The sequence below is a fragment of the Lampetra planeri genome, chromosome 11 (genome assembly GCF_965212315.1).
Source record: "Lampetra planeri chromosome 11, kcLamPlan1.2.h2, whole genome shotgun sequence".
Lineage (NCBI taxonomy): Eukaryota > Metazoa > Chordata > Hyperoartia > Petromyzontiformes > Petromyzontidae > Lampetra > Lampetra planeri.
In genome coordinates this window covers 198,516-270,604 of record NC_136117.1, presented here as the reverse complement: position 1 = coordinate 270,604, position 72,089 = coordinate 198,516, and the positions used below count along the sequence as shown (strand labels likewise).

The 72,089-nt window shown below is 46.5% G+C and overlaps 1 protein-coding gene across 6 annotated transcripts; it reads right to left on the bottom strand.

Moving 5' to 3' along the window:
- Nucleotides 1-11,920: 11,920 nt before the first annotated feature.
- AMPD2 (adenosine monophosphate deaminase 2) lies at nt 11,921-66,575 on the bottom strand. Of its 6 annotated transcripts, none has more exons than XM_078598567.1 (18): nt 66,557-66,575; nt 57,996-58,072; nt 57,267-57,397; nt 56,834-56,902; nt 55,492-55,603; nt 48,941-49,602; nt 46,794-46,883; nt 46,077-46,206; nt 44,360-44,491; nt 38,922-38,984; nt 38,606-38,737; nt 37,984-38,147; nt 35,244-35,370; nt 29,646-29,809; nt 23,205-23,325; nt 16,644-16,817; nt 16,028-16,138; nt 11,921-15,346 (listed from the first exon to the last, which is right to left on the bottom strand). In XM_078598567.1, exons 2-18 carry the CDS (start codon nt 58,023-58,025, stop codon nt 14,960-14,962), a joined length of 2,799 nt encoding a protein of 932 aa, XP_078454693.1. In that variant the 5' UTR covers nt 58,026-58,072; nt 66,557-66,575; the 3' UTR covers nt 11,921-14,959. The 6 variants fall into 6 exon arrangements, with proteins under 6 accessions (XP_078454693.1, XP_078454691.1, XP_078454688.1 ...); XM_078598565.1 differs by lacking the exon at nt 66,557-66,575 and adding an exon at nt 60,311-60,463; XM_078598562.1 differs by lacking the exon at nt 66,557-66,575 and adding an exon at nt 59,749-60,282.
- Nucleotides 66,576-72,089: the final 5,514 nt, after the last annotated feature.

Sequence of the window (72,089 nt, the reverse complement as noted above, 5' to 3'; positions counted from 1 at the left end):
TGGGATTGAATGCGGCCCCTGCTACATTTCAAAGATTGATGGAGCTCGTTTTGACGGGGTTGCAGTGGGAGACATGTCTTATATATTTGGACGATATCATTGTCTTCAGCCGCACTTTCGATGAACATTTGACGCGGCTGGAGACAGTGTTCACGAGGATGCGTTCTGCCAAATTGAAATTCAAACCAAAGAAATGTCACCTACTGCAACGGTCCGTCCGCTATTTGGGGCACATTGTGAGCGCTGAGGGAGTGTCCACGGATCCGGAAAAGACGGCGTGCGTCCGGGATTGGCCGACTCCGGCCACCGTGGGGGATGTTCGGCGGTTTTTGGGATTTGCCTCGTATTACCGAAGATTCGTGCCGGGTTTTGCGACGATTGCGAGGCCTTTGCATCTCCTTACGGGGAAAGGACGGAAGTTTGGTTGGGGACAGCCGGAGGAGGCGGCCTTTCGGAGTCTGCGTGATCTATTGGCCACGGCCCCAACATTGGATTATCCCGATTTCGATCACCCATTCATTCTTGATACGGACGCGAGTGACACAGGTATTGGGGCGGTGTTATCACAGTCTAAAGGGGGTGTAGAGCGTGTCGTGGCGTATGGTAGCCGAGTCTTGTCTCCTGCGGAAACCCGCTACTGTGTCACTCGCAGAGAACTATTGGCGGTTGTTTTTTTCCTACGGCAATTTCGACCATACCTCTACGGTCGTTCCTTTATTGTGCGTACGGATCATGCGGCCTTGCAATATGCCCTTAAAATTGACCAGCCATCCGGACAGTTGGCACGTTGGTTGGACACGCTACAGGAATTTTCCTTCCAAATTCAACATCGGAAGGGTGTGCGCCATGCGAACGCTGACGCACTTTCCAGATTACCGCGGCGCGCCCCTTGTAAATGTGAGTCGGGGACGCATAGGTGTTCGCCGATTCCAAACCCCCCTCAGCCGCTCACGTTGGCCGTCGAGAAGTCGGACACTCCGATGGAACCGGGACCGGCTGACGGGGTTTTGAATCTGCCGCGGTCTGTCTGGATCCGGGAACAGATGATGGATGAGTCATTGGTGTCCTTGCGGAAGCGGTCTGCTAAGGACAATGGGAGTCCGAGTACGGCTGTGGGGCCACAAACCGCTCTCCGAGATGGTCTGCTTATGTGGCGGGAGGGGTTCCAGGAACGTTGGCGCCTGGTGGTACCAACGTCCTTGCGGTTCGAGTTGATTAGAACCCTCCATTGTGACACTCTCTTACATTTAGGGGTGCAGAAGACCTTGTTGACGTTGCAACGTCATTATTTTTGGCACGGCATGGCGACAGATGTCGTAGGGCACGTGCGCGCGTGCCCTGCGTGTGCACAACGTAAGCCGCCGAAACATCCTTACGTGCCGCCTCTCCAGTCGATTCAGGTGTCTCGAGTCAATGAATTGGTGGCACTGGACATATTGGGACCTTTTCCACCATCGGCGAGGGGTAATAAATATTTGCTGGTAGGGGCTGAGTACCTCTCCCGTTGGCCGATGGCCTGGCCGTTGCCTGATCAGTCGGCCGCGGCCATTACCGACGCCTTTTTGTTTGGGTATATTATGGATAAGGGGGCGCCTGAGAGACTCCTCACGGACCAGGGCAGGAATTTCTCTTCTAAATTATTGGCGGAAGTGTGCGCGGGCCTTGGGACTAAGAAAGTACGGACATCCCCATACCATCCGCAGACGGATGGTATGGTTGAACGGCTGAACAGGACATTGTCTGCCATGCTTTGCCATACCGTGAGTGAACAACAATCAGATTGGGATCTGCACATCCCCGGGGTGCTTTCGGCGTACAGGATGACGCCTCATGCGGCTACGGGATATTCGCCGTTTTACCTTATGTATGGTCGGGAAAACGTGCCGCCGGTGGATGTGCAATTGGGAACTGGGGTGAAGGGACCTCGGAAACCACTTCCTGAATACATTCAGGACACGGTTCGCCGAGTCACGGAGGCGCGGGAGAATGCCCGCGTGGCTACGGCCAAAGCCCAGGCCCGGAACGAGCGATATGCGCGACGGTCTGAGGGGGAGTGCCCTTGGAAGGTTGGGGACCTAGCCTGGCTTCATTGTCCACAGGTACGTCCGGGGACCTCGCCGAAATTGCACAAACCCTGGCATGGTCCCGTACGCCTCATTGCGGTTCCCAACCCACAGACAGCACGCGTCCAGATTGGGTCTCGTCGCTGGGTTGTGCATACGTCGCGCTTGAAACCATATGTTGTGCCCTTACATGATGCGTCATCCCCCAATGTTGCCTTGCCGGGGTCTGTTGCTGCTGACTCTCCCCTGCCTGCGTCCATTGATTTTGCTAGAGCGCCTGTCGTACCTGTTCCAGACAGGCCGGCCGTGACATTGCGGGGGACGAGGGGCCCTGCTCGGAGGACGCCTGCCAGGTCTGCGGGACCTTCGAGCCCTGCAGCCCTTCCGACCCAGCTGCGGGCACGGTCACAGGACAAGCCCAAGACTAACTCTTTAGAGACACGGGACGGCGGTGGACTTCCAGCTGCGACAGGGGGATTACCCCCTGTCGTTCCTCGACTTTCATCGCGTTCCCGTTCTGCGAGTGGGCCGCCGACCGTCCGGGACGGGCCGGCGACCCGCACACGTTCCAAATCGCTTACGTTTCGTTGAGTGTTGTTGTCTTGTTATTTTCTTCTTACAGTTGTATTTATTGCATGCTTTTGTACGATCGTTGATGTTGATTGCGTTGTTGTTGTTCTTGCTGTTACATTATATGCTTAGTGTCCTTTAGGGGGGGAAGCTCGGTTCGCCGCATTACGATTTGCTATTGGTCAGCCGAGGTCGGCTGGGATTTTTCTACGGGGGAGGGTGGTGTAATGCGGGCGTAAGCGACCTTCCGGAGGTGACGTCACGGGGGGTGGAGTCATGTGACGTGGGGGTAAGGTTCGGGGCTTTAAGCGGGTAAACCGGAAGGGGAAGGCAGTCGGGGTGTGAGCGGAAAAGAGTGAGGCCACGCGGGCAAGTGTGGAGAAGGGGGGGCGCCGACGGCGATCGGGAGCCAACCCCGAAGATAAGAGCAAGCTGCGGAGTGGTGTGCAGCTGGGGAGGAGACAGCCAGGAGGAGCTGCGGAGAGAGAGAGAGAGGGGGTGCTTGATAGAGGCAGCGGTGTGGCTGCCAGGAGGAGCTGCGGAGGGAGAGAGAGAGAGCAAGAAGCTGTGAGAGCTGCGGAGGGAGAAGAGCAGCAGAGAGTACAGCCAAGGGGGGCTGTGTGAGAGAAACAGCAGCGGAGCTGCTGTTGGGGATCGGGCCGACATTGGAGTCAGCACCGTGGAGAAGCTACAGAGTAAAGACAGCCGTGTGGGTGTACAGCACGAACCGAATAATAAAGGACACTGAGCCAGACATCGTGGTCCAGTCGTTTATTACAAAAGTACCACCCAGACATTCTCATTCGAGCCGAGCTCGGTAGTTCAGTTTCTTCCCCTGTTGACACGGTCTGAACTTCGTCCTGCTAATAACACGACACGGTCACCGGCTGGCGCTATACGGCTCAGCCTCTTAACCCACCCGAGTACCCTAGAGCACACAAGCGCTCACCCACACTCAAACACGTACAGGCACCGCAACCGACAGAACTTTAGGCTATTAATTACAACAGCCGCCGTTCGCCACGAAGTGATGGTCGACGTCACCACGGCGCTTGTGCCAGGCTAGGTGCACTTTCAGGTCATGTGAAGTGTCGAAGGCTCGCTGGCAGAAGGGAACGGGACAGACCCAGGTTGTCATGGATTGACAGATGACTGTTAGAGGTCCCAGCTGTGCTTCCCACTGGCCCAACTCGGCACAGTGGGCGACTGCCTACAACTGCCTTCACGAGCCTCCTCCATATAGGTCGATCTTGACCCTACTGATACCGGTCATCGTAAAGTCCACTCAGCTCCCACTCCTGTACCACATCAGCTCCATCTCAGTTTTTGACAGGGCCGTGCCTGTTTAGCCCCCTCTATCCGGCCAAACAGAAGCTGTTTGGGCATGCAGGTGGCTGGGCATGCGGGCGATGTGACTGTGAGTATAGTACTTGGCTACGCCCGAATAAACGCACGCCCTATTCTTTGCCTGCCGAAGGAGCTCACCGATGAGACTACAGGTTTGCCTTACTTTATGCGGGAGATGGGTTCCAAAAAAAGCGAAGTTTGCGTAGCATGAACCGCATTCACCCAAAGGACTATGCATCTAACGAGGAGCCGGCTGCCTATCAAGTAGCGCACACAAGCACCACACACGTGCATTGCTGCATGTAGAGTGAATTAAAACCGCACAAAGGAAGCTTTTGGGTCAGAATAGGTTTGCCGCATATGCGCGAAATCCCACTGAATCCGCACAGACCGAGTGAAACTACTCTACAAACATTTGAAAGGATCTGTGAGCTCACATTGTGATCTCGTTTGGTTAAACCTAGGGTGGATCGTAGGCAGGCCAACCTGCATTTTTGAAACCGGCACGGTACCGATTAACAAAGATAGCCTTAACAGACGGTTGGGGCAAGTGCTGTTAGCGAGTAGCACTTATGAAGGCCAGCATGGCACGCGAGGGGGTGGGTGGCAAGTAACACCGCCAGTCATCTTTGTCTCCCGAGTAGCGATGTTTACATATCGCACCAGATACTAATTTGAGGCCGAGTCGTAGGTGAGACCCAGGACCCGTTTAGATAATCGCCATTGGTGTTGGCTGTGAGCAAGAATCGCAGCACAAGTGTGTGAACCGCTGTACTACCGCTCTCCACTTACCGATTAAGACGCACATCAGATATGTACCGAACCAGACCAACTCAAAATCGACCAATACCCGCCATTCGCCACGAAGTAACGGTGACGTCACCAAGCTGCCTGCGCCAGGCCAGGTGCAATTTGAGGCCACGTGAAGTATCGAAGGCTCTCTGACAGATATTAGGACAGAACCAGGTGCCATGGGTTGACTGACTGCGATGAATTGTAGATGCACCAGCTGTACCCCCTACTATGCCAACTTGCTGCATTTTAGCCGCCCAGCGCTCCGTTCGTTGTGAGCATCGCTCCACTCCCCTTCGTTGTTGCTCGAGAGCGACTGCCTCCAACTGCCCAGTAGCGTCCTTCACGAGCCTCCTCCATTAGAGGCCGATCTTGACACCGCGAGTCGGCAAGTCCACTCGGCTCCACATCCTCCCGTACCGCATCAGTCCATCTCTTCTCCAGTCCATGTTGTGCCCGTTTAGCCTCTATGTTGAAGCTGCGTCTGCACTGAGAGAGCTTCTTGGGGGCCTCCCTAAAGGTGAAATAGTTTTAGTGCGTGATCTAAATTGGAATTGGCTAAACCCGCCAGCCGTGGCCACACATTTTGTAGATGAATTTAACTTATTTCAATTAATAAATGTCCCCACAAGACCCAATCTAAAAAATCCGGGACAGTCATCTCTGCTTGATGTCCTATTGACAAATGTCCCTCACAATTCCGCACTGACTGGTGTTCTGGGTAATAACTTTAGTGATCACTCCTTCATATTTGGGGTGAGATCATCAGCCAGACCCAAAGCCCCCCTAAATTGGTTGAGAAGCACTCCATGAGACACTTCAGCATTCAGGAATTTACTAATGATGTGCTTCACTCGGATATTGACAAGGTCTGTGATATCCCCAACCTGACTATGGCTTGGGAGACCTTCAGGTAAACGTTTCTTCAAATTCTTAACAAACATGCTCCGTTGGTTAGATTTAAAACTAAAGGCAACAGCCCACCATGGTTTGTTCCTTTGATTACTAAGCTCATGAAAACTCGGGACAAGGCTTGGGCATGTGCTCAGAAAAGTAATTTGGTCAAAGACTGGCTAGAATACAGGATTTTAAGGAAAAGATGCGTAAAAAATACGACATGCAAAAAATTATTATTTTTCCTCCACTCTCCTGGAATCACATGGAAATGCCAGGATATTCTGGAAAACAATCAAATGTATCGAAAAGGCATCCAAAAGTGATAATCTGCCCATTGAACTTAACCGAATTGGGGAATATTTTTCAGAGCCCCAAAAAATAGTTGACAAATTTAACCTTAATTTTTCTGAAGCTGGTGACCTTTTTGATAATGTATTGCGAGTCACCCCTGCGCATGCAAATTCCTACACCCCTGTCCAAACATTAAACGAATTTAGTTTCCAGCCAATCCACGAAAGTAATATTAAGTAATAGTAATATTCTGAAACAACTGTCCTACCTCAAAGGGTCCTCCTCTACCGGAGCAGTAGTATTCCCGTATTTGCTCTGCTAACTGTTGGTCACCTAATATACAAACCTATAGCCCATATTTTCAACCTGTCCATCAAAGAAGCATCAGTACCTCTATAATGGAAACATTCCTATAGTCATCCACTTCACAAAGGAGGCCCTAAAGATGATCCAAATAACTACCGACCTATCTCAATTTTGTCCCCGTTGATGAAAATTTGTGAAAAATTATTGAACTACCAAATTAGCAGTTTCCTGTCCGACAACAATCTATTACATCGAAAACAATCTGGGTTCCGAAGAAAAAATACAGCACCACATCTGCTGCATTAGACTCTCTGAATCACATTTACAGTAGCCTTGATAATAAGCAGTACTGCGCCAGTCTTTTTCTTGACATATCCAAAGCCTTTGATACAGTCGACCACAACACCCTGCTTAGTAAACTAAGTTGCCTCCGTTTCTCCAAAAACGCAGTATAATGGTTACAAAATTACCTCTCTTCTCACACCCAAACTGTATTCACAGATGGTTGGAGGTCAAACAGTGTTAAGATAACAAAAGTGGTTCCACAGGGTTCAATCCTCGGCCCCCTCTTGTTCTCTCTTTATATCAATGACTTGGGCACTGACCTGGATCATTCCAGGGTACATCTTTTTGCAGATGACACGATACTGATTACTACTGGCCACTCTCTGGATGACGTGATTGCTAAGCTCCAGGGTGATTTCAACAAACTACAACATCAGCTAGTTGCTCTTAAAACACATTCCTGCGGAGGGTGCTGGTAGGAACGTTGGGTTGCTCGGTCAATGGCTTGGGTCAACGGCAGCGTGGTGTATTCCACAAATATGCCCGACTATGAGGGCGGGCACAAGCCGCCATTAATAGGATAAACGTTGAGTTTTATAAGGGCACCACGGGGTGACCAGCCCCTCCCCACCCAGCCCCACCCCTCTCACCCTCCACCCAGCCCCAATCAGCCCCTCCCCACCCAGCCCCTCCCCACCCAGCCCCTCCCTCCCCACCCCCTCCCCACCTTCCCCTCTCCACCCAGCCCCACCCCTCCCATTCTTGGATGCACGACGGACGGACACAATAATCCCCTGTGGGATGGTGGAACCAGGAGGCTCCTACTAGTACTAGTCCTGAATACCTCCAAAACCAAGGTGCTATGCTTCTCACCAGGACTAAAGCAGGAAGTTATTTTTCCCCAATTACATTCCTTAAATAATGATCAAATAGAGCAAGTCAAGATATATAAGTATATTGGGGTCATCCTTGATTCAAAACTAAATTTTGAAGATCACATTGATTATATTGGTAAAAAGACAAATAAAAATTGGTTTTCTGTATCGACACAAGCACTGCTTCTCCCCTATGTTCCGTTTGGAATTGATAAAAGCTACCATACTGCCTCAACTTGATTACTGCGACGTCGTATATAAATCAGCCCCCAGTACTGTACTGAAGAAGCTTGACTCAATTTATCACTCGGCCTTAAGATTTGCATTGAACTGCCCATATAGGACCCACCACTGTGATCTCTACATTGGGTCAAACTTAACATCTCTTAATGTTCGACGGCTCGTGCATCAGATCTTATTTATTCACGATGTACTTACAAAAAAAATCCGCAGACTACCTGCTGGATCTCCTCTCTGTTTCGAAGAACAAATGTGACCTAAGGTCTTCGCTCATTTACCAGCTTCACACTCCTTATTGCCGTGCAAATACTGGAGGAAGGGCCTTTGCTATTGATGCCCCCAGGGTCTGGAATGCTATCGCCAATAAACTGCAACTTGGATCACTACCTGAGATCTTCACTCAAAACTGCTCTAGAGGAGTTGTACACCCCTAGCTGTCACTGCAATTCAGTGGCTTGAAATTAAATGTTCGCTCCGGATGACCGCTGCAAAGTACGATCTTGTGTTTTGATTATAGTGTGCTGATCTTAAAGGTGCATTTAAAAATGTTGATACTCCTACTGATGCTCCTGCTGTTATGGAGTGACTCATGCAGCCAGCTATGGCTGCAAAGTATGGTAGTACATGTTATGTATATGGTTTATTGTAAAATTTCAATTACAGCTCCTATGATCACTGTTACATTGATTTTATAGCTTTATTTTGGTGATTTCGAAAACGTTTTGGTTTAGCCTTATTTGTTTGTAGTACAGAGTTAGACTGATAACTTTAATCTAAATTGTTTTTTGGTTGTTATTGTTTGACTTGCATCCCACTGGGATTTTTGCACACAGCATTGATATACGGTGCTTTTTCTGGAAGACTTTGCTGTTTTTTCCTGGATTTTTCTGTTTGCACGTAGTCACTTTAAGATATTTTCTTGTTCATGTTTTTGTTTGTTACGGTTGCACCCGATTCAAGAGTCGAATGGCTCACAGGGCTATACCAAATAAATGAAACTGAAAATCAGAAGCTGCTTGGGCATGCGGTGGCTGGGCATGCGAGCTACATGACCCAGCCAATGCATCCTTGTCTGCCGGAGGAGCTCTCCGATGGGAATGTGTCCAGATCTTTCAAAGATTTGTGAGCTCCTCACACAATCCAGCCTGGTGAAACCCAGGATGGATCGTAGGCATGCCATCCTAAATGGTTTGAACCGGCACAGATGTTTCATTAGACAGGTCCAAGTTTCACAAGCATAGAGAAGGGAGGGCATAACTGTGGCTAAGACCCGAAGCTTCGAGCGGAGTGACAGACCAGGTAGCTTCCACACAGCATTGCGCAGCTGATGAAAAGATAATGCCGCACGACTGATTCGGAGTGAGACCTCTGCTGTGAAACCGGAGGTGATCATAAGCACACTGCCCAGGTATAGGAAACTCCACTCTCTCCACAACCACTTCATAATATCGACACACCTGCACACACAGAACCCACACAAGGAAGAATGCTTAGGAGTGTATTCGGGCGTAACAAAGTACTGTATGGACAGTCCTCGACTTACAACCACAATTCGTTCCCGGTACCTGTTCGTAAGTCAAACTTTGTAAGTTGGAACACAATAATGTAGTGCTATTTAAATGGCCATACGGTCAGTGTTATGCAATGTGTTACGGTTCAACAAAAAATGAAAACTCATAAATAAGAAATATTGTACATTCGATCGTAATACTGTACAAATATTGTACAGTAAATAAAACAAAAATAGTAACATTAATAGAAAATCTATTTTATTTTAACTTACCTGATGCTGGCTTGCTTGTCGGAAGGGGGGCAATGAGTCACCACAATTGCACACAGACACAACCAACGACAACGATCCCCCGTGAAGCCTCAACAGGCTGTTGGTGCAAGTGTTGTTGGCGAGCAGCGCCTATGAAGGCCAGCACTGAACACGAGAGCGTGAGTGGCCAGCACCACGTCCAGCCGCCTTTGTCTCCCCAGTGGCGATGTTCACATACTGCACCAGGTACTCATTTGAGGCTGAGTCGACCTAGGGGAGGCCCAGGGCCCATTAAAATAATCGTCAGTGATGTGGATCCTGAGTGGGAATGGAATTCGGGTTGCCAGATTTATAGCACAACATTCTAACTATTGCACTGCCGCTCGCCACACAAAGATCCCCCATATAGCTTTAACAAACTGTTGGGGAAAGTGCTGTTAGCGAGCATCTTATGAAGTGGAAATGTTTTTACACATCGCACGAAGTAGTCAATTGGGGAGGAGTCAACGGAGGGGAGGAGGCCCAGAACCGGTTCAGATAATCGTCACTGGTGTTGGCCGTGAGAGAGAATCGAATTCGCCGGGTTCGTAGTGCAGCACGCTAACCGCTGCACTACCGCTCCCCACACACACGCGCGCACATACACACACTCTGTTCTGCCTCACGACAGGTGTGGGGGTGTGCGTACACAGGAATTTCCGGATGTTGAGTTTGATCACGTGACCAGGATGTTACGATTTGACATTCTCGAAGCCATGATGGCAGGGTATCAGCAATTACACAGAGTACAAAATGGAGGCACAAATAGCGTATCAGTGAAGTGCATCTGTTCATTGTGGGACTTTGAGAAGCATTGTCTGTAAGTTCGTTTATGTTCTTATAATACTGGGAATGTTAGGATTGTCGTTATAATGCTATGCATGCCTTTATAACGCCGTTAAATTATGATAAATGAGGCCGAGTTAACGAAACCTGCCACTTATACCCATGTAACTTTAATGCAATCTTGAGAGCAAGGATGAAGTATCTCATCCACAGTTCAATGTTATGTGCAGCGCCGTACATTTAGGCTGCAGTATGGTGATTACACGAAGTGACCTTATTCAACACAGTAGCTTATTCTCTTGTATAGCGATTCAGTGCTAATTTAGGTGCCTGGTCCATCCAGGACCTATTGTGGGGTTTCATGTTATCTAAGACAATGTTACGATGCTGCAGTGTTCATTGTATTGCTATTCCAAGTATTGACAGATGCTGTATTTTGTGCTGTTTTTCCATCAGTTTTACCTCGTTCAATTCATTAAATGTTTGGTGTCGGATGTTCACCCTGGCTCTGAAGGTTTATTGAATGCGAGGTTGACTACTCGAAGTGATGCAACGCAGCGCACAGCGAGGACGAGACACACTCCCAGCACGAGGCTGGCTCATTACATCTCGCAGAGGATCGCTCCGCTGAACAAAAGTTCCTCATTTCAGTTTGCAAGTGCAAGTTTGCGTTTCAAGTCGATGTAAAATATAATTTTATGGCAGCTGGTTCGAAAGTGCGGGCGTTCGTAAGTAGATTACTGCATGTACTGTACTCCGTTATAAGCGCACATGCCCAGTCATCGCATGGCCAACCATCTTGTTAGGCCGGATAGAGAGGGGCTAAACGCTCGGCATGGGCGAGAGAAAAGATGAGCTGTGGAATTGAGTGGATTTGCCGAATACTGATGCCAACGGTGTCAAGATTGGCCTCTATGGAGAAGGCTCGTAGAGGACGCGACTGGGCAGTTGGGAGGCAGTCGCCCTCGACTAACAGAGGAGCGCGGAAGAGCAATGCTCACAACGAGCAGAGTCCCGGTCAGATAAAAGCAGCGAGGTGGCACAATGGGGATACAGGTGGGGAATCCGCCAGTCACATAAGTAAACCCATGCCACCAGGGTCTGTCCTGACCACCTGTCAGCGAGCCTTTGATACTTCACGTAATCCCTGACCCCAACCTGAAACGGTAACACTATTAACCCCTAAACCTAACCTCTTAACCCTTACCCCTAACCCATATGCTAACCTCTGACCCTATCCTTAATAGCACCTAACCATCATCCCAAATCGTAAACCTAATCCCTGACCCTATCCCTCCCCTAAGCCCAAAACTAACCTCAACCCCTAAGCATAATCCTAAACCTCTAACCCATCCATTAACCCCAATCCCCTGATCCTATCCTTAACCACAAATCTGACTGGTAGTGGCCAAAACATCCCAATGGTGAAAATTACATGCAAATAACTCGGCAACATTTCTCCCTCCTGCAAAAACTTGACAGGACCATCATAAAAGTTGTGAGTCTGGGTAAACCGTAATAGGAATAACAATAATCTAACCTTAACCCCAAACACGAACCCTAACCTAACCTCAAAAACACTAACCTTAGCCCTCAACCCTAACCTCCAACCCTTAACCCCTATCCTTAAATGTATATATCTGTGCAGTCACTTAATAAGAGACAAGTGCGAGGCAGTAATTATTTTATTATACGGTAGTCTTAACATTATCTTTGACGTTTATTGAATCACATAATAATTATGGTAATGTAGCATTAATTTACTTGTGACATTAATCATTGGTGCAGTGGTGATCGTGGAAGCATTCCCATACTTGGGCAGTCTGCTCATGACTCGAGGTCTCATCTTCATCAGTGGTGTAATGCTACGTAGACAATACTTGACCTATAGCTCCATATGACGCTCAATGTCTTCTCGTGCTGTTATGCCTTCTATTCTCAATGCTAAAGACATGGCCCACTTTAAATGAACACCTGCACCAGGTGGCCTGCCTAAAATTCATCCTGAGTTTAACCAGATGTTTGAGAGATTTGGATATGGTCCGATCAGACTGTGTTAGCTGCGTCATGCAGCCCACATTGCCAGCCACCACATGCCCAAAAAACTTCTCTTTGGTCCGACAGAGTGGGGGGGGGGGCTAAACAGGTGTGGCACAGGCTGTTAAAGAGAAAATATGGGCTGTCATCATCGGATTTGGAGCCGATTGGACTTGACATTGACTGGTAACAGCAATGGAAAGATCAGCCTCTGGGAAGCAGGCTTGCAAAGGACGCTACTGAGGCGCGACAGGCTAGGCGACTACTGGGGAGTGATAGGCTAGGTGCACTGTGAGGCTTCTGGGAAAATGGAGGCAGTCACCCTTCGATCGGCAGCTAAAGCAAAGCGAGGCGGCACAGCAGAGACCACAGATGATGCATCTGTTAGTTATCTCAGTCAACTCATAACACTTGGGCCTGTAGCATGACCGCCTGCTAGTAAGCCCTCCACACTTCACTTGATGTCCTCAGTGAACCTAGCCTGGCACAAAGCGCTGTGGTGACTTCAATTACTGGTGAATGGTGGCAGTTGTATGTCTATCTGAGTGTGTACTCAATTGAGTACCTGGAGCGGTGTAAAACTCGCCATTTAAGGAGACAAAGGTGGCTAGGCATGGTGCTGGCCACCCACCCCCTTGTGTGCAGTGTCAGCCTTTATTGGTGTCTTGCAACAGCACTTTCCCCAAAAGTCTGTTAAAGGCTACATGGGGCATATTTTTCTTTGTGTATACATATATTCAATTATACTTTATATATAACTAGCCTTTTGCCCGTTGAAGGACGGGTGTATTGCAGTAAATCTGAAACTTGCAAGCGAAAAGCAGACCGCGACGTGATATTCATTGCATTAGTGCGTGTGCAATTTGTAAGGGTGCGGTGTGACACAGACCTATTTCATTTTAAGCTTATAATCCCTCGTTTATCATGACGTCCGTTTTACTTGTCTCAATAGCGTTACGGAGATCGCGTGACGTGAGGGTACTGCCTTTTTAGTGAGGGTTGTAAGTTGACGCCGAGGAGGGGGGAGGAGGCGCCTCGGCCCCCCATGTGGAGTGACGTCAGCTGAGGGGGGGGGTCCATTTGGAGGACGTCACCTTATGATTATTGAGGGGGCTGTTCGATGTGCAGTGATGAGGGGGGATGGTGCTCCATGTGGAGTGACGTCACCTGCTCATGATTATGAGGGGGGGGGGGTTCATGTGGAGGACGTAACCTGTTCATGATTATTAATGAGGGGGGCTGGTCGACGTAGAGTGACGTCACGAGCGTTGCGCAGATATTCTTGGCTCATTATAGTAGGTAATAATGGGGGGGGGGGGGGTCCATTTGGAGGACGTCACCTCTCCATGAATATTAATGAGGGGGGCTGGTCGATGTGGAGTGACGTCACGAGCGTTAAGGACATTTCTGGTGATTATAGTAGGAATACATCAAATACAGGCAGACCTCACATCGCGCTCAAGGTGCATTGGTGAAGTTAGCGCCAATCATTATTTCTTTTGTATGAGCAATATAGGGCTTCATTGGGGTATCAGTAATAGCGCTAAAAAAATACATTTTATGTAAAAAAAATTATTGAGATCATCAGTAATATGTACTGTACCTCACGAGTGCATTTTACTGGACTCCTACAAGGCAGCAGAGACTGCTGCTGCGTTCTCAATCCACAGTCATGCTCAGAGAAGAGCTCCAGGATCTCCGTGACACTCCCAGTGTACACATCTGTTGTGAGGTTTTTTTAGGTGGAGCCTAAGAGATTATCCTGGTCTTGTGAGTTCTCGTCTGACTAAACTAATCGATTTTTTAAAGTATAATCGTGACTACGAATCGTGATAATCGAATCAGTGGGGGGTGGGGTCTGGTTGGCTGAGAGCCGTGCGTCGCTCTCATTAGCTGAGTGAATGATGAGGGCGGGGACGTTTCATCTGCCCAGCACTGCTTCATGTTCTCACTCTCGTAAATGCTTTTTCTTTGCACTATTTGATTAAAATTTTTTATCAAAACATTTTCTCCAGGGGACAAAGAGCGCCATAATGAATCAGAGTTTCTACGGGGTTGCGCTAAGTGAGTGGTCTGCCTGTACAAAGCATTTTCTGCAAATGCTACACAAGCACCAATCACATACTTCGAAAAGCGTCTATTACAAATACTATAACAATCACTACTGTTACTACACTTAAATATACTTCATTTTCCATTTCAAAATGGCAGTGCACATTAGCTATGGGGTTATACGGCAATGAGTTTGCTTAGCTTATGAAGTGTAATTAGCATATTAAAACAGTGACAGTGGGTTCACATTCAGTGCGAGTCTATGGGTCTCTATCGTAAGCTTAGTATATAAGAAGCCAAGTATCTTCAGATACATTTCTAATGTCCTAAGTCTAGTATCATAAGCTGGCATAAGCAATGTCATGGAAGTGACCCATAAGTATTATCGTTAGGCTCATTAACTAATTAATCGTAGGTGGACATGTTCCGTGTTCCATATTGACCCATCCTCAGCTCTCTCACAATTTACTTTTAAGCAATTTAGACCCTTGTGGGGCGGATTAATTTGCCAATACAAAAAAACATGTGCAACATGCTATCATTAAAAAGTACAATTCCAATAGTACTCATAACAGTGACGTAATAGCCTTAAAATCATTGACATTAAAACCATCATCTCATTCATTACAGAATATGACTTTCGATGTCTTGCCACCGGTGGGCACTGCTCCAGAGCCGCTGGGCGTGACCTGACTCTCCACTGGCTGAGTGCCCGTGAGCGAAACCTGCCCACCCATACGAAGGCTTCCCCCCATCCCTTGCGTGCCCTTATAAGGACCTTCCGAAGCCGGGCCACCAGCGAGTGTGCTCTGCATGCCCATAGAAGGAGCAGCGCAGGGCGTGGCCTCGGGCCTGGTGGGTGTAGCCTGGGTGAGCATGGCGAGCTCCTGGGAGAGCGTCTCGTGCCGGTAGGCCACGCGGATGTCGGGGACGTTCGTGCGCCGGATATCGTTACCGGGGGGCCCCTCCCGTTCCAGCTGGGCTCCCAGCCAGTGGCGTTGCACCTTTGTGAGGGGGGGGGGGGGTGGTGGTGGTGGTGGGGGTGGTGGGGGGGGTGGTGGTGGGGGGTGGTGGGGGGGTGGTGGTGGGGGGTGGTGGGGGGGGGTGGTGGGGGTGGTGGGGGGGGGGGTGGGGGTGGTGGTGGGGGGGGGGGTGGTGGTGGGGGTGGTGATGGGGGGGGTGGTGGTGGGGGGGGTGGTGGGGGGGTGTGATTAAGTGAGTGGTAGAGGTGTGACAGTATTTGTGTCCTTTCTTCCTGTGTCTCCGTGTCTTCCTCACCTGTCCCAATGTCTCTCCGTGTCCCTCCACCTGTCTCTCTTTCCACGTCTCACTCTCTTTCCCCCATGTATCTCTTTCCCCCAGTGCCTCCATCTTTCCCCTCTGTCTCTTCTCGATTCTCCCTCCATGTTTCTTTCTCCCCAGGTCTCTCTCGCTGTCTCCTTCTTCACCCCACAATTTCACTCTCTCCCCATGTGTGGATCTCTCCTTGGTGCCTCTCTCCCTCTCTTCTCCCTCTATCTCTCGTGTCTCACTCTTCTCTCCCATGTCTCTCTTTTTCTCTCTACAAGTCCCTCTGCCCCCCCACCATATCACTCTCTCCCCACACGTCTCTCCCCAGTGTGCCGTCTCTCCCTGTGTGTCCCCTGTTTATCCCCGTGCCGCCCCCTCTCCCCCAAGTCGCTTACCTCTAGGGGGAACCCGCTCATCAGCACGCTGTTCCTCGCAAGCTCACACATGTCACATGAGCTCAGCTTCCAGACCTGAGCTGCGATACTGTACTCCTCCATCAGTGGCTCCTACAACAACCACAACATAACATTACCAATATTAATATATGTAACCATAACCACAACCAATCACTCCTACAGTGGTTCCTACAACCACTGCAACAACCAACATAGTACCATTAATGATTATAAAATGAACATATACACCATAACTAGTCACTACTTAAAGGCTCCTACTACTTTCAAAATAACCACAATAAAAGTCACCACCACAACCATACACACAATATAAATTCCTTAAAGAAAACGTGGGAATTATTAAAGGGACCTTATCCCACATTTGGTGGCACTGCCCTCATTCCCCCGTGGCTGGTTACCATGATAACACCGTGATGATCAATTCGTCATCTTAGTGGAATTGCAGGGTGTAGTCTGTTCATGAACGGATCCTGTTTTACATGGACTATTTCTTAAAGGGACACTGTATCTCAAAGGGACACTGGAACTTAAAGGGACCACGTCCCCATAATGAAGACTACTCTTGTTACACCATAGAGATGGACGAGTGAATTACCTTGGTGAAATGGAACTGCAGGGGGTCGTCAGTGGAGAGAGACACCCTGAGCCCGCGAGCGTGGAACTCGGGGAGAGGGTTTCGATGGTACGGCAGAAACAGGGAGTTGTTGCTGAGTGGAGACATCGCAATGCCAACTTGACACAGGTAGTAGAGGTACTGCAACACAGGCGCCTGCAGCACAACCACCACAACCGTTACTACCGCCACAATAGTAACTATTACGAGAGTCATGTATATCATATGCAATAACACAATCATTAGTCACAACAGCATCATCAACACATGAAAATTGATCATTGTCCCTCCCCATGTCTCCCGATGTCTCTGTCCCTTTCTCTCCGTCTCTCTCACTTCCCATATCCTTCTCTAGTTCAATCCGTCTCTCTCTCTGCATGTACAGCTTTTTCCACGTCTCTCTTCGTCTTCCGCCGTGTTTCGCTCTCTCTTATTGCCGATCAGAAAAAAAACGTCGGTTTGTGTTTGTGAACTGCAGCTTCATCAATGCTTTAAGATAATTTAAGATTATATATATACGATTATATATTATATATAAGATTATTTCTTATGCATTTCCCATGCTTGTGATTTGTAGAATGTGTGCTCTTTTTTCCAAATCCCACTCAAGAGGTTTAGATGGAGAACTCCTCCACGCCCGTATACATTGTGTAACACCACTCCAAAGAATCCTCTCGGTACGTATACCAGTATAGTGACATGGAATGAGTCACTGCAGCGCGTGCCGCTGGGAGATTGGTAGACCATAGAATTAGGGGGACAGCCCGTTCTACCAGTGGCACCTGTGGGCAAGGCACAGAGCCCTCTGGGGGATCCAGAGGGGTGCGGGGCCGAGGGCGGAGTCTGGCCACGCTGTTCAGGATATAAGGCGAGCTCCGATTTCAGTAGGGGCGGCTGCGATCAGTAATGGAACTCGTCGTGCCGTTATCGTCGTGATCTTCGCACTCTGCAAGCTGTGGGTCTGGCAGCATGTTAGCTGTCCCGACCGGGTACGTGGTTATCCCCTAAGGCTATGAAGGCCAGAATAAAAGTACCTCCTACTAGTGTCTGTGAATTAGCACACGACACCAGCAATAACCCAGTTTACGTCTGGGGATGCGTTCCTGAAAGTTGCGCCGACGAATATCAAAACGATGACAATCGAAGCAAGCCAAGTCTGCATGTTACAAGAGCTAAACAAAGACAACGGAGGGTACGGTGAAGCTGTACGTTAATATGCACATCTTCATCAGACGTACCCACAACGTTACATAAAATTACAAGACAATACTAAAAATGGCACTCAACACTAGTGTACAGCAGTAACCTTTAACACATTTTATACAGGGTACAATAACGTACAATACACTATAAAGAAATCAAAATACCGTATGTAATTACTATATTGTACTCGGTACAGTGCGTTTGTTTATGCGCGACAAAGTCGTTTGTGTACAGGGTAGGTGGAGGCAAAGGCTGAAAGGCGACAGTTACGAGAAAGGGCGGACAATGCCATCATGGTCCAAATTTGCGACGTGTGGGTTGAGGCAACGTGAGTAGGGTAGCGGTGTTGTTGATAATAAAGTGACGACGTATTTGCTAAACGATGTAAAAGGGGGGGATGTAAATCGGGGTATTGCTGTATTTGGTATTCGCACTACGATTACAGCGCAAGGCTATCGCAAAGGTGCAATACTGCACATACAGTAGTCTGCAGTAGCTACATGGGGGTGATGCTTGCTATGTGTAATGGCAATTGAGTCATTTGCAGGTAATTTGTGAATTTGGCAAATTTGGACCACGATAGAAAGACACAATGGCCTACTCTTATTAAATGTTAACATCCACTGCAAAGCATACCATGCGTCTTTAATGGTTCATATGGTTGCAGTATTAATATTAACAATGTTTACTTTTTTCTTCTTGGTTCTTTCGGTAAAGTCACGTAGAAGGGAAGTAATAAAATAATAAAAATAAAACATAATAAAACAATTCTCACGACGTTTCGGCCACAACGCAAGCAGCCATCCTCAGGCGAAGAATGAAACACCCCAAGCTTGGAGCGTATATTTAAGCTGGGTTAGAGGGGGGGGAGGTGGGAAGAAGAGCGCCTAAACAAAATAATTTGCATATCAAGAGGAATTCAGCATATGGAAAATGCGTAGGAGGTGGGCGGGGGGGGTTCCAAATCAATACTATGCCCGTGCATTATGCAGGATTAGCAGCATCAAAGGGGGGGGGGGAAGGGGGGGAGCATTAACAAAGGAAAGGAATGTTAATAGTATGTAGCTGTAGTTACTAAACAACCACGTAAAAAACTACAGTATAAACTGCATGACAAACTAAAGTATAAACTACATAGCATCATCAGTAAACTTACTATACTCTACAATAAGCTGAGTTACTAACAGTAAGTAATACATGAAAAATTCTACGTTGTAAAAAATTATATAATATGCTTCCATCTAAACTTTATTCTCTTACATCACACGCGTCTATACCGTACTATATACTTCCATAGGCAAAACCAACATTAAATTACATACTGTATTGCTATAAACCACCCTATACCTTATACATTTTTAATATAACACTATGTATTATTCTACCCACCCTAATGTGTATCAAAATGGTTTATTACGTCCTTCCAGTGATTGCTAAGCCAGAATCCATCTTCTCGGTTAAAATTGTCTCTGTGTTTGTAAATGTGGATCGCCTCATGTACGAATCTCTCATGATAGCCAGATGGCTTGCAGAGAACCTCTGTCTTGGAGAAGTCAATGTCATGTGAGCCCACTGAGTTGTAACAGTGATCTGCCACGGCTGAGGTGTTTGTCCTACAGTGTTTCAGGTCAGCTTTATGTTCACGGATGCGGTCCGAGACATGTCGTTTGGTTTCCCCAATGTAACTGCTACCACAGAGGCAACTTAGTTTGTAGACACCAGGGTACTGTATGTCTGGAACCACATCTTTTACAGACGGTACCAGATCACGGATTTTATGTACTGTGTTGAATCGGACCTGGATCTTGTGTTTAATCAGGATTTTGGAGATCTTTTTTGTGACCCCAGCAATGTAGGGTAAGGTGATGGTCTTGAAAGGCTCCTCAACAGGATCCTTCTTGGTGGTTGGAGTGATGGCTTTGCGGATTGTGTAGTCGGAGTAACCATTAGCCTTAAGAGCTTGGCGTACGTGTTTGAGTTCACTGGAAATGTGTTCATGGTCGGAGATGCATTGGGCTCTATGATATAGAGTCTTGATGAGGGAATTCTTCTGGGATGGATGGTGGTGGGAATCCGGTTTTAGATAAGCATCCGTGTGGGTGGCTTTCCTGTAGACAGAGTGGCTCATTGAACCATCAGGTCTCCTTTTGATTAGGACATCCAAAAAGGGTAGCTTGCCATCATTTTCGACTTCCATGGTGAATCTGATGGCTGGGTGTATGGAATTGATATGGTCGAGAAATTGGTCTAGAGCAGGCCGGCCATGTGGCCAGATGACAAAAGTGTCGTCTACGTACCTCTTCCATAAGGTCGGGCGTAGAGTGGCAGTCTGGATGGCGTCCACTCTACGCCCGACCTTATGGAAGAGGTACGTAGACGACACTTTTGTCATCTGGCCACATGGCCGGCCTGCTCTAGACCAATTTCTCGACCATATCAATTCCATACACCCAGCCATCAGATTCACCATGGAAGTCGAAAATGATGGCAAGCTACCCTTTTTGGATGTCCTAATCAAAAGGAGACCTGATGGTTCAATGAGCCACTCTGTCTACAGGAAAGCCACCCACACGGATGCTTATCTAAAACCGGATTCCCACCACCATCCATCCCAGAAGAATTCCCTCATCAAGACTCTATATCATAGAGCCCAATGCATCTCCGACCATGAACACATTTCCAGTGAACTCAAACACGTACGCCAAGCTCTTAAGGCTAATGGTTACTCCGACTACACAATCCGCAAAGCCATCACTCCAACCACCAAGAAGGATCCTGTTGAGGAGCCTTTCAAGACCATCACCTTACCCTACATTGCTGGGGTCACAAAAAAGATCTCCAAAATCCTGATTAAACACAAGATCCAGGTCCGATTCAACACAGTACATAAAATCCGTGATCTGGTACCGTCTGTAAAAGATGTGGTTCCAGACATACAGTACCCTGGTGTCTACAAACTAAGTTGCCTCTGTGGTAGCAGTTACATTGGGGAAACCAAACGACATGTCTCGGACCGCATCCGTGAACATAAAGCTGACCTGAAACACTGTAGGACAAACACCTCAGCCGTGGCAGATCACTGTTACAACTCAGTGGGCTCACATGACATTGACTTCTCCAAGACAGAGGTTCTCTGCAAGCCATCTGGCTATCATGAGAGATTCGTACATGAGGCGATCCACATTTACAAACACAGAGACAATTTTAACCGAGAAGATGGATTCTGGCTTAGCAATCACTGGAAGGACGTAATAAACCATTTTGATACACATTAGGGTGGGTAGAATAATACATAGTGTTATATTAAAAATGTATAAGGTATAGGGTGGTTTATAGCAATACAGTATGTAATTTAATGTTGGTTTTGCCTATGGAAGTATATAGTACGGTATAGACGCGTGTGATGTAAGAGAATAAAGTTTAGATGGAAGCATATTATATAATTTTTTACAACGTAGAATTTTTCATGTATTACTTACTGTTAGTAACTCAGCTTATTGTAGAGTATAGTAAGTTTACTGATGATGCTATGTAGTTTATACTTTAGTTTGTCATGCAGTTTATACTGTAGTTTTTTACGTGGTTGTTTAGTAACTACAGCTACATACTATTAACATTCCTTTCCTTTGTTAATGCTCCCCCCCTTCCCCCCCCCCCTTTGATGCTGCTAATCCTGCATAATGCACGGGCATAGTATTGATTTGGAACCCCCCCCGCCCACCTCCTACGCATTTTCCATATGCTGAATTCCTCTTGATATGCAAATTATTTTGTTTAGGCGCTCTTCTTCCCACCTCCCCCCCCTCTAACCCAGCTTAAATATACGCTCCAAGCTTGGGGTGTTTCATTCTTCGCCTGAGGATGGCTGCTTGCGTTGTGGCCGAAACGTCGTGAGAATTGTTTTATTATGTTTTATTTTTATTATTTTATTACTTCCCTTCTACGTGACTTTACCGAAAGAACCAAGAAGATGAATCCCTGCAGTCACGAAAGCTTTAAATCGAAATTTAATGTTTACTTTTGCATACATCTTCTCGCTTGAAGTTTTGTCTATATTGTTTTTCCGAGACCAATGTACTCTGCAAAACTTCGGGCTACTATCAAAGGTTTGTTCATGAAGCCATCCAGATATATAAAGACAAACTTCAACTGAGAATATGGATACAAATTGAGCAATCATTGGAAGGATGTTATCAACCAGGTAATGCCTTAACTTGTTGTTTCCATCATTACCTGCCGGTTTACTGCTAGCCCCGCCCATGCCCCCCCCCCCAGCCTCACGTCCTCTTCCCCTAGCACTCACGCAGCCCCCCCTACCCCCCTCCTCTCTCTCTCCCCCCTTGCCTCCCCCCCCCTTCTCTTACCTATATAACCTGTTGCCATGGCAGCTCTCCTACCGACTTAAGTATTTTCTTGCTGTGGTTGTCCCACCTGATGAAGATCACTTGTATTGCGATCGAAACGTCGTGATTTATTTTATTTCTACCTACGTGACTTTACCGAAAGAACCAAAGAGTACACAATGTTAATGTTAGTCGAAACCAAGGGGTTCTATAATATGCAAAATGTTCATCGAAAAACCGTAAACCGATGTCACTGTTAACTGAGAGACGAGTGTATGTGCTTGCCTGCTTGTCAGCAAGGCTTAAACAATAGAGAAAATAAGCACAAAAGCAACACAAATCAGGTGATTACCTGCCTACAATGAGCATAGAATAACACTTCTTTAAAATCACTCTTGTAATTAGAGCAATTAGGATGAAACAAGGTATCTTGATAACAGAAATGTTCTTCAGGAGCTCCGAGTTCACGTGTCTCTCCCCACCCATGCCTCTGTCCGTGTCTATCTCTCTCCACATCTTTCCCCACCCTTCTATCTCCGACTCATCATGTCCCTGTGTCTTTCTCCATGTGTATCTGTCTCTGTCTTGCTCCCTCTCTCTCTCGTTTGTCCCCCTTCTCTGTGTCTCATACTCTCCCCAGCTCCTCTCCCTGCGTCTTTCCCCATGCACCTCTTCATTAATCCGTCTCCCCATATCTCTCTCCGTGAATCCCTCTGTATATTTCTCTCACTGTATCTCTCTCTGTTTTTCTCACCATGTCTCTCTCCCGGTTGTATCTAGCTCCCCCCTCTCGCTCGCTTTCCCTCTCCGTGTCTCTCTCTCCATGTCTCCCTCTGTGTTTCACCCTCTGTGTTTCTCCCTCTGTGTTTCTCCCTCTGTGTTTCTCCCTCTGTGTTTCTCCCTCTGTGTTTCTCCCTCTGTGTTTCTCCCTCTGTGTTTCTCCCTCTGTGTTTCTCCCTCTGTGTTTCTCCCTCTGTGTTTCTCCTTGCGTGCGCACCTTGCGTAGGAGCAGTCCATGTGAGATGTTCTCTGCGAGCAGAAACCCGGACACAAGGTGGTGCACTGGTCCCGCTTCTCCACAGTGGGGACGAAACACAAATGTAGAGAGACCCCTCTCCCTGCATGTGGTGAAAGAGCAATGGGGAGAGGGAGACAAGGGCAGAGAGCGATAGAGGAACACTCAAACACAGAGGTCAACCAGGGACACAGAGAGAAATGCTTCGAGACACACACACAAAGGAAGTAACAGGGGAGAGACAAACGTAATTATTATACACACACACAGGGACAACAACAGCTGCCTCTCGCCACTAAGTAGTGGCAACGTCATCACAACGCTTGTGCCAGGCTAAGTGCACTGAGGCCAAGTGAAGTGTTGAGGGGGTTACAGGACAGACTCAGGTGCCATGGGTGGAATGACTGACATGACCGGCAGATGCATCCCATGTGCACCCCACTGTGCCAATTTGCTGCGTTTTAGCCGGCCGGCACTCCGCTCGTTGTGAGCATCACTCCTCTGCCCACCCGTTATTGTTAGTGAATGCCTACAATTGGCCAGTAGCGTACTTTACGAGCCTTCTCCAGAGGTGATCTTGACACCACTGGTACCAGTCTTTGGCAAGTCAACTCAGTTCCACATCCTCCTGTACCACATCATCTGATCTCTTCTCCAGCCCATGCCATGATTGTTTAGTCCCTGTAGCCAGCCAAACAGAAGTTGCTTGGGAATGGGTACATGACCCATCCAACGCAGCCTTGTCTGCCAGTGGAGTTCACCGATGGCACTGTGTCCAGATATTTCAAGGATCTGCAAGCCCGTCGCACGATACAGTTTAATTAAACCCAGCATAAATCGCAGGCAAGCCAGTCTAAATATTCACAAGCATAGAGAAGAGAGAGCATAACTGTGGACAAGAAGACCCGAAGCTTCGTATGGAGCAAAGGGCCAGGTAGCCTCCACACATCAGCGTTACAGTTGATAAAAAATAAAATTCTGCCAGACTGATTTTTAGACCTCTGCAGCCAAACTGGAGCTAGTCATATAAGCACACTGCCCGCGTATGGAAACTTCTCCACTCTCTTGACAACTGACCATCACTCATGGGGAGTTGAAGAGGTGGAGTATTTGATGACACATAATCATGCAGGTGCTTAGTTTTGGTGTGGCTGATGCTAAGGCCCCCATCTCTTAGTAGCATGCTCCAGGTTCAGCAGCAGAGCCTCCAACTCTTTCTCAAGAGTGAGCATAAATCACCAGATCATCAGCATACTTAACATGGTTGACCAATAGGGAGCCATCCCTTGACTCTACCAAGGCATCAATCTGCCACCCATTGTATCTGTACTAGGTGGAAATTCGTCTGGTACAGCCATGGAACGCTTCTTGGACCACCTGGTCAAAATATGTTAAATATAGCAGCCAGAGGATATCCTTGTTTATTCCAAGGAGAAGAAATGGCTCTGACTCCAGGCCAGGCAGCTTTACCTGGGCCTGCCGCCATCATGAAGGTTGTGAGCAGAGGGTCACACGGGGTGGGTAGGTAGCCCACACTATGTCCTTGTCTCCTCAGTGCTAATGATTAAAATATCACACCAGATATGCATTTGAGGTGGAGTTGACCGAGGGGAGGCCAAGGACTGGTTTATATATTTGCCACTGTTATTGATTGCGAGTGGGAATGAACTCAGATTCCCGTGTGCGATAGCCACAATACTATCACCCCCCATAGAGATACAAAAGACGAAGATTCCCCATATAGCCTTATCAGACTGTTGGGGCGAGTATTGTTAGCGGGCACCTATGAAGGCCGGCACGGCACACGAGGGAGTGGGTGGCCAGCACTACGCCCAGCCGGCTTTGTCTCCCTAGTGGCGATGTTTATACATCACACCAGGTACTCATTTGAGGCCGAGTCAACCTAGGGGAAGCTCGGCACCAGTTCAGATAATCGTCGCTGGTGTTAGCTGTGAGCAGGAATCGAACTCGGGTTGCCAGGTTGGTAGTGCAGCGTGCTAACCACTACACTACAGCTCCCCGCCTAATATACACACGCTCAGAAACACACACACACAGAGGGACAGAGGTACACACACATTCTAACAAGGCAGCCAATCTGGGCAGTTTCTCCCGATAGTTAAGAATCGTATTGCTGATTGATAATTGATTTTTGGTTCAGATCGTCTAAAGTTAAATATTGTTTATTAAACCCTCCACAACCCGACACAGCCAATTAACAAATTGTTAACATGAATGAAAGTGCCAATGCACTACTGCTTCAGCACAGTAGTGTGCTGGAGAGAAATGAAAAACATTTAATAATTTGATTCCTCGCTTCACTGGTAATTAAAACCAGCATCATCAAGCAGATGCCAGAAATCTGAAAAAGTCAACCAGTCTTTGGGCCTTCAAGAGGTGGTGCGATGTCATCAATATGCACCCAGAAAATAGCAGGAAGTGACAGGAAGTGATACATGAAGTTGAATATATTTCAATACGTTGTGTTCTGTTGAATTGTATATTTTTAGATATGCAAATATAATGGTGGCGATACAGGTTAGCCATAGTTCATGAGTAATACTAAATTGGTGAGTAAAGTTAACAATGCTGTTCATATCAATAATGTGAACACAATATTCTATTCAGGTTGTGATATAAATACTTAATGCATTTCCAAGCATTACTCCGCCTATAGCTGTCAGGTGGGTTCTCTTGGCCAATAGTATTTAGCTATTCATAGTACATCAACATTATACAAATAAATTGGACGTCCTTGTTGGCAGGCATGTTCCGCAACTGCTGACAATGGTGTTTGAGTATTTGATGTTCCTATGGTGTTCTTTTATCATCGTGTAGTGACACATATCGAAGACAGTAATACTTGGAGGCATTTATTTATTTAACAAGCACCATCGGGATATATACACACCCTACGTGGGTGCACACTATTATAATTAAGACCATCTATTGTCGGCAGTACTACTTAGAACTGGTAGCCTGTCTAACAGCACCGCGGGATGGTGAAAATGGAGACGACGATGGTCTTGAACAGCCACGATGGGGATTCCACTTCCAGCAACAGCCCTAAGCTCCCGCTCAGGGCCCCCTCTTATGCTCCCAGCATGGCCTTGCTCCGCCCCGGCCACGCCCCCCTTCTGGAACCTACTAGCGGGTTCCCGGGACTCCCCGATGGGCCCCTTCTATGACCTTTCCCCTAGATGTCCCCCTCTCGTATATACTGTGGCCTGCTGACGCGAGTACTGCCATACAACCGCAGTTACCCTTTTCCGCCAGCAGCCAGCGCTATACCCCTACACTCGTACTAATCTTATTATCCAGTCTGGTTAACAAAATACTACACCAAGCTTGTGAATTATAGTGATCATCGATTATCCTGTGCGTGATTATCCGGCTTCCAAAATTATCCGGCGGTTCCGGCCCAATCTGACGAAACCGGCAAAACTACTCCAAATGCTGTAACCATTACGGCGATCGGCACCATGTGCGTGACGAAAAAAGTAGCTTTGCTTGATTTCGGCGTTAAATATTATATACAGTACATGATACACAGCACAGTAACTGATTAAAATAAGATGTTTATTTTTGTCTATTTCTGTTTATTTATGCCAATTACATAGTTAATATATTTAGAACACAAACAAAAAGCATATAACACCTAAAAATGTAATGTCATGCAAGAATGTGAATAAAAAACACTTTTAAATAATGATTAGTGATTAGCCGGAGTTTTTGAAAATCCGGCACCCCCTCCCCCCCAGAAGCCACCAAGTTTGTTTACCCCCAATGATAATTATGGAAATGCCATAGTTTTACAATGATAGGCTTCTTGAATCAAAGCCCGTTTTTCTTAAATATCAAATAGAGTTGAAATTAACCAATTCCGTGTCTTTTGTAACAAAATGATGTATGAATTAAACAATTAATAATTAAGGTCCAGGGTATGTGAAAAATTAAACGAAGCCCTGATTTAATTTGCTCAATTGAGGGAATTATTAGAATCAGGTGTTTAAATAATTAGATAAATCTACAGGGGTGAGTTTGGGAGGCTCCACCCTATATAAAGATCAGAAAGTTTGTGAGTTTGGTCTTCACCATACAGGTGTGCGGAAACAAGTCATGCCACAATCAAATCAATCTCTGAGGACCTCAGAAAAAGAGTTATAGATGCTCATTAGTTCGGAAAGGGTTACAAAACCATTTCTAAGGATTTGGGGCTCAACCAATCAACTGTCAAGACAGATAGTATACAAATGGAGGAAGTTCAAGACCACAGTCACTCTACGCAGGAGCAGTCATCCTACCAAAATCGATCCAAGAACTGGAAAATCATCAAGGAAGTCACAAGCATCCCAGAGAAACATCCAAGGATCTGCAGACCACTCTCGTCTCGGCTAGTGTGAGTATTCATGACTCGACTATCAGAGAAAGACTGAACAAGCTTTGTGTTTATGGGAGGATAGCAAAGAACAAACCACTGCTCTCCAAAAAGATCATTGCTGCCTGTCTGACATTCGCCAAAGAGCACATAGATGATCCACACAAGACGTCTTGAACAATGTTCTTTGGACAGATGAGTCAAAGGTAGATCTTTTAGGCTTCAATGAGAAACGTTGTTTGGCGAAAACTAAACACTGCATTGTATCAGAAGATTATAAAGGAGAATGTCAGGCCATCCATCCATGAGCTGAAGCTGAACCGAAAGTGGGTCTTGCAGCAACACAATCATCCTAAACATACAAGCAGATCTACAAAAGAATGGCTGCGGAAAAAGAAATTCCGTATTTTAATGGCCTAAACCCCATCAAAATGTTTTGGTAGGACTTGAAGCGAGCTGTCCATGCAAGGCAACCCGTACATATCACCGAGTTGAAGGAGTTACAGGAATCACTTTAGTTGCAGTCATTACTGCCCAAGGGGGTGTCTCCAGTTACTGAATCTAAAGGTTCACATACTTTATCACACATGGTTATTGAATGTAGAATCATTTGAAGAGGAATAAACGTTGAAAGAGGATCATGTTTTTGTGTCATTTATTTAATCAGGTTATCTTTATCTATTATTAGGACTTAGATTAAGATTTCATAACATTTTAGGTTTGAAATCTGTAAAATGTGAAAATCCTAAGGGGTTTACAAACTTTTTCTTGGCATACAGCGTAATTAGCATAAATTAAATCACAAAATAATAAAGTACTTAAATATTGGTTGCAAAAGATTAGGTGTTCAATCATATTCCTGATATCCACAAACTTCACACAAAGACCTACAGCAGGTACGTAGACAGACTCACACAGAGATACACACTCACAAACAGACCCACGGACTCATGAAGACAACCACAGACACAAACCACAGATGTACTTACTCTGTTGTATATAAAACAAGGGTAGATTGAATTTAGATATCCAGTAAAGAAAATCTACTGATGCAAAATTAACTTTTATTGTCCTGCCGGAAAGTGAATATAACAGGCAACTGTTTACGATGTGGTCCACTGTTTGAAGTGCACCACAATTGCAGTGTGGATTGTCTATTATGCCGCTTATGCATCACAAATGATCCATATCACACATGAGAAGCCCTGATGTGGTTTATAATAAACCATTGATTGTGGGAAGCCAGGAGATTCGGCAATGGTATCTTCAAATTTTTGTTTTATCTACACTGGCCCATCGGTGATGCCACATTTCCTCTGGAGTGATGTTCGACCCCAGAAGAGCCTCTGCTGTTCTCCAGAACGATCAGCATGCTTTTCGTATAGGTGGTGGTGGATAGTTAAGATCTTTGTAAATGAGGTAGTGTTGTGTTCGTTAGGTTATTTTTTTTATTCTCTCAATGTGACATTCGTTCTTGCGTCGGATTGTAGGACTATTTGCAAGTGCAGCCAGCATCGGGAGTGGTGATGACTTCAAAGACACAGACTCACATCAAGGCACAGAGACTCCTTCAGCGATAGACTCAGAGAGACTCACAAGATTCACACAGAGACACAGCTTCATTCAGAGACACTCACACAGACCCAAAAACTCACAGACTCACAGATGCAGAGACTCACTCAAACGATGAGTTAAGATCCACAGGCTCAAATACAGACCCACTCAAGAGACATAATCACACAGATACCGACAGACTCAGAAAGAGATCTACAGACTCACACAGACGACTCACAGGCTCACAGAGACCCACAAAGAGACCCATAGACTCACAGAGACACACAATCACTTAAAGACAGAGAGACCCACAGACATGCACAGAGACACTCACTCAGAGAGATTCACAGATATACGCAGACGAACACAGAAACCAGCGTAGATGCATCGACACACATTTACACAGAGACATAGAGACTCACTTCTGAGACACAGTCTCAGTGGATCTCACAGAGTCTAACAGGGACTCGCAAGAACTCTGAGGAACTCACCGGCGCAGGTGGTTGAGCACGGTGATGTTAGCATAGGTGTAGTACAGGTAGTACGAGTACGAGGGGTTCTTGCTCTGAGTCCACTGCCCGGGCAGCGGACTGTTCACAGTGAACACGCCCTCCTCTGGCTTCGACTCATCATCCACACTGTCAAACCCAGTCACCTGGAGACAAGGAAGCATGTGTTTGAAAATCCTGGACAGTTTAGGTCACCACAGACTGTATAGCGGTCACGCGACAACAATAACCGATCAACAACATTGCTGGAACTGTCACACAAAAAGTGGATGTGTATAAATGCAAATAAGTGCAGAGACACACAAACTCACATACAAACAGTGGTGCATAGAGACACTCACAGAGACCTACAGAGATGTGTAGACACAATTCACATAGAGACATGCATACTCACAGACAGATACGCACAAAGATACACAGACTCAGACACCCACGCTCATACAAAAACTAGACTCACTCCGTTGTACAGAAATACAATGGTAGATCGAATTTAGCTATCCAGTAAATAAATCTACTGATGCAAAATCAAAGATAAAGACTCAAACTAATGTGATCAGCAAAAGTCGATCACCTCACTTGCCAATTTGGAAGGGGCACTGAGAAATGAATCCTATTCAACGAATAAACAACAAATCGACACTCACTGAATCTATTGAACTGAGTTGAAATAAGGAGTGCTCAATTCCCATTGGCGACCCGTCACATAGAGATCTGACGTGTGAGCACACAGTCTGATTTTACGGTGGTGAAACACTTCAAATCAGATTGGAGAGATTAATATGAAAAAATCATGGATGGGAGAAGTGAAATATACATGGGGGAGTCAGAGGACAGTTATGGGAGGTGATGGGGATTGGTGGAGAGACAGAGAAAGTTGGAGAAGGGTGGAGAAGTGGACAAGGGGAGCTGGCAAGATAGAGCTCAGGGTATCTAAACAGAGTAATTCCCACAAGTTGGTATGTGCTGTAGGTTGTATATTGTGTTGAAGATAAATAAAGTACAAGTTAAAAGACCCATAATGGAGGCTTTTGGGTTAGATTGCATACGTATAAATGTTTTGTTAAACCCGCCACCACCCGACACAGCCAATTAGTAAGGTTTGTCACCTAAACAAAACATGCCAATTCGTTACTAGTTCAGCACACTGGTGTGTTAGAGAGTAAACCTACAACATTTACAATTCAGAGTATGACATTTTGCCGGTAATTACAACCAGCCTCATCAGGTGACAGCCAGAGTTGTGATAAGACATAACCTGACTGGAACTACTTCACAAATTGAAGAACCTCGGAGAGCACACATGGAGTGTGGTGTCCATCTTCACCGCATTTGGCGCATGTGACGCTATCCAGGTTTCAGCTACATCTAACCGCTTTAAACTTGATCCGTATTTATTTGAGTTAAACCCCGTGGAAATGTTACATCAAAGTTCTAGTCACTCATCCTCAATCACCCAACCAGATTGTCACATTTTAAGATATTATTTAAAGACTAGCCTTTTGCACGTCCTAGGACAGAAGCTGTAATATTTCCGATAAAATTGAGCACAGTATAATAGTATCGTGAATACATTTAATGGCAGTGGATCTTGCACGAAAGAATGTCATCAAACACTACACTGCATTTCACTGTAGTACTGTATTAATGGCACTGATGCTTGCACCAAACTCTGTCATAAAATACCTCACTTCATGTGACTGACCTTAAATTAGCCTTTTGGCCATCCTAGGACAGAAGCTGTAATATTTAAAATGTACATTTACGTTTTCTTGTGATTTCACTCGCTGGGGTTGTATTCAATTTAAAATCGATACAATGTCTGAAAAATGACGGAGACATGTATTTATTTTATCATAATTTAGAAGCAAAATCTTGATTTTAAGCTTTCGTGACCGCAGGAATCCATACTTCTGCTTGGTTCTTTCGGTAAAGTCACGTAGAAGGGAAATAATAAAAATAAAACATAATGTATCTTATTGTTTTCTTTTTATTATGTTATTATTTCCCTTCTATGTGACTTTACCGAAAAAAATAATAAAAATAAAACAATGTATTTTATGTTTTATTTTTATTATTTTATTATTTCCCTGCTACGTGACTTTACCGAAAGAACCAAGAAGATGAATCCCTGCAGTCACGAAAGCTTTAAATGGAAAGGAATCCATACTCTTTGGTTCTTTCGGTAAAGTCACGTAGGTATAAAGAACCAAAGAGTTTAGAAGCAAAAAAATTACTTACCTTTTGTTTCAAGTGCTGAAGAAATAAATAAAAACACCAAATACACTGTGTTGCTGCGTATAATTATTTATTTGATTAACTTGCAATAAAGGAGCGTACAATTTAAAGCGAATTTGCGTTAAAATATCTTTCCGCTCGACCTTTTTCCGCTTGAGTGTGAAAATCCACCCGCTCATTATTTTATTATTAATGACGGGGGGGGGGGGGGAATGGCATGTGGAGTGACGTAACGCATGTTATGGACATTTCTGGGCTATTATAATTGTAATCTATTGGGACCTTTTTCCCAGTATCTTATATTTTTAGGATTTTATTTCACGCTTGAGTCAAAGCACTTTACAAGAATAAAAAATTTGTACATTAGTATGATGGGGAAAAGGGATGGCATTTGAGTGTTGGGGAGAGGAAGGAATGGCAAGGAAGCGTGAGGACAGGAAAAGGGAGGGGCGAGGTTTAGAACGGGAAGGGGGAGGAGGATGGTGGTTAGGGTTTTAAGGACGAGGACAGAAATAGTAGTGGGATACGTTATCATATCTGTCAACCCTTTATCAGTGCCTACCTTATTATAGACCAACTCAGACCTCATTGGTTACCCCGTGCCTTTATAAATCTCAAAGTTCATCTGAAAATGTCCCATCACAAGGGAGAAAAAAAACATTTGCTCATATTGAAACGGCTGTACGCTGTATAGGCCTGAAAATTTCCCGGTATAAAATTACGGGTAAACCGTATGAGTTGACAAGTATGCGCTATTGAAAAAAAATTAGTCTGGCACTGGTGAGGCAAGGCCATAAAGAAGGCTGCCTCTGGTGTAGGCCAATCCGTTTCAAAGACAATGTATATATTATCAGAGCATGTTTGTTTGCTTGGTTTTCCACAAGTATGTGTGGTTAATACAGACTTGATGCCGTGCAATAGGTATCTATTTGGTGTTTGAACATTTTAACATCTCCTGCTTAATTGCCAGAAAGTGTAAAGCCTATTCTTATTTTTCGATTTAAAGCTTTCGTGACTGCAAGGATTCATCTTCTTGGTTCTTTCTCTTACACATCCACAAGTAGTGACTAATCCCATATCTGCATTTTCCATAAATATGCTAAATTCCTCTGTTGATATGCAAATTCCTTTGTCAAGGCGCCCTTCCTCCTGTAACCCATCTTAAATATACGCTGCGAAGCTTGGTGGTGTTCATTCAGACGCTGTCTTTCCAACAGACCTGTTCTTCACCTGAGGACGGCTGCTTGCGTTGTGGCCGAAACGTCGTGAGAATTGTATTTGATTATGTTTTAATATGTTATTATTTTATTATTTCCCTTCTACGTGACTTTACTGAATGAACCAAGAAGACCTATCCTTATAGTTTTTTTGTTATTTTAAGAAATCCGTTTCAATAGTCTTCTTTGCAAATCAATTAAATGTATTTCTAAATGTAGTAGACAAGGAAGATGGCCGCAGATAATAAATCGTGGAAAATCTAAATATATTTACATGGATCTCGATTCAAAAAACCACTAAAATGTTTATGTAGTGAGTATAAAACTTGCGGAGACTTCTCTCGTCTGGAGGCAACACGTTTATTATAACATAACAATAACAAAAAGGGGTACGGCCCCTTCCACCCGATACTTAGAGAGGTATTTCCTCCGGCTAGCCTGCCTAACACTGGTTATGCTCTAGCCTCTTCACTGGTTAAGCTTTTGCCCGACCCTAGCCAGAGGTTTGTGTTCAGTCCTTTGGGCTCTTCGCTTCGGGTCTTCAAGGTGGCAACTCCAGGGTGGCTCTTGAGTCTTCAGGTGAACGACGACTGCCGGTCCCGTTCAGGGGACCGGCTTTTATACCGGCTTCTGGCTTACTCCGCCCTGGCCACTCCTCCCTTCTGAAACCGTCCGGAGGGGCCTGGGGTCTGTACCCCTGGTCCAGAGCTACATTGGGGTTAACCTTGGCCCAACGGCCTCACTTCTGCCCCCTGTTGACCCAAGGCCGTTACTATAGGCCATAAGTAGCGGCGGTTACATAGAGCGTTCAATGATGTCGCTACATATAAATGAAAACTCACAAAATAACTGATCGGATAAATCACTCAAAATGAAGCACAACTGATGATTTTGATTGTTACTCTTTTGATTTAGAATGAATACTAACGATCGATTGATCGATGCACGTGCTCAGTAATAACACTTTCCTGCTCCCGCGCAGAAGACTTGGCCCACTAAGTGGATAGCAGAGCCATGCCAATCAAAATCAAACAAACTCTGCCCACTGTTGTAAAGGTATGCAACTACTCTACCGTAGCAGCAATCACGTGGATTTCGGATTAACCGGAGCAAATATTTGTTCGGTTTAAGCACTTATGATTTGTCATAAACATTTCCAAAAATAACAATGTATAACTGTTTTTAGATTATTAATTTGGGCTCAAGGGAAAATCCATGAGTTATTAATATCAAAATCTCAAGTGCACGGTTAATCCGCAAATTGTATAAACTGCACGCGTATAATGACATTAAAATTATCTATACCCAAATTACAAATAAATGACTAATGCTTCGCAGTTATTGATGTCACAGCCGGAGAGCAGAGTCAGCTGAAGCAGCCACTCCATGTGAGAGTTTAATTTACTTTTAAAAGCTCTAAGCAGTTTGATTGAAATGTCGCCATATGCTGATGTTACATTAAGCCATCGAAAGTATTCAGCCACCGGTGAGGAGTTGTATTGGTCATAATTTGATCAATACATCGGAAAGCACAAATAATATCTTTGGAAATGTGACAATCTCGTTGGGTGGTGGAGGGTGAGTGACAAGAATTTTGGCATAAAACTACCACAAGGCCTAAGATAAAAATCAACATATCAATTTATTGACTACAATAACCTACATGTTAATGCTAATTATCTTGTAAATTACCAGCAATTTCCATACAGCAGACCACATTCAATAGTCCTGTGTTGAACGGGCAGAACATGGGGACACAATGAGACATTGGGGCCCCAAGTCCACACTGTAAAATCCAGTAACTAGGAGACACACTGAAATATATGGAGAGACCCGAAGCTATACAGGGAGACACCGGAAACACACTGGGACATATAGGGCGAGGGGGGAAGACGTGATATGAGAGAGGAAGACAGAAAGATGACACGGGGAGATGCAACGAGACACGGAGACACACCAGGATACAGACAAGGGGAGACACGGAAAGATACACGAAAAAACGGCAAAAGGGGAGATATGGAGAGACAAGGCAAGACATGGGGAAAGAGAGGGAGAGACAGGGATACATGGAGAGGTAGAGATACGGGTAGACGCCGGGAGACGTGAGGAGATGTGGGGAGGCACGCACGTGCTGGAGAAAGAGGTGCAGCTCCGGGTGCCTCTGTGGAGCAATCGACACCTCAAAGAGAGGGAGGAAAATGTTTCCCAGCATCTCCTCAAAACTCTCCAGATGATTCCGACTGCGGTACACATCACTGCACAGAGGCATGGGCAGAAAGGAAGACATGGGGTGAGACATAGGGTGACAAAGGAGAGACAAGTCTGTCATCAGCATCATATAATAATCATGCACGTATCCAATTGTCAAGTCCAACTATGAGGAATTGTCCCAGTCTCATAACTCCATTATTACCATTTATTGCCCAGTTACTCCAACAATCACCGACAACTCTCGCAATCTTGGCTCCTTAAACCTCACCATGCCGAATCTTCTTCTCACCTCTGGTTTCAAAGCTGATCATGCTACACATCGCCTCGCTGGTAGAGCCACCACCCACAAAGCTCATCGTGGCCTGGCGCACTTCACACAAACGATCACATCTCTGCGGCCAACTGACCCACGTCAACTCTGCTCTATACTTCACGCCAATTCTCCATCGCTGATAAATGGTGACCGTGTGCGATCACCGGAATCTTCGCTTCCTTTTAAGTATAGTCGCTTTCTTGACAAAACTCACCAGCATCGCCTACACCATCACGATGTCTCCTTCGGTCTGTCAAGATCAAACCCCAGCCATTACTTCTTTCACTCCCTCATTTGATTCTCTCATCGAATTCACCTGTTATATGCCTAGAAGTTCTCAATCTAATCGACAACACCTGGACTAAAACTTCTCCCCTAAATATCTTACCATTAACTTTTTTAGGCAGTGCACTAACAAATTGGTAATGATAGTTTTTCACCTTGCCAATTCCTCCTTCCAGACGAGTGTTTTCCCCTCTCTTACATACATTGAGCCAAGTGACACCTCCATTTAAGAACCTGACTCAGACGCTGATGACCCTTAAAACTACCACCCCATCAAAAATGTATCATCCATCTCCAAACTTAAGTGCCTCACACTTGTCCGATTCAAAGATGACATCACTTCAACCCTCAACTATTGCCCTCTTCTGTCTGCCTGCCACCCAGCACACTCGTCCTGTTTCTATCATCAGCCTTGACATTTCTGTCGCCTTTGACGCTTTAAATCAGATTTTGATTCAAAGCTTAGAATCTAACTTCACCATCAATGCCACAGCTCCACAGTGGCTTGCATCTTACCTCTCTGACATAAGGTTCTACGTCAAGGTTGGCAAGTCCTCAATCCCAGTCGTCAAACCCAACGCAGGTGTCACTCAGGGATCCATCCTTGGTTCGTTTACTTTTCTCGGCCTACATCTTCCCAATCAGTCGCCTCATCAAAAGTCCCAGAATTAATGATCACAGCCACTCCAACCTCAGACCTGGGTCCACTTAACCTTGCGAGTTATACCTCTTACAGCACTGGTATCGGTTTAATCACCAATTTAACCTGGACATGTCCGTGGGCTCTTTTTCCAAGGCACCAGGCTATGGTCCAACACGGGTGTCGTTCCCTCAAACTCTACTAATCGCTGGCTCCACATTTAGCCTCTCAAATCATCTGAAAAATCCTCGGCATCAACTTGACTCCTCCTTCTCCATTGACAAGCATGTCCTGAACGCAAAATAAAGAGACACGTAATCACCGTCTCAGGCCATCGTGGCGGCACATCCGCCCCAACGTTGACTCCGGCCGCTGCAAGCACTCGGGGGGCTTGTTGTATCGTTGGCTCTCGCTTGATTACGGCCATCCTTACCTCGGGAACTTTTAGGGAAAAAACACCTCAGAAAACTACAACAGCTTGGAAACAAACTGTCACCGCTGTTCTCATCATTAGGAGGCATGGCCATGTGTCTTCCATGGCTACGCTAAGAACTCTGCACCGGCTCACCATAGCATCAGGAACACAGTAAAAAAATTGCTGTGCCATCGGGGCTCATATTCAAGGTCTCCCACCATACTGATTCCAATTCTGGCTCCAATGACCATACAAAAGCCCATTCCTCCAATGAATTTCGTCAAACATTGCACTCATCTTGTACCAAGAACCAAGGCTATTTTGGCTGAGCAGCATTTCTCCATAGCTGCACCGGCCATCTGGGACTCCCTCCCAATGCAAACACGCCCACGCCACATCCAAACATCACCATCCACCTGCAAGCAACAGCTCAAGGGTCACCTGTCTGGCTCTCAGCTCTTTAGGCTGCGTGCGATAGACTTTGATCTCTGGTTCCAAGCCTCTGAGTTCTCAACCAAAAGACCAAAAAACAGGAGGAAGATTTCTCCACAATTCTGGCCGTCAGCTGATGAAGCTGGTTGTAATTCCCAGAAAAACGTAATGGTACTTGAATCGTAAATGTTGTGGGTTACTCTCCAACACACCGGTGTGCTAAAGTAGTAACTAATTTGCACGTTTTGTTTACGTGACAAACCTTATGAATTGGCTGTGTCGAGTGGTGGCGGGCTTAACGACACATTTATATTTACGCAATCTAACCCCAGAAAACCTATATTGTGAATAATATTGGTCGCGAAAGTCTGTTAAACTTCTCCATAAAGCATTGTGTCCCATTCACAAAATATACTTGCGTTATAAATTGTGTTTATTATTATTTCTGTGTTTGCTCACAAAATATGCTATATTTATTAAAGGGACACTATGTGAGGCACCCAATTTGGGTGGATCCCCTATATACATTTTCCTTGCTTTGGAGGGTCCCCGTAACCAGGAAGCTCACTCACTATAGGCGAGGGATCTGGATGAGCCAGCGCACATTGTGGGAGTAGACTCGGTGAGTCACTGCCCACTTCGCCAGTCCCTCCCACTCGCCCCTCTCGCGCCCATATATGGAGAGACGCAGCTCGGCATTCTGGTACTTGCTCTCCTCCAGGTCTGACATTACTTCCTGTAAAGGGGGGGGGGGGGGAGAGACAGCACTTCGAGTCATGTGACCTTTGAATGGCAGAGATGGTGAATGACATCACTTTGTGTTTTTTTGATGACACTTCCCATCTCACCCCATATCTCCCCCTCTCCACGTGTGTCTCTTCTTCCTTCTACTCCATCTTTTCCTGTCTCCATCGCTCTCACCATCTATTCCTCCCAACTTCTCCCTTTCCCGGTCTCCCTTTTGCCTTCTGCCTCCCTCACTCATCCTTTCCCTCCTCCCTCGATATCAACTTCCTCTTCATTTCTCTCTCTATCTTCCTGTATCTCTCCTCCCCATGTTATCTCTTCCCTCTGCCCATGTCCCTTCCCCGGTGTATCTCTCCATTTCTCCCGGCCTCCTCTTATCTCTTACTCTATCTCCTCTCCTTTACTCCTTGTATCCCCTTTCTCTCATCTCCCGTGCATCTCTCTCACCTTGATTATGTGGGCAAAGTATCTCCCTCCGATGCAGTTGTCAGTCTTGATGAAAATCTCCCTGAGGATCGACTCCCCCACAGGGTTGTACTTGGCATTGAACTTATCAAACCGGTGAAATGTGTTCCTGTCCTGAGACATCACACACACACATAGTGCCCAGAAAGAAACAGTACAATTAAAATTGCGTAAATTGATGAGTGAATAGTGCGAGTAGAAGCGCGAGTCTGTGTCTCTACCAGCTCTATGACAGACTGTTAGCCTTTGTGAAAATATTAGGTGTATGCAAGTCTGTGCATCTGCAAGTCAGTATTACCGCATGCACATCCAACATGTCCACGCTGAGATCGAATGCAGTCAGATTGAGGTCTTCAAACACCTAAATCAGAATCATCAGCAGCAGCAACAGTATTATAAACATCAGCATCATCAGCTTCATCATCAGCAAAAAGTGCTGTGTTACTGTTTGTAGTCTTTGTCACTCCTCGCTTAACGTCGGCCCATTTAACGTTGTATCGCTACAACGTCACCAATGAATCACTACTCACGTATGTATCTAACGTCGCGTGGTATCGCTATTACGTCACTGGCGGTGGGCAACTACTTTCCACAGTGGAGAGCAAGGCGGCTGCGCACCATGTACGTTGCTAGACAACGAACCCTACCAACACAGTACATCTCTACGCGGCCATACTGTATGGGAAGTCTTCTTGGGCTGCACAGGTGAGCGGTATGATACAGTACGCGGAATGATACAGCACGTGGCAGCATACCATCATCTTAGTTGACTGTGGCGACGTCATTGCCACTTAGAGAACGCCGGTTGTTGTTATCGTTGCGAGTGAGAGTGAGTGGGGAGCAGTGGTGGTTAGTGCACTGCGCTACAAACCTGGCAGACCTGAGTTTGGTTGCTGCTCACAGCCACTCCTACCAACACTAGTGGCAGCGATTAATTGAACCAGGTCCTGGGCCTCCTCTAAGTCGACTCAGCCCCAAATTAATACCTGGTGTGGTGTGTATTAAACGTAGACACTTGGGAGACAAAGGTGACTGGGCATGTGTGGTGCTGGCCACCCATCTCCTCGTGTGCCGTGCCATCCTTCACAGGTGCTACTTGCTAACAGCACTTGCTCCAATAGTCTGCTAAGGGCTACAGGGAGATCTTTGTCTTTGGTGCTGGCCACCAACTCACCCACCCTGTTCAACACGAGTGCTGAAAGACCAAGAAGTGATCCTACTGCTTCAAGCGGCACGATGTGTAGGAAGGTAATCATACTGAAAAGCAAATTAGAATCATTACGCCGCTTTGCAGCCGGTGATATGGAGCGCCTGTTATCGGCTTTGCAGCCGGTGATATGGAGCGCCTGTTATCGGTGTGGATTTAAAATAAAAATCAACGCCACATTCCTCTCAGTTTACTGGTGATCCAGCCAAAGCCATGAAGTGGTGAATTAGGGTGTCATTGCAACTTTCAAATCTGCCACATCTTAATCAAGGCATGGGAGATTTTTAGTGAAGATGATGCAAGCAGAGAGGGCAGTTCTTAAGTGTGCAGGAAAACAACTGATACTTTGCAATGCTACAAGCAACTCGACCTATAAAAGAAGAAGTTGTGCAACAATCATTTGATGTGTCCCTGTGGCTCCAACACCTCACTCCACAAGCATCAATGGTGTTAACCTAACCATTTCTCTACTTATAGCTCCATTTAATCACCAGTGTTATTATTAGTTTTTTTATACGTACGTGAAAAAAGTTTATTATTTTCTTAAGTGTGATAGGAAATTTCCCAAGGACATAACATCCCCTATTTACGTTGTTTCTTATAGGAAAATGTTTCACTTAACGTTGTTGCATTTACCGGGAACGTACCCCCGACATTAAGCGAAGAGTGACAATAAATTACTGTGCATAGAGTTACTGTTGAGATAGTAATGGCTGGGCTAATTGTCCATATCAATGTGAATAATGGAGTGAAATAGATGTGTAGAGTGTAATGTATATTACGTAGCGTATAACGTAGTGTACATATGGAAGAATTGGGCGTGACTTTGCCCAAATACGATTTTTCAGCAGCAAAATGATCCATCTGTCTATGTGATTAAGCATTGATCTAGCAGAGGATTTTTAAAAAATCAGTACTGGATTCCTGTCACAATTAGTGGATAAAAAAGCCCATTGGTGGCATTTTTGGGCTGCTATTCCATCCATGGACGACCACTGGCTTCCCCTGTAAATTCACACAAATTATCATTGTCACAAATTAATTTGGTCCTGTTACAGCGAGTAGCACGTACAGGGCTCCCCTCCCCCCACGTAAAACATGCGATGCGCGTATAGTATAGTATCACATTGCAGATTAGTCTGTTTTCACCGCGTGCGTCCTTTGTTTAAAAAAATGCGCAAAAAAAGTTTTTTTTTTACGCATATCCAAAATATTACAGTTATTAGGAAATATGTTCCCCAATTCATCAGCAACGTATATGTGAAACCACAAAATGCGTCAACTTATAGTAGGGGATTCCTATACTGTATTGTAGCTGATATAGCGTATTGTATAATAGATATACTGTAGTTCGGCAAAACAACCCCCTACCTCCTCGTTGGAGGAGGACGGTAATGCTGTGGTGAGCAGTGCCATGGGGGGAGGGTAAATTTTGATTGGCCATTCACCTCATGACATTTGTAGCCACCACAGCAGCCAAAGGGGGCTCTGGATGGGTGCGAGGGGCTGGTAACCCCTCCACCTTCAATCCAAGTACCACTAAACCACGACAAACATATCTAACTAAGCTTGTGCCGGAGGTCCCGGGTGGACTGGTGTCCATGACATCTCCTGGCTAAACCCCATTTGACGGAGCCAGGAGATTGAATCCTCACCCTCGGGGTTCCTCCAGAAACAGCAAAAAGCCACTGCGGGTGGTCACGTGGAATGTTCGAATGCTCACTGCGGAGGAGAGGCTGCCACTCCTCTGTCGGGAGCTGAACTGGTACCGCCTGGATCTCTGTGGTATTCAGGAGGTCCGGTGGACCGGCTCTGGCTCCTGCCACCATGAGGGGTGGACAGTCCTCTACTCGGGGCATGAGACTGCCAAACAACAGGGAGTGGCTCTTCTTCTGAACAAAAGAATGAAGGGGGTGTGGGAGCATGGCCGTGAGGTGTGGGAAGCTGTAAGCCCAGGCTACTTGGGGCTCGCTTTCCTATCAGAGGCGAGGAGTGATGGTCCTGGTTACTTATGCCCCCACCGAAGATGAACATCAGTGGAGGGATGCAGGCAAGGTCGATAAGTCAGATGCCTTCTATAACCTCCTGTCACGGGTGCTAGCTAAAATGGCCCCTCGGAATAGAGTCATCTTGTTGGGTGACTTTATTGCCCGAGTTGGTCATGATGCTGGCACCTGGTCTGGAGTGATTGGAAGGCATGGGCCAGATCAGCTCAATAACAATGATAGGAGGCTGCTAGATTTGTGTGCAGCCCATGGGCATCGACGCATCCACACATCATGGATGCATGCGGGGTTCAAGCAAGAACATCTGCTGGACTATTTCGTGACGGAACAGCGGATGCGGGCCCATGTCCTTGACACCAGGATTTACCGTGGAGCTGATCCGCGCACTGACTATCATCTGTAAGAAGTGCCAGCCCTTCTTCCACTCCGGTGGTGGGTGTACACCCAGGACCCCATTGAAACCCATAGTGGCCTGGTCTCAGCTAGCTGATGAAAGTTGCAAGCGAGAATTTCATTATCGCTTGCGGCTGGGGTTGGCATCGTCCCCCACTCCTCCCTGATGTCGAGGGGAAATGGGCGAGGTTTAGGACTGTGGCTCATGCAGCTGCAATGGCTGCGTTGGGTACACGGTCCAGACCTGCTACAGCGGAGGTGTACGAAATTCCAACAAAACCTACATCTCTGCTTTATTGACCTGGTCAAGGCCGATGATACCAAGTAGGCCTGAACTCTGGGTTGTTCTTCGTAGTGTCAAAGTCCCTGACTCTTTGTTCACAATCATTAAGGACCTTCATGATGGTGAGTGGGCCTGGGTAAAACTATGTGGCCGGGAGTCAGAGCCCTTCCCTGTTCACCTTGGGGTGTGACAGGGATGTCCTCTGGCTTCCACATTATTTAACATCTATTTTTACCACGTAGTTTGTGAAGCCTTCGATGGCTGTACTGGAGGAATTTCCATCTGATACAGATACAATGGGAGGCTGATCGATGCCCGGGTGTGGTCAAGGAATGCTCCCTATTGGTCAACGATGTTATGTTTGCCGATGATCTGGTAATTGCTGCTCACTCAGAGGAGGAGTTGGAGATGCTGCTGCTGAACCTGGAGCGTGCCACTAAGAGGTGGGGCTTTACTATCAGCCCCACCAAACTAAGCACCTGCCTGGGTATTTTGTACCATCAGTCACTCCACCCCCACAACTCCCAATTGGTGATGGGCAGTTGAGGAGAGAGTGGAAAGTTTCCCAAACCTGGGCAGTGTGCTCATGACCGGCTCCGGTTTGACAGCAGAGGTCACACTCTGAATTAGTTGAGCGGCATTATCTTTTCATTGGTTGCGTAACACTGTGTGAAAGCTACCTCGTCTATCGCTCCATACGAAGCTTCAGGTGTTCTTGGCTAGTCATGCCCTCCCTTCTCTATGCTTGGGAATCGTGGACCCCCCTAATGGAACATCTTCGCCAGTTTGAAACAATTAGGCTGGCCTGCCTACGATCCATCCTGGGTTTAACCAGGCTGGATTGTGTGACCTCACAAATCCTTGAAAGATCTGGACAAAGTCACATCGGTGAGCTCCTCCGGCAGGCAAGGCTGCGTTGGCTGGGTCATGTAGCCCGCATGCCCAGCCACTGCATGCCTAAACAGCTTTTGTTCGGCCAGATAGAGGGGGCTAAAAGGGCAGAGCACAGGCTAGAGAAGAAATGGAGTGATGTGGTACAAGAGGATGTGAAGCTGAGTGGACCTGCCGATGACTGGTACCAGCGGTGTCAAGATCGGCCTCTGTGGAGGAGGCTCGTGAAGGACGCTACTGGGCAGTTGGAGGCAGTCGACCTCCAACAACAACGGAGGGCAGAGGAGCGATGCTCACAATGAGCAGAGCGCCGGGCGGCTAAAACACAGCAAGTTGGCATAGTAGGGGGCGGTGCCCCAGGGTTCCATAGCACCCCGGCACTCGCATAATGTATGTGATGCAGTCATTTTTTGTCTGTTGATGGTCGGCGATGCGGCATTCGACTCATCTCGACGAGCTGTACACGATGCACTATTAATTTTTCGAGAACGGATAATTTTATGCTGTTTGGCGTTTCGACATCACGGAGTAGCACTGATTTTGGATTGAACGCGGAGTTAAGTACACCCCTGGAAAAAATAGTGTTCCAGAAATAAAATATTTAATTGCCTCGGCCATTTTGTATTATTTGGTACCCCGTGGTACCGCAATAAGGAGCAGCTGGTGCATCGGCAAGTCATCTCAGTCAGTTGACACGTGGCACCTGGGTCTGCCCCGTGACCTCCTGCCAGCGCGGGCATTCGACACTTCAGGTGGCCTCAACGTGCGCATAGCCTGGCACAAGCACAGTGGTGACGTCACCGCCACTTAGTGGCAAATGGCGGTTGCTGTTGTTGTATAATGTAGGGTTATAAGGTACTGTATATGCTTCAGTGTGTGGTATGTGTAGAGAAGCTTGCTGTATTATTATATGGTTAGCAGTGGTTGGGCCAGGTGTGCGTGTTGATGTGTGGTACCTGTTTGAGCGTCTGCTCTTTCCCCTGGTCTCTGTGCACCACCTCGTCGCTTTCCCTCTTCACTGCCCTCTTTATGAACCTCAGCAAATGTTTTTGATTCATACAAGATGAGGCGTGGATATGTGTGTCCACCTAAAGCCACAGAGACACACAGAAACAAAGATATAGACAATGTGCCTGATTATTATAACTGCCATTCACCACTAGGTGGCAGTGACGTTACCACGGCACTTGTGACATGCTAGGTGCACTTTAAGGCCACGTGAAGTGTCGGAGGGCCGATGGCAGGATACCGAACATACCCAGCTGCCATGGGTTCACTGAGATGACTGGCAGATGCACCAACTGTGTTCCCCAATGTGCCAACTCTGTGTTTTAGACGCTCGGCGCTCTGCTCGTAATTGTGAGCGTCGCTCCTCTGCCTCTCCTCTAAAGTAAGCATTCGGACATTCCACGTAGCCAACCTCAGCGTTTTCCTGAAGTGTATTTTTTTTTAATTCCTCGAGGATCGGTAAAGTTTGGCTCCACCAAATGCCGTTTTTCCAGAAGTCGTCATTGATGCCTCTTCCCCCTGAGGCCTCGAAGCACAAGCTTAAATGGGTGTTTCAACCATAGTTACTGATGTAAATTTGTTCTAAGTGAAGCGGTTATCAGCACCTCGGTACACACTTATCTTGTTACATGCAAAGACAAATGTAGAGACATATACACCCCCCTAATCACACTCGCGTCATCCTCACCTCCACCCCAACACGCCCGGCCCCATTCACACCCACCCCCACCTACTCAGGTCAACCCCACTGCACTTACCCTCACACTGCGTCAAGTCATACTCCCATACACTGTGCCACACAATACACACCAAACCACACCACAAACTACAACACCAATCATAGACTACTGTACCCCAACATACTGCACGCCACCACACTTTACCCATCCAATTGAAATAAACACAAAACAAGACAAAGATCCTCAGTATAGCCTTAACAGATTGTTGGGGCAAGTGCTGTTAGCAAGCACCTATGAGCCATGTCACTGCACACGAGGGAGTGGGTGGCCAGCACCACCCCCGGCTGCCTTTGTCTCCCCAGTGGTGATGTTTACACACTGCACCAGGCACGCATTCGAGACTGGGTCGACCTAGGGGAGGCACAGGACCGGTTCCTGTAATAGTCACTGGTGTTGGCTATGAGCGGGAATTGAACACGGGTCGCTGCATTGCACTACCGCTACTCACAATCACAGAGACAATGGAAAGGGGAAACTGATGCCGATAAGCCACACAGCACTGCACACACCCAGACACAACTCATGCCTAAACTTACAGTAAGGAGAAAACATTCCCAGCTGAGTCACCCATGACACCATGGGCGACTCGAGAGTTATATATAACAGTTATTCAATACTAACCACACACAACCAAATGCAGAGATAAACAAAGAGACACAGACACGCAGATACAAACTTAAACAGAAACAAACTGAGACACAGACTTGCAGAGACCTTGGAGTAAGTCTATGTATGGAACTGCGAGTCCCTATGAGTGAGTCTGTATCTGTGCGAGTCTGTGCGACTCCTGAGGGAGCCCATTAGTCTATGAGTGAGTCATATGGGTCTATTGAATCTGAGCTTATCTGAATAAGTCTGCGAGTCTCTGTGGTTGAGTCTCTGGATGAGTATGTGTCTCTGTAATTGTCTTGGAGTCTCCGAGTACCTTGCGTATGTTGTAGAAGTCTCTGTGAGGAACTCTCTTCTGTGCCGATAGTTCCTTCATCTCGTTTAGCAGTGCATGCATCTGAAATTTTGCCGATAGGAATTGCAGGCGACGATAACAGAAGGATTTCCTGGGTAGATTAAATATCATATCATTATCAGCAACATTATCAGCAGCAACAAAAGTAGTAAGAGCGTCAGTAGTAACATTACTATTTAAAACGAACATCTGCACCAGCTTGAAATATTCACGCAGGCGAGGTTGTGCTGGCTGGGTCATGTAGCCCACATACAATGCCACAAGCAGCTTGTGCGGCCGGATAGAGGGGGCTACATGAGCATGGCACGGGCTGGAGAAGAGATGGGATGATGTGGTACAGGATGTGAAGCTGATCGAACTTGTTGATATTGGCACCAGCGGTGTCAAGATGACCTTCTGTGCAGGCGGCTGTTGTGTGCATTAATGGGGAGTGGTTGCGCAATGGTTTCTGCACTGCGCTACGAATCCAGGGACCCAAGTTCGATTCCCGCTCTTGGCTAACTCCAGTGACTCAGCCTCAAACGAGTATCTGGCAAGGTGTGTAAACATCGCCGATAGGAAGGCATGCTGCTGGCCACCCACCCCCTCGTGTGCCATGTCGGCCTTCATAGATGCACTTGCCCCAACAGTCTGTTCAAGCTATCCAGGGGATCTTTGTATGTGTGAGTATATACTCACAGGGGTCCATTGATACTCATAGCCATGAGTATGTTCATATCAGCAATAAAGGCTGCCAGGTCACCATAGGGAAGGTCTACCAGCTCATCCCTACATGGAGAGAAGGGAAGAGATGTGTACGGGAAGGGGAGAGAGAGGGATGCACGGGGAGAAAGAGGGACGAGTGGGCAGAAACACGCGGGGAAAGAGCAGGAGCCATTATATAAATCTGTACACATCTCTGTAAGTCTCTGTGCAAAACTGTGCCTCCATGTGATTCTCTGGCTCGCTCACCCATTATACACATGTACTTCCCTCCTAATCTGCACAGTAAGTCAGTGCAGCTGCTAGGGTGTTAACCAGAACACATTCTTTACATCATATTACACCCGTGTTGGCCTCCCTGCACTGGCTTCCAGTTTGTCTGTTTATTTGCCTATCAACAAAATTATAAGAGGTTTGCAGAAGCCATGACTCAAAAAGTAATAGAAAGTAGGGGGTAAATAGTTGATTTAAAAGGTTTCCAAAAATTGCCAACCCCACCCTCCAAATCTGTTTACAAATTGAGTTGTACCTGCGGTGACTGCTATATCAGGGAGAAGAAACGACATATTTACGACCGAATTCGCGAGCACAAATCAGATTTGAAACACGGCAGAACTAATTCTTCGACCGTGGCTGATCATTGTTTCAACACAGCGGGTTCTCATGATATTGTTTTCTCCGATACCAAAGTACTCTGCAAACCTCCTGGCTACCACCAAAGATTTGTCCATGAAGCATCCAGATATACAAACATAGACACAACTTCAACCGAGAGGATGGTTTTAAATTAAGCAATCATTGGAAAGATGTCATCAACCAAGTCAAACTTTAGCTGCCTTATAATTGTACAGCTATATCCATTTCTTCCAGTGGTGTTCTATTCCCAGCCTGATACGCCACCATCACTCACCGGGCAGGCGCTGCACAACAAAAAAGAATACAGATGGTTATCTATCGGCTTAACTCATGCTAATCCCGCGCACCACCATCCACACTCCTTGTCACAGACCCCCCCCCCCCGACCTCTTGACTCCTCCCCTCCCCCTAACAACCTATATAAATACGTTGTCTCGAGATAAACTCTATTCACACGCCTCAGTAATTTTGATGGAGCAGTCAACACCTGATGACGGTTGCTTGGGTTGCTTCCGAAACGTCGTGATTTAATTAATTTTTTACCTACGTGACTTTACCGAAAAAAACAAAGAGTAATATTGTAATATTTAGCAACTTAAATTTGAAATATTAGTTGTCTACACACAAACATTATTATTTTAATATTTCCAAACTTATTTCAGAAATATTTGTTTTCTATCTACGCGAGTTTAGTGAAAGCAAGAAAATAGCACTTAACATTGCCATGGTGAGGCCTAGTCCCGCGCAGAGCCCCTGGCCTCGTCTAGATTGCCCAGCTGACCGAGGTGGCACCTTGGCAAGCTGGGGACTGGGCTACTACCACAGCCGCCCCCCCCAAACACCCCCCTGCCCGCGCTACAATAATACTATCTAAGCGCTTTAATATTAGTAAGTGCACACATTGAGGTGGGGGGGAGAGAAGAGGACATGACACTAAAGAATTTACCTCAGCGTTGTATGTTGGAATTTGAACGCGAATGAGAAATCCCCCCCCCTCCACCGATGGCGCGTGTGCGTTACTAGGGGCAACCCCCGGGGCAGCTTTAGCACTGCGCGAGGAAATAATTAAATAACGATACATTGCACTCAATTGTTTATTTAACTACTTTAATGTTGACGGTTGGTAAAACGGAATAGCACTGGCTCACCTCGGGGCTTACGGCGTGGTAAATGGCTACTTTTTTTTTAAACGTAAACCCCAAGGTTTGCGAGCCAAATCCTTCGCAAGTGTGCGTCCACAGACGGAGACAGACAAAAATGACATTTATAGGTAAGACGTATATGCTTCCACTTATTAAACTTTTAGTTAATTTCGTAAATTTATTTTTTAAATGTATTCCTATCATTGTCTTTATGCTGTGCATGTCTGCTGCTGTGTTCTGTACAGCGCTTTGAGATTGATGAAAAGCGTGATATAAATGGAATTATTATGTATATACGAGCGTCTCTGAGAGTCTCTTCTCAGTGAGTATCCGCATCTCACTCACCCATCGTACACGTGAGCCACTCCTCCCCTCATCTCTACGGTGAATCCGCAGTCCTCCGGGAACTCACTCACGTCGTAGTCCCCATATGGGTCCCCCCCTCCCCCAACCCCTCCACTCACCCCCGCCATCGCCGGGAAAGGTGAGTGTGACGGGGGTCGGGGAGTCACCGGGGTCAGCCTCGGAAGGTTCTGGTGTCTATAGGAGCCTTGGTAAGGCTGTGAGCTGGCACCCGGAGAGGTGAGAGGCTGTGGGCTAGCAGCGGCACTAGCGGTATTCTCCGCTTTAACAGTAGTAGGAGGGATAGTCTCCAGGGTAGTAGCAATAGCAGGAGGGATACTCTCTGGGCTAGTAGTAGTAGTCTGGCTAGTAGCAGTAGCAACAGTCTTCAAACTAGTAGTAGTAGCAGAAGGAAGGATATGATCTGGCCTAGTCTCTGGGCAAGCAGTAGTGGGATGGATATTCCTCGGGATAGTAGCAGTAGCAGTCGGAGGAGGGATAGTCTGTGGGCTCGTCCCCGGGGTGGCCGCTGTGGTGCTGTTGAGGAGGAGGGCCTGGGCCGTGGTTGGAAAGAAGCTATGCATGGCGAGCATTGAGTATTTATATCGGAGACGAAGAGCACGAAGCAGCGAGGATGACACCTCCACCACATCATCACGTGGGACCTGGGAGACAAGAGGGAGAGCGGGAGAGAGCGGGTAAGAGACACGCACAAAGAAAGAGAGAAACAAGGAAAGAACAGAGGGGGAGAAAAAGATAATGATAATTTTTATTTAATTCTAAAGAAATCCGATGCGCTATTAATCTATTTTTCACAGATTTCCAGTACGCACGCTGGGAGAAACACTGGAAGACAAACACTGGAAGAGGGAGAGAGAGACATGGGGATAGAGAGGGGAAGATTTAAATCGAAGACAACATAACCAAACAGATATCAGAGCAAAACTATGTGCATTACAAAGACACAGACACGGGGATGCGCATTTCCTAAAATGAACCTGTCTCTTAAAAGGCCCTTGTTTTATCGAAAGGAGATACAGGACACACACACACACGGAGACAGAGAGACAGGGCAACGCAGACATGGGAGACACATTGAGATACACAGAGTCACAGGGAGACTCAGGGATACACAGGGAGACACGGGCAGACAAGGGGACACAGGGAAAAGCGGGGAGCTGCAGGAATACAAAAAAACTACAGAGATACAGTAGATCATCGATTATCCCATGGCTTCGGGAGAAAAGGGGCACCGGATTTTCAAAAACGCCGGACAACGACATTATATAAAAAAGCTTATTTTTGCACATTCTTGTATGACATGTTTTTAGGTCTTGTGTATATGTGTTTCAGTGTTTTCAATTTTTTTACGATATTCAATCATTATAAATAAGCATACAAATACTCTTTGGTTCTTTCGGTAAAGTCACGTAGAAAGACAAAATAAAATAAATAATAGAACACAACGTTTCGATTACAACACAAGCAACCGTCATCAGGTGAGAACTGTATATAAATGCAAGCTCGGAGAGAGACACATATGCAGAGAGAGAGACAAACACAGACACGGAGAGAGACACGGAGAGAGACACGGAGAGAGACTAACACAGAGGAGAGACACACGCAGAGAGACACACACGCAGAGAGAGACACACACGCAGAGAAAGACACATGCAATCTTTGGAAGAACGTAATCAACCAGGTAAAGTGTTAACTGTTGTGTTAGCCAAGTCTCTGTGTTGCATTGCATTACATTTATAAGTTTACGAGGTTTGATTTCTCAAGCTTCAAATTTCTCTCCTCCTGCCGTAACTTCAAATTTAGCAATCTTTGGAAGAACGTATTCAACCAGGTAAAGTGTTAACTGTTGTGTTAGCCAACTCTCTGTGTTGCATTGCATTACATTTATAAGTTTACGATGTTTGATTTCTCAAGCTTCCAATTTCTCTCCGCCTGCGGCAGATCCCATCCCCCCCCCTTGGCTCTACATGCCCCCTGCTGCAGATCTCATCCCCGTTTGTCTCTCATTGACATGCTAATTTCTCTGCCTCACCACCCCCCTTCTCTCTCTATATATAATACCTCGGCACAGAGGCGTTGTTTCTCTGTGTCTCTGTGTGTGTCTCTCTCTGCGTGTGTCTTTCTCTGTGTTTCTCCTCTGTGTCTCTCTCTCTCTCTGGTTGTCTCTCTCTCTCTGTCCGGCAAAAACAACCCCCTACCTCCTTGCAGTGCCGGACGGGCAACACTGTCGTGGACAGTGCTGTGGGGGGAGGGCCAATGCCAATTGGCCCTCTTCCCTCATGGCGACTGTGACCACCACAGTGGCTAAACGGGGGCTCTGGATGGGTGTGAGGGGCTGGTAACCCCTCCACCTTCAATTCATTACCACTAAACAACGATTGAAACATAAAAATGTAACAAATAAGCTTGTGCCGGAGGCCCCGGGGGGACAGGCGTCTATGACGTCTCCTGGCCAAACCCCAATTGACGGAGCCAGGAGATTGAATCTTCACCCTCGGGGATCCTCCAGAAACAACAAAAAACCACTATGGATGGCCACGTGGAATGTTCGAACGCTCACTGCGGAGGAGAGGCTGCCACTCCTTTGTCGGGAGCTGGACCGGTACCGCCTGGATCTCTGTGGCATTCAGGAGGTCCGGTGGACCAGTTCTGGCTCCTGCACCATGAGGGGTGGACAGTCCTCCACTCGGAAAAGGAGACTGCCAAACAACAGGGTGTGGCTCTTCTTCTAAACAAAAGAATGAAGGGGGCGTGGGAGCGTGGCGGTGAGGTGTGCAAAGCTGTAAGCCCCAGGATACTTTGGGCTCGCTTTCCCATCAACCGGAGGCGAGGAGTGGTGGTCGTGGTTACTTATGCCCCCACCGAAGACGAACATCCGTGGACGGATGCAGGCAAAGCCGATGAGTCAGATGCCTTCTATGACCTCTTGTCACAGGTGCTGGCTAAAGTGGCCACTCGGGACAGAGTCATCTTGTTGGGTGACTTCAATGCCCGAGTTGGTCATGATGCTGGCACCTGGTCTGGAGGGATTGGAAGGCATGGGCCAGATCAGCTCAATAACAACGGTAGGAGGCTGCTAGATTTGTGTGCAGCCCATGGGCTTGTAATTACCAACACGCTCTTCCGGCATCGGCGCATCCACACAACATCATGGATGCATGCCGGGTCCAAGCAAGAACATCTGCTGGACTACATAGTGACGGACCAGCGGATGCGAGCCCATGTCCTTGACACCAGGACCTACCGTGGAGCTGATCTGCCCTCTGACCATCGATTAGTCATCTGTAAGATGAGCCTGCCATTCTTCCACTCCGGTAGTAGGTGTACACCCAGGACCCCATTCCAACCTAAAGTGGCCTGGTCTCAGTTAGCTGATGAAAGTTGCAAGCGAGAATTTGATCATCGCTTGCAGCTGGGGTTGGCATCGTCCCCCACTCCTCCTGATGGCGAGGGTAAATGGGCGAGGTTTAGGACTGTGACTCATGCAGTTGCAATGGCTGCTTTGGGTGCAAAGTCCAGACCTCCCCAGAAACCCTGGCTGACGGAGGTGTTCAGGTTAGTTGAGAAAAAGCAACAGGCCCACTCTCATCGGCTACAGCATCCCACGTCAGAGAATGAGGAGGTTTACCGCAGCCTTCGCTCGGAGGTTCGGAGAGCCGTAAGGCACTGCAAGGATGAGTGGTGGTCGCGGGTTGCTGAAGAGATGGAGTCTGCCTCAGTGGTCCGCGATCACAAATCACTATTTAACTCCATCAAAAAAGTTACCTGCAGCGCCACACCTATTACCATCATTAGGGGAAAAAACGGTAATCCAATCTCCGACCCCCAGGAACAGGTTTGCAGATTTGCTGAGCATTTCTGTGAGGTCCTGGGGGAGGGAAAATCCCTCAGCCAGGAAGACATCATGGCACAAAGTGGGGATAACCCTGCTGAGGCTGCAGTGCCTCAAATATTGGAAGAGGTCACCCCCTGTGAGTGGCTGGCTGAGGTGCCATCTGTTGAGGAAGTACTGAAGGCGATCCAGAGTCTGAGACCAGGAAAGGCACCGGGCAGAGATGATCTCCCAAGCGAAATGCTCAGGGAGGGTGGCGTTGGTGCCCAGACTGCTCTATATGACATCATAACAGTCTGGACCACTGGATGGGTTCCGCAGGATTGGAAGGATGCCCTGGTGGTCCCCCTCTTTAAGAAGGGGGACCGCACAGCCTGTAACTACAGGGGCATCTCACTCCTCAGTGTGCCAGGAAAGGTCCTGGCAAGGATTATTCAACATCGCCTTGCTAGGCACGCTGAGGAGAGGCTTGCCGAGCCCCAGTGCGGTTTCAGGAAAGGGCGGTCCTGCACGGATGCCATATTTTCTGTCCGTCTGCTACAGCAGAGGTGTAGGGAATTCCAACAAGACCTACATCTCTGCTTTCTTGACCTGGTCAAGGCCTATGATACCATCAGTAGGCCTGGGCTCTGGGTTGTTCTTCGTGCTATCGGAGTCCCTGACCCTCTGCTCACGATCATTAAGGACCTTCATGATGGTTGAGCGGGCCCGGGTAAAACTATGTGGCCGGGAGTCAGAGCCTTTCCCTGTACACCTTCGGGTGCGACAGGGATGTCCTCTGGCTCCCACATTATTTAACATCTATTTTGACCGCGTAGTTCGTGAAGCCTTCAATAGCTGTACCGGGGGAATTTCCATTTGGTACAGATATAATGGGAAGCTGATCGATGCCCGGGTGCGATCAAGGGATGGCTCCCTATTGGTCAACCACGTTATGTATGCCGATGATTTGGTAATAGCTGCTCATTCAGAGGAGGAGTTGGAGACGCTGCTGCTGAGACTGCAGCATGCCACTAAGAGGTGGGGCCTTACCATCAGCCCCACCAAAACTAAGCACCTTCCTGGGTATTTTGAACCATCGGACACTCCACCCCCACAACTCCCAATCGGTGATGGGGTAGTAGTGGAGAGAGTGGAGAGTTTCCCATACCTGGGCAGTGTGCTTATGACCGGCTCCAGTTTAACAGCAGAGGTCTTACTCCGAATCAGTCGAGCGGCAATATCTTTCCATCGGTTGCATAACGCTGTGTGGAAGCTACCTGGTCTGTCGCTCCGCACGAAGCTTCAGGTCTTCTCGGCCACAGTCATTCCCTCCCTTCTCTACGCTTGCGAAACGTGGACCCCCCTAATGGAGCATCTTCGCCGGTTGTAAACATTTAGGCTGGCCTGCCTACGATCCATCCTGGGTTTAACCAGGCTGGATTGTGTGAGGAGCTCACAAATCCTTGAAAGATCTGGGCAAAGTCCCATCGGTGAGCTCCTCCGGCAGGCAAGGCTGCGTTGATGTGGTACAGGAGGATGTGGAGCTGAGTGGACTTGCCGATGACTGGTACCAGCGGTGTCAAGATTGGCCTCTGTGGAGGAGGCTCGTGAAGGACGCTACTGGGCAGTTGGAGGCAGTCGCCCTCCAACAACAACAGAGGGCGGAGGAGTGACGCTCACAACGAGCGGAGCACCCGGGTGGCTAAAGCACAGCAAGTTGGTACAGTAGGGGGCACAGGTGGTGCATCAGCCAGTCATCTCAATCATCTCAGTCAGTCGACCCGTGGCACCTGGGTCTGACCCGTGACCTCCTGCCAGCGGGCGTTCGACACGTCACATGGCCTCAAGGTGCACATGGCCTGGCACAAGCGTCATGGTGACGTCACCGCCACTTAGTGGCGAATGGCGGTTGTTGTTGTCTCTCTCTCTGTATGTCTCTCTCTCTCTGTATGTCTCTCTCTCTCTGGTTCTCTCTCTCTCTCTGTGTCTCTCTCTGTATATGTGTGTTTCTCCGAGCATGCAATTATATACAGTTCTCACCTGATGATGGTTGCTTGTGTAGGGGCGTTGTTGCAATCGAAACATCGTGTTCTATTATATATTTTATTTTTTATTTCTACGTGACTTTACCAAAAGAACCGAAGAGTAATTCCTGCAGTCACGAAAGCTTCAAATCAAGATTAAGCATACAAATAGACAATACTGTAAGAAGTTACTGTATTTACTATATCGTACTTATTCTTTGGGTCTTTCGGTAAAGCCACGTAGATAGAACAAATATCTACCACTCCAATGTCCAGGACTCTGCATGGGGTGATGTATGTACGCTCTTGTTTCAACAAATTGTCCTGGACGGTTCTTGGACTGATGCAGCCTTTAGACCGGTGCTCCGGCGAACGCCAAATTACACAACGCACTTTGGCCAGATCGCACTGTATATTTTGTTTTTATGACTGTAGTTATTAGTCATTAAAAATGTATACAGTGCAGTATTTTCATTGTTTAAGTTGTATGTAGTGTATAATGAACTGTATATAATGTGACACAATCAAGCACCGAGACTTTTTTTGTCACGCACATGGTGCCGATTGCCGGACTGGTACAGCCTTTGGAGGGGTTTTTGCCGGATCAGCCCGGGACCGCCAAATGTTGGAAGCCAGATAATCGCGCATCAGATAATCGATGATCAACTGTACACAGGTAAACAAAGGATACTCACCCCACACGCGTCCTCCCCAGTGATCAAGAGTCTCTGAAACTCGAGTTCCAGATCCGAGTCCGAGTGTCCTTGAGCCCCTGAGTCACTCTCCTCAGCCTCCCTCACATAGTCTCTGAGAGAGGAGAGAAGAGAGAAAAGCGAGTAAAGGGAGAGACAATCATTACACATGCACAAAAAGCCAAAGATCCCCTGTATAGCCTTAACAGACAATTGGGGCAAGTGCTGTTAGCGAGCACCTATGAAGGCCGGCACGGCACACGAAGGGGGTGGGTTGCCAGTACACCACCTGACCGCTTTTGTCTCCCCAGTGGTGAAGTTTACCCAAAGCACAAGGTACTGATTTGAGGCCGAGTCTACCTAGAAGAGGTCCTGGACCGGTTCAGATAATCGTCACTGGTGTTGGCTGTGAGCGGGAATGGAACTCGGGTCGTTGGGTTCATAGCACAGTCCGCTAACCACTACACTACCGCTCTCCACACTCACACATGTGGAGAAAGAGGGGGGGGGGGTGAGAGGACGAGAGAGATAAGGGCAAATAAGACACACACAAGGAGGCGAGAGGGGCGAGCAGATGAATGAGTGGTGACAGAGTGTTGAGTGGGTGGGCGAGTGGTGAGGGATTGTTGAGTGGGTGAGTAGATTGGTGTGTGAGACTTTTCGGGCACAGTTATGCTCTCCCTTCTCTATGCTTGTGAAAAGTAGTGCCCTTTAAAATAACATCTGCGCAGGTTCTAAACATTTAGGATGGTCTGTCTACGATCGATCCTGGGTGTAGCATGGATTGTGTGAGCTCACAGATCCTTAAAATATCTGGACACAGCCCTATTAGCGAGCTGCTCCAGCAGGCAAAACTGCATCGACTGGGTCATGGAGCCTGCATGCCTAGCCCCCCAAATGCCAGATAGTAGGTGCTAAACAGGCGTGGCCTTGGTCAAGAGATGGACTAATACGGTACATGAGGATATGGAGCTGAGCGGAGTTGCCGATGACTGGTACCAGCAGGGTCAAGATTGCTTCTGTGCAGGCTCGTGAAGGATGCTGCTGGGCATTTGGAGGCAGTCACCCTCCAGCAACAACAGAGGGAGGAGCGATGCTCCCAACAACGAGCGGAGCGCCGGGAATATAGAACACAGGTTGGAACAGTAGGGGGCACTGTCTTCTGCCAGTCATCTCATTCAATCAACTCATGGCACCTGGGTTTGTCCTGTGACCTGTCAACAAGCCTTATTACAGGTCGGCCTCAAGGTGCACCTAGCCTGCTACAAGCTCTGTAATGATGTCACTGCTACTGTGGTGAATGAAGTTTATTATTGATGTTGTTAGGTGGATGAGTGAGTCTCACTCTAAATCAGCTGTGCTGTCAATTTTCATAAAATCTTGTTTGGCACGCACCAAAATATCTGGTTGTAATCTACATACACAGACAAAAAGCAAAAATCGTAATCAGAAGTCATAGATTGTCATCAGAAATAAGTTTATCTTAAATCAAATGTAATCAGATTGTCAGCAGAAATCAGATATTCTAATCAGTGACTATCATCAGAAATCAGCCATTTTAATCAGTAGTTTATCTATTGTGTTATATATTGATTATATATATTGCTTATAATCTGTCTCTCCATTGTATGTGTAAATATAATCTGTTCTGAAGTTGCTTTAATATGTAATCTACTCAAGTAATCGGTAATCAGGTGATGTCACAATGAATGTCAGTGGTGTAATCTATCATCGCCAAACAGTGATCACTGTCTGGAGTAAATTAATTTCATAATCACGTGATGTCGTGAGTAATCTGTCTCTGGAGCTGTTGTCTCTTTTCCTCGAGTCTCTCAATCGGCGTCTCCTCTGGAAACTCATACGGAGACACAGGGACAACCCTGTCTCCCACTGTCCGAGAGAAGAGCTCCTGAGAGACACACAGAGCAGGAGGGGCACACAGGGTTAGAGACACGAGAACACACAGTGAGAGGGAGACATGGGATGGTGGATTTTTTCTTTTATTTGTTTGCGAGGGTAACAAACATTCAGCCTCAAGCTGATTTAAAAGAATGACCCACATAGGATCTTGGTGAAAATAAAGGAAGTTGCAGCACAAAAAGAATCACATTGCTAACACGGAGGAAAATACATTCGAGGAAAACTACATTCACATCATGCACCATTCCAAGTGACTGGCAGGTAAGACACAATTGCAACATCAAATCACGTGCAGTTTGCTCACCACATGTGCAATAAAATAGATATCTTAAATAAATGAGTATAAAAAGTACAGGAGAGACATTTAGGCCAAAACCACATAGTGCTGATGCTGATGGTGGTAATGATAACGGTGGTGATGCTGCTGATGATGCTGCTGGTGATAATGATGGTGATGCTGCTGATGATAATGCTACTGGTGATGCTACTGCCACCGATGATGTTGCCGATTATGTTGCTGATGATATTGATGGTACTGTTCCTAATTATGTTGCCAAGGATGCCGATAATGATGTTGCTGACAATACCTCAGCGATCTTGTTAATTTCATTGTCCATAGCTGTTGGAACGTGTTTAGGAAACCTATTCGGGGAAAATTCAAAATCTACACACACAGAGAGAGACATACGGGGAGAGATATGAGAAGCGAGAGACCAAGCGACAGGGAGAGAAGTGACAATGGGAGACAAACATGGTGAGCGAGGGACAGAGTGAGAGGGACACATGGGGAGAGAGAGACACACGGGGAGAGACATGAGAAGCGAGAGAAACGGGGAGAGAGACACGGTGAGACAGAGATGGAGGAGAGGGAGGAACACATGGGGAGAGAGAGATGTACGGGGAGAGAGGCAACGGGAGAGATGGAGAATACACGATTAATTATTTAACACACATATATACGCATATATAGCCGTACACACCATCACTATACCATCATCACCATCATTACTTTCATCATCATCACCACCGACAACCACAACATAAATATCACCAAAACAATATAAATAACATTCACAACCACATCACGAATCCCATCACCACCACCGTCTCTTGAAACGAACCTTATGATTTGGGCAAATCCATTTTTCAGTCAGAGAAAGGGGGATGGTGGCCGAAACCAAAGGACATGCAACCATAGGGGGGAAATTGCAAAAAACCAATACACGACCACTTACTTACATAATTAGCTTGTCTGCGGAATTATGTAATCTGTCTTGCACACACGTCTGTCTCCACATAAAGTTTATTACGAAACCTACCAGCCGCACGGCTTTCAGAAAGTAAATTTGTTTATTGTATGCGGAAACACGGATATGTGAAGGAGACGTGCTGTTTTTGGACGTGCTGTTTGCCTGTTTGTTTTGTTATTTATATTCTCCGCAATGACGCTGATTATTTTGAGTCAATGTTTGCAGGGGTCAGCGTTAAAATAAGGACGAATCCATTTAATAAAAGAGGGGGGAATTATATCTGGATGATCAAATTGAATCAATTGTGGACGTAATTAACATATGAGTAGTCTCAGTGGGCATCCATCGTATTGATATATAATTAACCCTGAAGCATAAGACAGTCTGTGTCTCTGTGAGCCGCAGTGATAAACATTGAACCCCACGGGGAGCCTTTAGCCTGGCTACGAGCCTCAATGGTTTGGCTCTAAAATCCACCACCAATTACACATTTCGAGGTGGACAAGAGACAATCTGAATGTCCGAGCCCATCGGAGGCGGCGCCGCGTCTCGGGCTTCCAAGGCCCCCGGGCGGGGTGCGGTCGCTTTTGTTTACTGGCGGGCCAAGGTCCAATTGATCTCTCGCCGGTGGTCACAAGCCAATAAAATAATTATTTTTAGCCACCAAAATTAAGGTTTATTTTCACCTCAAAAGAATAATATTTTGTAAAAAAAACACCTTTGTAAAAACAATATTTTATTATTTTTGTAAAAAACGTCTTACTAATTTGGCGGATTTTTTTTCTCCGCTGGGCTAAGTCCCGAATCGCGGGCACGGTTGGCTACGTACGGTGCGAAAGAAGTTCAACATACTGGACATACAGTACACAAGTTTCGTTCATATTTGATCAACTTCACGAGATCGATTGACTCCCCGCTACAGACGGACAGACAAGTTGACAAAGATCCCACGTATAGCGTAAAGACTTTTTTTGGGGCAAGTTCTGTTAGCGAGCACCTATTAAGGCCGGCACGGCATTAGAGGGGGTGGGTGGCCAGAACCACGCCCGGCCGCTTTTGTCTCCCTAGCGACGATGTGCACACTCCGTACCAGGAACCCATTCGAGCCCCAGTCGACCCAGCGGAGGCCCAGAACCGGTCCAGACAGACACGAAGACACACTCACACAGAGACAACAAAATACACATCGACAGCAACAGATACAAAGACCGATACATGAAGATATGCGACGTGTATATCACTATTTATATCACTGCGCAGATGTGTATAACAATGCGTATATATGCGTCTCTATTACGCATGTCTCTTATGTATATCTGTATGTATCCGTTTTTACAAGTCACTTGTTGTAATCAACAGCAAAGTTGCAATTCCTGTCTTCAACAGCGTAGTCTTTATGTTATTTAATTGTAGAAGCGGTCACAACTTGTGCATTGCTCCGTCTAATTTTACTTCATCTCTGTGGCGTCTGTATCCGAGTTTACGTGCAGGGACCGCGAGTCGATGCTTACACAACTTAAAACATCGACACAGGCCACCGTTTATGAACTTTTACCGCTTCTAAAATAACTTTTAACAAAACTTCGATCATCGATGGTTAAGTTGTTGGTCAGTGTTGTTCATCTGTGCTGCTGTTGCTCGTATAAGCTCACCCAGATCGTCACCTCCAAGCGCCATTTCGCTTTCTTTTTTGTTAAAGAATCCTAAAAATGTAATCGATTAATTCGATTCGTGATCGAATACTCATGAATAGTCACCATCGCCGCTCCTGGGTCCCTGGTGTTTTATTAACAGGATTGGAATCGATTCCAGTTATAGAATGAATCGTGCCGCCATGTTAAGCGACGTGAATCTAAACATGGTTAATACGGTTCCTTTAGTGAAATCGATTCTGATCGCGGAATCGATTCCACAATGCAACTCACTTGGAATCGGTCGTAGTGGAGTAATCGATGCGTGTTATTTCTTGCAATTGGAATATACTCTTACCATTGTAATCGATCAAAATTGAAAATCAGTAGCGTGAAGCTGTTGAAATCGATTAGAATAGAATGGATTGTAGCGCCTGTGGATCTGTTAAGATAATCAGTTTCCCATGTAATTATGTAGTTTAATTACCGGATTAACAATAAAATAAGAATCTGCGGCTACGGTATTGGTGGTGCACAAGCACAGCACCTTAGAATAAAAGTATAGAATAGTCGATGTTTCGGACGATGAATTTTATTCATGGCCCATACATTAACGTCGCCTGTTAAATATTTCCTTTGAAGGCCATGGTGTTGTTTTGAACGTGTCTGATTAAAAATCGATTCCTGTTGTAAAGAAGGTTAGCATGCATCATCATCATAGGCCTGTGTCTCGAGAGACAATTTTTTTGCGCCTTACGAGGTCAGCTGTAGGTTTTGCAGCGACTAGAATGACTTAGTAGGCCAATCCTTGAGTGACAATCCTTGCCGCAGCATGCATACATTTTGCCAATTGTACAGTGTGTAGTGACAGCGCCGACTGCTCCCAGCAGTGCCAACTGCGGAGAACAGTTAGCGCACACGCCATCGAGCATAGACACAGGAGTGCCGGCAAGGCGGAGGAACTGGGGCAAAGGAAGACCTCCGAGGGAGGCTCCTGGAACCCTCTAGTGCAGACATGGGCAAAGTACGGACCGTGCGGCGTATACGGCCCGTTGGGCTTTTTAATCCGGCCCGCCGAACTTGTCCAACCCGATTTGGTCGTGACTCGAACCTAATTTCCCCATTGGATTGTATGTAAATACAATTAATCCGTTCCAGACTCCTACGAACTGTATATAAATATTGTTTTTTCAAAGATTATTAGGCACAAAAATAGTTAATTACGCAATAGAATTCAGTGTAATAGTAAACTAAATGTAACAACATTGAATAACACTGAGATAACCTTTAATAACAGAGAAAACATTGCCGCATCAAGGTTTAGAATCGTTCAACAAGATGATTGTTTCGTCTGCTACATCAGTCGGTCGATTCTGAGAGAGAGAGAGAGAGAATATTCGTATGAGCAATTCATGTTTCTATTGAAAGTAAGTTAACAGTAATATTTGGGTACAGTATTGTTTTTGGAAGCATTCACCGTAATATCGTATCAACGTTTACTTCACCGCATCATCGTATGAATGATGCGAGAAGAGATTAACGGGTTCTTATGTTAGCGATTTACGTATTCGGCGCTTTCGCTCTCTAAATTACGGCTTGAATGAGGGGGAGGGGTATGACTACACTCACAAAATTATTATCTTACTAGGAATTTCATATAACAAAAGTTATATACATAACTGTTAGACTTTGTGCAATTCAACAAAACAAACAACACTTAACTCCGAGTTCTCTCCAAATTTCATGAGTCCGTTCTAGACCCCACAGTTTTTTTGAAAGAGTTTTAAGCACAGAACACATAATTAAAGTTTAAAAAATCATTAATTATACAAACTTTTCAATAATTTCCTTCTTCACTTCGATTTTAATTTTCTTTAAAACCTTCTTCTCACCAACATTACCACTCATTACCACTTTCTCCGAAGGCAAGTTTGTAAAAGAATGCATGGTACAGACAGCAGACATCTTGTGTCTGGAGATCAAAAGCAAATTTGAAAAAGTCAGCTTATCACGCAGGATTGTGACTCGCCGTGTGGAACTGATTGATAAAAAAAATATAGCCAGTCAATTAAACAATTGAATTATATTCACTAGCACTGGATGAAAGTACGGACGTAAAATACACTGCTCAGCTCCTCATTTTTATCCGAGGCATTGACAGTTTTGCGATAACAGAGGAGGATTTGACCAGAGTCCCTGAAAGGAACAACGCGGGGCGAGGACTTGTATAACCAGGTATCTGCTGTCATTGAAAGAATGACGCTACCTCGGAGTAAACTTGTCAATGTCACAACAGATGGATCGACAAATTTAACTGGAAAAAATGTTGGGCTGCTGAAAAGAATCCAGGATAAAGTGAAAGAGGAAAACCCTGTCCAGGATCTTATTTTCCTTCACTGCATCATCCAACAGGAATCCCTGTGTAAGTCTGTATTGCAGCTTAATCGTGTCGTGAATCCAGTCGTAAAACTTGTGAACTTTATACGAGCAAGGGGACTTCAGCACCGTCAGTTTATTACCTTCCTGGAGGAAACTGATGTGGATCATCAGGACTTGCTGTATAGTCCGCTGGTTAAGTTTGGGGAAAGTGTTACAACGAGTGTGGGAGCTGAAAGAAGATATCATCGCATTTTTGGAGTTGATGGGGAAATTTGACGAATTCCCTGAGCTAAGCGACAAGAACTGGCTTAGTGCCTTTGCGTTTGCTGTGGACATATTTTCACACATGAATGGGCTGAATGTGAAACTGCAGGGGAAAGATCAGTTTGTTCACGACATGTACAAACATGTGAAAGCCTTCAAATCCAGCTCACTTTGTTCTCCGGACAAATTGCGAACAAATCTTTTGCTCATTTCCCATTGCCATGCAGGAAGAGGCACCGCGAAACGCAAAAAAATACAGCAAATCACTTGAGGACCTGCCGTAGGTTCTCTGATTTCGAAAACATTGAACAGTCACTTCAGCTGGTGTCCTGTCCCCTGCCACAAGACCCTGAAACAGCACCACAGGAGCTGCAGTTGGAACTGATAAATCTTCAGTCTGACTCCGTCTTAAAGGAGAAATTCAACTCTGTTAAACTGAATGACTTTTATGCTTCACTTAACAGAGCCACGTTTCCAAACCTCCGGAGGACTGCACATAAGATACCGACTTTGTTTGGCTTGACTTGTGTGTGAGCAGACATTCAGCATCATGAACGCCAACAAAGCCCGTCACAGATCAAAGTTAACGGATCAGTACCTCAGATCTATCCTGAGATTTTCCACAACCAAAATAACTCCAGACTTGGATGCACTGGCAAAAATGGGAGATCAACAACACTGTTCCCACTGAAACTGAAAGTGATGATGTGTTGCTGCAGCGAGGTTGGAGCCAAATCTCCGCAACACAACCTGCATGGCTGCTCTAACATGTTAATGTAGATAATACTGGTAGGAACGAAGTGAACCAGCCTACAATAGATTATATCGTCCGTCCGTCCGATTAGGTGTAGCAACATCGCCCCCTACTGCAAACACTTGGCAGGACCCTACAAAAACCTTTACACTCAGTGACGCTTTCCTGGCTAAACAAGTGTAACATTCCCTTATAATTCCCTGAGATAGCTTTTAATTAAAACATGTAAATTAAAAAGTAACTCACAGTGGCCCAAAGCCTACAGCTAGGCCTAAAGCCTAGAACTAAAACATTTAAATTAAAAATTAACTCACAGCGGCCTAAAGCCTACAGCTAGGCCTAAAGCCTAGAATTAGGCCTCAAACTCTCCCTTCGTATCGTCCGATTAGGTGTAGCAACATCGCCCCCTACTGCAAACACTTGGCAGGACCCTACAAAAACCTTTACACTCAGTGAGACTTTCCTGGCTAAACAAGTGTAATAATACATTATCTTTATATTCTTTGGTTATTCGTTCCTACCAGCCCACCCCGCAGGGACCTGTTAAAGAAGTTCAAGTAAGGTAATTGGTTTGGCGCAGGGCTCAGATGTTTTCATGATGTTTGATCAGTCACGTTACAACATGTTTTTGTATTGTTCATGTTCGTGCAATTTGTTAAATTGCCTTGCAAATAAATGCTTTCCTACCTATTAAAGGCCAAATCCTTTCATGTACTGATTTTTACATGTCATTTATATTAGTTCACACAAACACTCCATCCACCTGTTCCTGGCCCGACCCTCTGTCAAATTTTAGAACCCATTGTGGCGAGTGAAAAAGTTTGCCCACCCCTGCTCTACTGGGTGCGAGAAGGGAGGCGCGGCTAGGGCAGAGCCAGGCCGCACCGAGTAGAATAAAAGTGGAGAGTGAGAGCTCCGGGCTGCCGGTTCTGGGAGTGGACTCATCTCGTCGTCGCTGTCGTCTTTGCCGCCATCATCGCTGCCACCTTCGCCAAATAATTGCGCGGTCGGACAGTAGTTGGCTGTCTTGGTCGATCCCGTCGGTGTAATGGGAATAAAGAGAGACGTCGGTGTAATGGGAATAAAGAGAGACGGTGCCTCCTGCAACTACCTCGTCTCCGACTGAGTGTGTGCGTCACACACACACACCGAGGAGGACACTACAATGTATGACTGTTTTACTATTTTAAGAGTGACGCGTATATGCACGGGGAGTGGTGGCGCAGTAGTTATGGTAACAGAGGAGCGAGAGAGAGGGAGAAATAGAGAGAACCCTAAGTCACAGTAGCCCATCGTCGGTCATGGTCAATCCACTGCTGGATGAAGGCCTCCCTAAGCCGCCACTATCCACTCACGATCCTGAGCACCGTGTTTAATTGTTGCCTCTCGGACGCATTCCACTCTAACCAATACATTGGCCAGCTCATCTACTCCACAAAAGCAGCTTGGAAACTCGATAAGCAAACGGGTTTGGACTTAAAACTGTACCAACTATACAGCCCTAAACAACTAGTATACCAAATTAGTCCAGCTGAACAAATACCATAAGTTGTAGGGCACCCTCTTGGAAAGCCATAAAAGACCCTTGGGAATTAAACGTCTGAATATGGAGGAACGCCAGGACTTTTGCTCAATGGCAAACGGGTTTAGCTCAAACTTTCTATATGCAGACCACATAATTCAACACTGACCCACAGCCTCGTGATACCACTATTCACCCTTCTCACTGTCCCCACCAATCATAAATAACATTTCCTCCCAATGTCGGAATTTGAGGTCCTCACCTTGCTCTCCACACTAAAAAACTTCCACCTTTCCATTCTAGAGGCATCCATCTATACTGAATGGGAAAACACTGCTCTCGTGCATGCTCGTCATGAAGGTGGGGCTCTATAAACGACCAGAACAATTACCTCGTGGAGGCAAAAAGCTGCTGATGATGGTGGAACGCAGCAGAATAATTCCATATGGACACAAGCGACGGCCGAGAGCCTCCGACAGCAGCATCTTGCCAGGAGTGGCAGCAAGCACCGATCAATGGTAGCCCAGGGCAGGCCGAGGGACAGGCGAAGCACCCAGGCAGTAGCGGTGCACAGCCTGGCACAGACGAAGGCCATCAAGAATGGCGGGCTGGGGGAGGGGAACTAAGCAGGGCGCCGAATACGTTGGGAAGCAGCCCTGGGCCATCAACGAGTGACAAGGAGCATAGGTGAGTGCAGGGCAGAGGCAGGTTCCGGACAGAGGAGTTCCAGGTCGAGACCACCAGGGATATTGGGCGACTACTCAGGACCAGTGAGGACATTGGTGGGGCCGCAGGGGCGACAGAACACTGCCAGGTATGGACACGGGCAACACAAGGGTGAGCGCCAGGTCAGAGGGCCTCGGGGTAGCCACCAGGCGACACAGCAAGCTGCCACTGACCACGGAAGCCCGAGTGAAGCCAGCACCAGCAGCCAGAGTCTGCGGACCACCAACAAGCACAGGTACTGGAAGCCAGGGATGACAAAGGTCCAAGGAGGGCAAGCATCGGCGGCTGGTGGCGGCATGCAGCCAAGGGCAAGTAGCCAGCCACCTGCAGCACCAGCTCAGTGGTGGTGGTGCACCTACAGACAAGGCAGGCGTCAACCAAAGGCAGTAGCAGAAAGCAGAGCGCAGCTTGTAACAAGGACGAAGCACAGTGCAGACCAGAGAGCACTGCCCGATGTAAACACAGGTGACCGAAGCCGCAGGGGGCCAGGCGAGCAGGCCAACGCAGGCAGCTGGAGGTAGTAGGGAAATCCCCTGGAAGGGCACACGTGGCCTGAAGATCCAGGCACCACCAACCGTAGGTCGCAGGGGACCGCTCGACACAAGTGCAGACCAGCCCTAACCTCAGAGGTCTAGAGCAGGCAGCCTGAAATCGCAGAGTGAAGAAGTGGGCAGACGCTGGCCACTGCCAGCTTTGGAGAACCGCCATGGGCAGGTGCAGAAGACCAGCGTCTGTCGAACGCAACCAGAGGCAGGCATTGGGCTGCCGGAGGTGGCATAGACCCCAACAGGGCTGGTGAGATGAGGTCCAGGTGGCAGATGCCAAGCTTCACAAGTTCAGTAAACTTTCGATTATCTGCACGAATGACGGACAGGACGGCACCAGATAATAAAAAATCATGATAAATCCAAAAATATTAATTTTCCGTGGATCTCAATGCCAAAAACTAACGATCGATCGATGCGCATGCACAGTGATAATAACACTTTCCTTCTCCCACGCAGATGACTCAGCCCACAAAGTGGATAGCAGAGCCACGCCAATAAAAATGAAACTCCACCCACTGTTGTAAAGATATGCACGTGGACTTGTTCGGTTTAAGCACGTGGCTTGTAATAAACATTTCTAAGAATAACAATGTAAAACTGTTTTTAAATTATTCATTTGGGCTTAAGGGTAAATTCACGAGTTATTAATTAGTAAAAATCTCAGGTGCGTGGTTTGTCCGCAAATCGGATCAACCGTACACGGATAATCGAGTCTACTATACGAGGGGGCAGGCGGCTCAAGACAGACGATAATGGTGGCGGCAGCGGCGGCAGTATCAGTGGCACGACCACCATCACTGCCCTAGTGGATGGCAGGAATTAGTTGTACCAAATATATAGAGGGAATGTGTCGTATTGTGTTGTGCTCCACTGTACAGTATTGTACCCTGTTGTATTCCCCCATTGTTGCATTGCATTGTTTTGTATTACGTTGCATCACGTTGTGTAGCATCACCCAACATTGTGTAGCGTTATTTCGTGTTTATTTAATTATTTGGGTCTTTCGGTAAAGTCACGTAGATACGTTCAAATTAATAAAAATAAAATTAACAAAAAACTACGACGTTTCGATCACAACACAAGCGATCGTGACTTTACCGAAAGACCTAAAGAATATGAATTCCTGCAGTCACGAAAGCTTTAAGTCAAGAGTGTTTATTCTGTTGTGTTTTGATGGAAAGTGGCTAGAAGCAGACTGGCAGAGGAACCGCGTGTCAGCAAGTGAGGTGGTTTGCGCCATGATGGCGAGATCTTAACTACCTCGCCCGGTATACAAGGTCATGAATTCGATCCCGACCCTGATGCCTGTTCTCCGCTTGGTTGCGTGGATTTTTCTCCGGGTCCTCCAGTTTCCCCCTCCAAATTTAGATTCAATAACATGCGTCTAGAGTATTTATTTGGCTGTTATAAATTTCCACTTGATAAACCACTTTGTTGCAGCTCAGTGGGGCCTTACCTGGTAAAATAAACCTAAAATATGTTTTTTTTTATCAGAAGTGGCACCATCTTAGTGTGACCCAGAAGGCCATTGTTTGCCATCGTCCATCTGCCTTTCAAGCTCATTAACTTTTCTTAACGGTTTGGATGTTTTTTTACCTGCATATATAAACCTTACATATACATACACAGATACTAAGGTATTGTGAAAGGCCGGTGGGCCGTTTTGTCCATTTCTCCACCAATATAGTTACCCCCGCGTAGGTATATATACCTACATACCATACCTACAACAGAGTAAGAAGTATCTCTTGACTCTGTAGTTGTATCTACTGACTGTACAGCAGTATCTACTGAGCCAGTAGTAGCTACTGACTGTTTAGTAGTATTTACTTACTGTAGTAACTACTGACCATAGCAACATCTACTGGCAGTGGTATCTACCGACTCTATAGTAGTAACAACTAACTCTATAGTAGTGTAGTGGGTTCCCAACCGACAGAGACGGCGAAGTGGAGGCAGCACTATTTATTGTAACTCAACACTTGGACAGGGCAAGGTATACAACACTTGGAAGGGGTAACGGCCCCTTCACCCGTACTACACTGGGATACACCCCTAGCCTATCTGCCTATCTACCTACGCTCCCAGGTCCTCCGCTAAGGGCTCTAGGGGAGGCTAACTGACTTGGCCCAGCCAAGGCTCAGGTCCCGACCACCAGCCACACAGATCCGGCCCTAAGAAGGACATCGGCTCTGAGGCTCTGGGGTCACACCGCTGGCTTGCTCTGCCCAGCCCTGAGAAGTATAGAGGGTCAGAGGAGTTCCAGGGTCTATCTTGCCGGTCTTGAGTCTTCAACTGGGTCTTCGGACTTCGGCTCACGAACACTGCCCCAATCTCTCTGGCTCCCCATCTTATATACCAATTCCCCACCAAGGGGCGGGGTTCTGAGGGATCACAGCACACCCCACAGCCCCCGCCCGTTGAGAGGAGTACGGGGGATCCAAAGCCCACAGCCCGCTTTGGGTAAGCCCAGGGTGCTAGCTATAACTGATGTGTGTTTGTCCCATAACACCACTACAGTAGTATCTGCTGACTCTATAGTAGTATCCACTGACTATAGTAGTAACTACTAACTTTATAGCAGTATCTACTGACTCTATAGTAGTATCTACTGACTCTATTGCAGTAGCTACTGACCGTAGTAGTATCTACTGACTGTATAGTAGTATTTACTGACTGTAGCAGTATTTACTAACCGTAGTAGTATACCAACTGTGGTGGTACCTGCTATCACTACAGCAGTGCATACCAACTGTGGTGGTACCTGCTATCACTACAGCAGTGTATACTGACGATGGTGGTACCTGCTTTCACTACAGCAGTGCATACTGACTGTGGTGGTACCTGCTTTCACTACAGCAGTGCATACCAACTGTGGTGGTTCCTGCTTTCACTACAGCAGTGCATACTGACTGTGGTGGCACCTGCTATGACTACAGCAGTGCATACTGCTGTGGTGTTACTTGCTATGTTTACAGCAGTGCATACTGACTGTGGTGGTATCCTGCTATTGCTACAACAGTGCATACTGGCTGTGGTGGTACCTGATATGATTACAACAGTGCATACTGTGGTGGTAGCTGCTATTATTACAGCAGTGCATACTGGCTGTGGTGGTAGTTGCTATTATTACAGCAGTACATACTGGCTGTGGTGGTACCTGCTATGATTACAGCAGTGCATACTGACTGTGGTGGTACCTTTTATGATTACAGCAGTGGATACTGACTGTGGTGGCACCTGCTATGATTAGAGCAGTACATACTGAGTGTGGTGGGACCTGCTATGATTACAGCAGTGCATACTGTGGTGGTTCCTGGTTTCATTACAGCAGTGCATACTGACTGTGGTAGTATCTGCTATCACTACAGAGTACATGCGGACTCTATGTATCTTATATATAAAAGGGAAATGTGTGAACATCTGTCTGTTCGAAATGTTTAGCATACTTCCCGACATGCAACAAACTTAAAATTTGGCTTCCGGACTGTACAAAAATTTTAAAAATATAGAAATTGACTTTTGTATTTTGGGGGGGGGGGGGGGATGACCATGAAGTGTGCGGCATCAACCCGCATTCAGGACTGGCGAGAATCGATATCTGATGAGCATTTCTGGTATCGATTAAAAGGGAATAGGCCAATTTTAAAGAAATCTCCAACCTTCGATTCCTTTGCGCGATTTAAAGATTCGAATCTTGACACGCGAGCGTAAGATTTTTTTACCACCGTGCGTTGGGTTTTATTTTATTTTTAATTAATGAGGTAATGATCAAAGTTTTCTTTTCATTTGTATATGTTATGTTTTTAAGTTTTGAGAAGTTTTAAAATATATTTCCCCCCCGAGCAACGCCGGGTACTTCCCGCTAGTAGCAGTATATATCGACTCTATAGAACAAAGTACTCACCTGACAGAGTGCTGTGGTGAGGCCTAATCCCGTGCAGAGCCCCGGCCTCGCCTAGATTGCCCAGCCAGCCGAGGCTGGGGGCTGGGCCGCTACCCCTACACAGTACATAAAATCCGTGATCTGGTCCCATTTGTAAAAGATTTGATTCCAGACATACAGTACCCTGGCATCTAGAAACTAAGTTGCCTCTGTGGTAGCAGTTACATTGGAGAAACTAAACGACATGTCTCGGACCGCATCCGTGAACACAAAGCAGACCTGAAACACGGTAGGACCAACACCTCAGCCATGGCAGACCATTGTTATAATTCAGTGGGCTCACATGACATTGACTTCTCCAAGACGGAGGTTCTGTGCAAGCCATCCGGCTACCTTGAGAGATTCGTTCATGAGGCCATCCACATATACAAACACAGAGACAATTTCAACCGAGAAGATGGATTCTGGCTTAGCAATCATTGGAAGGACGTGATAAACCATTTCGGGTCTTGATTGATTGTGTTCACGTTTACGGTGACTTTCAGATCGAATTTCATTCGCTGGCATTGTGTTGTATTTAAGAATAATTCGGCCAATAATTTTTTAAATAATAATAGGGAAAATATATATTTAAAAAAACAGATACCCCCAAAACTCTCAACTCTACTTCTCACAAGCCACTCCAAGCATCTGGAGGTCGTAAAATGCCACTGAACAACAAGCTTGGGGCAAAGAGAGGTTACAGACTATCTGGAAATCTCCAGATTGACGAAAGGTCTATGACCCGATATTCCCAAAACGCTCTGGAGGTGCACAAATAATATGCAAAAAAACACGCTTAGAGCAGAGACAAACAACTTTACAACTCGCGTTTTCTTTAACGGTTTTCCTTAACGGTAAAAGTTGAAACTCAGCAAAAAGAACAAATCAACATGATAAGACTGCAGTCTATTATTAATTCCCTTATATTATTCGTATTCACCACATATATATTATTATTTTATATTGTATCTTTCTATCTATGTAACTTCACCCAATGAACCAAATACGAGCCCTTCCATCACGAAAAACTTAAGTCCAAACTAAAACTATTCCCCAGCATCCAAATATAACTCAAAATAAAAAAAATCCCTGGAGACGGACTCATAACGAAACTTGGCAAAACCCTCAAAATAATGACGTAACAAGGAGCATTACGAATATTGATTAAACATGAACCGAATAATAACCACGATATATTAAGACCGGGGGTAACTCATAAGAGATACAAGGAATAAATCTAACACACAGGACCACATAAATGTATCCCATAGAACCAAAGCCTCCCCGGCCACTTTTGTCTTCCAACGGTTCGGCACAAACACATGCCAGCCATAAATACGTATGGAGGGGTCTGGCCTCGGGATGACAACCACTCAGAGGGAGTAGGGGGTCAGGGCGGCCGCGGGGAGAGGCCACGGGGAGGGGCCGCGGGGAGGGGCCGCGGAGGGCGTCTGTTTTTTTGTTTGTTTTTCTCTCGCAAGAGACGCGCAGAGAGGGAAGGGGGTTTCACGTTTTGGGTTTTAAGCACAAACACACATCACGCAGTTCAGTCTGGTTTGAGTCTGGGTCGAGGCTGGTTTCAGCCTTGCTCCGGCTTGCGGTGCCGTCGCAAAGCATGTTGATTCAACCAGGGGGAGAACGTGCAAAATCTAAATATACAGAAGTCAGGGTCGGGATCG

What these genes read in the sequence shown, in the direction of transcription:
- AMPD2 (XM_078598561.1), bottom strand. Translation starts at nt 58,223, where the DNA reads ATGTCTCTCCCCGTGTGTCTCTCTCTCCCCATGTGTCCCTCTCACTCT. An exon ending in GTGGCTCACGTGTACGATGG is followed by an intron (nt 46,884 to 48,940) that starts GTGAGTGAGATG and finishes CTCTCCATGTAG; the next exon opens with GGATGAGCTGGTAGACCTTC. An exon ending in ACTTTGCCCACATAATCAAG is followed by an intron (nt 38,148 to 38,605) that starts GTGAGAGAGATG and finishes CCCCCTTTACAG; the next exon opens with GAAGTAATGTCAGACCTGGA.